Below are 72,089 nucleotides of genomic sequence, written 5' to 3'. Positions count from 1 at the left end.
ACATATATTTTCATTAGTTTCAACTTCCTGGTTATACATATACTTTATATTTCCTTACATTTAGTTCCGGTTAGTTCCAAGTTTTCTCAGCGATACTGGTACACACGTTGCACTGTACTTCGTCGAACTATTACTCTTTGTGTAAAACAATTGATAACATGTAAACTTTGCTCAGTGAGCAATTCGATAAAAGCTTCCGGCTCCTCGGGCAGGTGCAAATATTTCTGTGTACCTACGTGCTAATCAATTGGTTTGTGACGCACGTTTACGCATTGCTCGCTCGAAAAACTATAGCCTAACCTTAAACCAATCCCACCTGCGTTCGTCCTTCGATATGGAGGCGATTTACTTCAAATTTGCGAGCGAGCCGGATCGGTTGTGAGGTTGGACCATTTTTTTACGAGCGTGCGGAGCGAGCAACGATTACAATTTTATGCTACACACATTCTATATAATTCCTAACATATATTTTCATTAGTTTCAACTTCCTGGTTATACATATACTTTATATTTCCTTACATTTAGTTCCGGTTATTTCCAAGTTTTCTCAGCGATACTGGTACTCACGTTGCACTGTACTTCGTCGAACTATTACTCTTTGTTTAAAACTATTGATAACATGTAAACTTTGCTCAGTGAGCAATTCGATAAAAGCTTCCGGCTCCTCGGGCTGGTGCAAATATATCTATGTACCTACGTGCCAATCAATTGGTTTGAGACGCACGTTTAGGCATTGCTCGCTCGCTGCGCTCGCTCGAAAAACTATAACCTAACCTAAAACCAATCCCTCTTTCGTTCGTTTTTCGGTAAGGAGGCAATTCACTTCAAATTTGCGAACGTGCCGGATCGGTTGTGAGGTTGGACTATTTTTTTACGAGCGTGCGGAGCGAGCAACGATTACAATTTTATGCTACACACATTCTATATAATTCCTAACATATATTTTCATTAGTTTCAACTTCCTGGTTATACATATACTTTATATTTCCTTACATTTAGTTCCGGTTATTTCCAAGTTTTCTCAGCGATACTGGTACTCACGTTGCACTGTACTTCGTCGAACTATTACTCTTTGTTTAAAACTATTGATAACATGTAAACTTTGCTCAGTGAGCAATTCGATAAAAGCTTCCTGCTCCTCGGGCTGGTGCAAATATTTCTATGTACCTACGTGCCAATCAATTGGTTTGAGACGCACGTTTAGGCATTGCTCGCTCGCCGCGCTCGCTCGAAAAACTATAGCCTAACCTAAAACCAATCCCTCTTTCGTTCGTTTTTCGGTAAGGAGGCAATTCACTTCAAATTTGCGAACGTGCCGGATCGGTTGTGAGATTGGACTATTTTTTTACGAGCGTGCGGAGCGAGCAACGATTACAATTTTATGCTACACACATTCTATATAACTCCTAACATATATTTTCATTAGTTTCAACTTCCTGGTTATACATATACTTTATATTTCCTTACATTTAGTTCCGGTTATTTCCAAGTTTTCTCAGCGATACTGGTACTCACGTTGCACTGTACTTCGTCGAACTATTACTCTTTGTGTAAAACTATTGATATCATGTAAACTTTGCTCAGTGAGCAATTCGATAAAAGCTTCCGGCTCCTCGGGCTGGTGCAAATATTTCTATGTACCTTCGTGCCAATCAATTGGTTTGTGACGCACGTTTACGCATTGCTCGCTCGCTGCGCTCGCTCGAAAAACTATAGCCTAACCTAAAACCAATCCCTCTTTCGTTCGTTTTTCGGTAAGGAGGCAATTCACTTCAAATTTGCGAACGTGCCGGATCGGTTGTGAGGTTGGACTATCTTTTTATGAGCGAGCGGAGCGAGCAACGATTACAATTTTATGCTACACACAGTCTTTATAATTCCTAACATATATTTTCAATAGATTCAACTTCCTGGTCATACATATACTTTATATTTCCTTGCATATATTTCCTGTTATTTCCAAGTTTTCTCAGCGATATTCGTACTCACGTTGCACTGCACTTCGCCGAACTATTACTCTTTGTGTAAAACAATTGATAACTTGTAAACTTTGCTCAGTGAGCAATTCGATAAAAGCTTCCGGCTCCTCGGGCTGGTGCAAATATTTCTATGTACCTACGTGCCAATCAATTGGTTTGAGACGCACGTTTAGGCATTGCTCGCTCGCTGCGCTCGCTCGAAAAACTATAACCTAACCTAAAACCAATCCCTCTTTCGTTCGTTTTTCGGTAAGGAGGCAATTCACTTCAAATTTGCGAACGTGCCGGATCGGTTGTGAGGTTGGACTATTTTTTTACGAGCGTGCGGAGCGAGCAACGATTACAATTTTATGCTACACACATTCTATATAATTCCTAACATATATTTTCATTAGTTTCAACTTCCTGGTTATACATATACTTTATATTTCCTTACATTTAGTTCCGGTTATTTCCAAGTTTTCTCAGCGATACTGGTACTCACGTTGCTCTGTACTTCCTCGAACTATTACTCTTTGTGTAAAACTATTGATAACATGTAAACTTTGCTCAGTGAGCAATTCGATAAAAGCTTCCGGCTCTTCGGGCAGGTGCAATTATTTCTATGTGCCTACGTGCCAATGAATTGGATTGAGACGCACGTTTAGGCATTGCTCGCTCGCTGCGCTCGCTCGAAAAACTATAGCCTAACATAAAACCAATCCCACTGGCGTTCGACCTTCGATAAGAAGGCGATTTACTTCAAATTTGAGAGCGAGCCGCATCGGTTGTGAGGTTGGACTAGATTTTTACGAGCGCACGCTGCGAGCAAGCAACGATTACAATTTTCATGCTACACACATACTTCATAGTTCCTAACATATATTTTCATTAGTTTCAACTTCCTGGTTATACATATACTTTATATTTCCTTACATTTAGTTCCGGTTAGTTCCAAGTTTTCTCAGCGATACTGGTACTCACGTTGCACTGTACTTCGTCGAACTATTACTCTTTGTGTAAAACTATTGATAACATGTAAACTTTGCTCAGTGAGCAATTCGATAAAAGCTTCCGACTCCTCGGGCTGGTGCAAATATTTCTATGTACCTACGTGCCAATCAATTGGTTTGAGACGCACGTTTAGGCATTGCTCGCTCGCTGCGCTCGCTCGAAAAACTATAGCCTAACCTAAAACCAATCCCTCTTTCGTTCGTTTTTCGGTAAGGAGGCAATTCACTTCAAATTTGCGAACGTGCCGGATCGGTTGTGAGGTTGGACTATTTTTTTACGAGCGTGCGGAGCGAGCAACGATTACAATTTTATGCTACACACATTCTATATAATTCCTAACATATATTTTCATTAGTTTCAACTTCCTGGTTATACATATACTTTATATTTCCTTACATTTAGTTCCGGTTAGTTCCAAGTTTTCTCAGCGATACTGGAACTCACGTTGCACTGTACTTCGTCGAACTATTACTCTTTGTGTAAAACAATTGATAACATGTAAACTTTGCTCAGTGAGCAATTCGATAAAAGCTTCCGGCTCCTCGGGCTGGTGCAAATATTTCTATGTACCTTCGTGCCAATCAATTGGTTTGTGACGCACGTTTACGCATTGCTCGCTCGCTGCGCTCGCTCGAAGAACTATAGCCTAACCTAAAACCAATCCCTCTTTCGTTCGTTTTTCGGTAAGGAGGCAATACACTTCAAATTTGCGAACGTGCCGGATCGGTTGTGAGGTTGGACTATCTTCTTATGAGCGAGCGGAGCGAGCAACGATTACAATTTTATGCTACACACATTCTATATAAATCCTAACATATATTTTCATTAGTTTCAACTTCCTGGTTATACATATACTTTATATTTCCTTACATTTAGTTCCGGTTATTTCCAAGTTTTCTCAGCGATACTGGTACTCACGTTGCACTGTACTTCGTCGAACTATTACTCTTTGTGTAAAACTATTGATAACATGTAAACTTTGCTCAGTGAGCAATTCGATAAAAGCTTCCTGCTCCTCGGGCTGGTGCAAATATTTCTATGTACCTACGTGCCAATCAATTGGTTTGTGACGCACGTTTAGGCATTGCTCGCTCGCTGCGCTCGCTCGAAAAACTATAGCCTAACCTAAAACCAATCCCTCTTTCGTTCGTTTTTCGGTAAGGAGGCAATTCACTTCAAATTTGCGAACGTGCCGGATCGGTTGTGAGGTTGGACTATTTTTTTACGAGCGTGCGGAGCGAGCAACGATTACAATTTTATGCTACACACATTCTATATAATTCCTAACATATATTTCCATTAGTTTCAACTTCCTGGTTATACATATACTTTATATTTCCTTACATTCAGTTCCGGTTAGTTCCAAGTTTTCTCAGCGATACTGGTACTCACGTTGCACTGTACTTCGTCGAACTATTACTCTTTGTGTAAAACTATTGATAACATGTAAACTTTGCTCAGTGAGCAATTCGATAAAAGCTTCCGACTCCTCGGGCTGGTGCAAATATTTCTATGTTCCTACGTGCCAATCAATTGGTTTGAGACGCACGTTTAGGCATTGCTCGCTCGCTGCGCTCGCTCGAAAAACTATAGCCTAACCTAAAACCAATCCCTCTTTCGTTCGTTTTTCGGTAAGGAGGCAATTCACTTCAAATTTGCGAACGTGCAGGATCGGTTGTGAGGTTGGACTATCTTTTTATGAGCGAGCGGAGCGAGCAACGATTACAATTTTATGCTACACACATTCTTTATAATTCCTAACATATATTTTCATTAGATTCAACTTCCTGGTCATACATATACTTTGTATTTCCTTACATATATTTCCTGTCATTTCCAAGTTTTCTCAGCGATATTGGTACTCACGTTGCACTGCACTTCGCCGAACTATTACTCTTTGTGTAAAACAATTGATAACATGCAAACTTTGCTCAGTGAGCAATTCGATAAAAGCTTCCGGCTCCTCGGGCAGGTGCAAATATTTCTGTGTACCTACGTGCTAATCAATTGGTTTGTGACGCACGTTTACGCATTGCTCGCTCGCTGCGCTCGCTCGAAAAACTATAGCCTAACCTAAAACCAATTCCACCTACGTTCGTCCTTCGATATGGAGGCGATTTGCTTCAAATTTGCGAGCGAGCCGGATCGGTTGTGAGGTTGGACCATTTTTTTACGAGCGTGCGGAGCGAGCATCGATTACAATTTTATGCTACACACATTCTATATAATTCCTAACATATATTTTCATTAGTTTCAACTTCCTGGTTATACATATACTTTATATTTCCTTACATTTAGTTCCGGTTATTTCCAAGTTTTCTCAGCGATACTGGTTCTCACGTTGCACTGTACTTCGTCGAACTATTACTCTTTGTGTAAAACTATTGATAACATGTAAACTTTGCTCAGTGAGCAATTCGATAAAAGCTTCCGGCTCCTCGGGCTGGTGCAAATATTTCTATGTACCTACGTGCCAATCAATTGGTTTGATACGCACGTTTAGGCATTGCTCGCTCGCTGCGCTCGCTCGAAAAACTATAACCTAACCTAAAACCAGTCCCTCTTTCGTTCGTTTTTCGGTAAGGAGGCAATTCACTTCAAATTTGCGAACGTGCCGGATCGGTTGTGAGGTTGGATTATTTTTTTACGAGTGTGCGGAGCGAGCAACGATTACAATTTTATGCTACGCACATTCTATATAATTCCTAACATATATTTTCATTAGTTTCAACTTCCTGGTTATACATATACTTTATATTTCCTTACATTTAGTTCCGGTTATTTCCAAGTTTTCTCAGCGATACTGGTACTCACGTTGCACTGTACTTCGTCGAACTATTACTCTTTGTGTAAAACTATTGATAACATGTAAACTTTGCTCAGGGAGCAATTCGATAAAAGCTTCCTGCTCCTCGGGCTGGTGCAAATATTTCTATGTACCTACGTGCCAATCAATTGGTTTGAGACGCACGTTTAGGCATTGCTCGCTCGCTGCGCTCGCTCGAAAAACTATAGCCTAACCTAAAACCAATCCCTCTTTCGTTCGTTTTTCGGTAAGGAGGCAATTCACTTCAAATTTGCGAACGTGCCGGATCGGTTGTGAGGTTGGACTATTTTTTTACGAGCGTGCGGAGCGAGCAACGATTACAATTTTATGCTACACACATTCTATATAATTCCTAACATATATTTCCATTAGTTTCAACTTCCTGGTTATACATATACTTTATATTTCCTTACATTTAGTTCCGGTTAGTTCCAAGTTTTCTCAGCGATACTGGTACTCACGTTGCACTGTACTTCGTCGAACTATTACTCTTTGTGTAAAACTATTGATAACATGTAAACTTTGCTCAGTGAGCAATTCGATAAAAGCTTCCGACTCCTCGGGCTGGTGCAAATATTTCTATGTTCCTACGTGCCAATAAATTGGTTTGAGACGCACGTTTAGGCATTGCTCGCTCGCTGCGCTCGCTCGAAAAACTATAGCCTAACCTAAAACCAATCCCTCTTTCGTTCGTTTTTCGGTAAGGAGGCAATTCACTTCAAATTTGCGAACGTGCCGGATCGGTTGTGAGGTTGGACTATTTTTTTACGAGAGTGAGGAGCGAGCAACGATTACAATTTTATGCTACACACATTCTATATAATTCCTAACATATATTTTCATTAGTTTCAACTTCCTGGTTATACATATACTTTATATTTCCTTACATTTAGTTCCGGTTATTTCCAAGTTTTCTCAGCGATACTGGTTCTCACGTTGCACTGTACTTCGTCGAACTATTACTCTTTGTGTAAAACTATTGATAACATGTAAACTTTGCTCAGTGAGCAATTCGATAAAAGCTTCCGGCTCCTCGGGCTGGTGCAAATATTTCTATGTACCTACGTGCCAATCAATTGGTTTGATACGCACGTTTAGGCATTGCTCGCTCGCTGCGCTCGCTCGAAAAACTATAACCTAACCTAAAACCAGTCCCTCTTTCGTTCGTTTTTCGGTAAGGAGGCAATTCACTTCAAATTTGCGAACGTGCCGGATCGGTTGTGAGGTTGGATTATTTTTTTACGAGTGTGCGGAGCGAGCAACGATTACAATTTTATGCTACGCACATTCTATATAATTCCTAACATATATTTTCATTAGTTTCAACTTCCTGGTTATACATATACTTTATATTTCCTTACATTTAGTTCCGGTTATTTCCAAGTTTTCTCAGCGATACTGGTACTCACGTTGCACTGTACTTCGTCGAACTATTACTCTTTGTGTAAAACTATTGATAACATGTAAACTTTGCTCAGTGAGCCATTCGATAAAAGCTTCCGGCTCCTCGGGCTGGTGCAAATATTTCTATGTACCTTCGTGCCAATCAATTGGTTTGTGACGCACGTTTACGCATTGCTCGCTCGCTGCGCTCGCTCGAAAAACTATAGCCTAACCTAAAACCAATCCCTCTTTCGTTCGTTTTTCGGTAAGGAGGCAATTCACTTCAAATTTGCGAACGTGCCGGATCGGTTGTGAGGTTGGACTATTTTTTTACGAGCGTCCGGAGCGAGCAACGATTACAATTTTATGCTACACACATTCTATATAATTCCTAACATATATTTTCATTAGTTTCAACTTCCTGGTTATACATATACTTTATATTTCCTTACATTTAGTTCCGGTTATTTCCAAGTTTTCTCAGCGATACTGGTACTCACGTTGCACTGTACTTCGTCGAACTATTACTCTTTGTGTAAAACTATTGATAACATGTAAACTTTGCTCAGTGAGCAATTCGATAAAAGCTTCCTGCTCCTCGGGCTGGTGCAAATATTTCTATGTACCTACGTGCCAATCAATTGGTTTGAGACGCACGTTTAGGCATTGCTCGCTCGCTGCGCTCGCTCGAAAAACTATAGCCTAACCTAAAACCAATCCCTCTTTCGTTCGTTTTTCGGTAAGGAGGCAATTCACTTCAAATTTGCGAACGTGCCGGATCGGTTGTGAGGTTGGACTATTTTTTTACGAGCGTGCGGAGCGAGCAACGATTACAATTTTATGCTACACACATTCTATATAATTCCTAACATATATTTCCATTAGTTTCAACTTCCTGGTTATACATATACTTTATATTTCCTTACATTTAGTTCCGGTTAGTTCCAAGTTTTCTCAGCGATACTGGTACTCACGTTGCACTGTACTTCGTCGAACTATTACTCTTTGTGTAAAACTATTGATAACATGTAAACTTTGCTCAGTGAGCAATTCGATAAAAGCTTCCGACTCCTCGGGCTGGTGCAAATATTTCTATGTTCCTACGTGCCAATAAATTGGTTTGAGACGCACGTTTAGGCATTGCTCGCTCGCTGCGCTCGCTCGAAAAACTATAGCCTAACCTAAAACCAATCCCTCTTTCGTTCGTTTTTCGGTAAGGAGGCAATTCACTTCAAATTTGCGAACGTGCCGGATCGGTTGTGAGGTTGGACTATTTTTTTACGAGAGTGAGGAGCGAGCAACGATTACAATTTTATGCTACACACATTCTTTATAATTCCTAACATATATTTTCATTAGATTCAACTTCCTGGTCATACATATACTTTATATTTCCTTACATATATTTCCTGTTATTTCCAAGTTTTCTCAGCGATATTGGTACTCACGTTGCACTGCACTTCGCCGAACTATTACTCTTTGTGTAAAACAATTGATAACATGTAAACTTTGCTCAGTGAGCAATTCGATAAAAGCTTCCGGCTCCTCGGGCAGGTGCAAATATTTCTGTGTACCTACGTGCTAATCAATTGGTTTGTGACGCACGTATTCGCATTGCTCGCTCGCTGCGCTCGCTCGAAAAACTATAGCCTAACCTAAAACCAATCCCACCTGCGTTCGTCCTTCGATATGGAGGCGATTTACTTCAAATTTGCGAGCGAGCCGGATCGGTTGTGAGGTTGGACCATTTTTTTACGAGCGTGCGGAGCGAGCAACGATTACAATTTTATGCTACACACATTCTATATAATTCCTAACATATATTTTCATTAGTTTCAACTTCCTGGTTATACATATACTTTATATTTCCTTACATTTAGTTCCGGTTATTTCCAAGTTTTCTCAGCGATACTGGTACTCACGTTGCACTGTACTTCGTCGAACTATTACTCTTTGTGTAAAACTATTGATAACATGTAAACTTTGCTCAGTGAGCAATTCGATAAAAGCTTCCGGCTCCTCGGGCTGGTGCAAATATTTCTATGTACCTACGTGCCAATCAATTGGTTTGAGACGCAAGTTTAGGCATTGCTCGCTCGCTGCGCTCGCTCGAAAAACTATGGCCTAACCTAAAACCAATCCCTCTTTCGTTCGTTTTTCGGTAAGGAGGCGATTTACTTCAAATTTGCGAGCGAGCCGGATCGGTTGTGAGGTTGGACCATTTTTTTACGAGCGTGCGGAGCGAGCAACGATTACAATTTTATGCTACACACATTCTATATAATTCCTAACATATATTTTCATTAGTTTCAACTTCCTGGTTATACATATACTTTATATTTCCTTACATTTAGTTCCGGTTATTTCCAAGTTTTCTCAGCGATACTGGTACTCACGTTGCACTGTACTTCGTCGAACTATTACTCTTTGTGTAAAACTATTGATAACATGTAAACTTTGCTCAGTGAGCAATTCGATAAAAGCTTCCGGCTCCTCGGGCTGGTGCAAATATTTCTATGTACCTACGTGCCAATCAATTGGTTTGATACGCACGTTTAGGCATTGCTCGCTCGCTGCGCTCGCTCGAAAAACTATAACCTAACCTAAAACCAGTCCCTCTTTCGTTCGTTTTTCGGTAAGGAGGCAATTCACTTCAAATTTGCGAACGTGCCGGATCGGTTGTGAGGTTGGACCATTTTTTTACGAGCGTGCGGAGCGAGCAACGATTACAATTTTATGCTACACACATTCTATATAATTCCTAACATATATTTTCATTAGTTTCAACTTCCTGGTTATACATATACTTTATATTTCCTTACATTTAGTTCCGGTTATTTCCAAGTTTTCTCAGCGATACTGGTACTCACGTTGCACTGTACTTCGTCGAACTATTACTCTTTGTGTAAAACTATTGATAACATGTAAACTTTGCTCAGTGAGCAATTCGATAAAAGCTTCCGGCTCCTCGGGCAGGTGCAAATATTTCTGTGTACCTACGTGCTAATCAATTGGTTTGTGACGCACGTTTACGCATTGCTCGCTCGCTGCGCTCGCTCGAAAAACTATAGCCTAACCTAAAACCAATCCCCCCTGCGTTCGTCCTTCGATATGGAGGCGATTTACTTCAAATTTGCGAGCGAGCCGGATCGGTTGTGAGGTTGGACCATTTTTTTACGAGCGTGCGGAGCGAGCAACGATTACAATTTTATGCTACACACATTCTATATAATTCCTAACATATATTTTCATTAGTTTCAACTTCCTGGTTATACATATACTTTATATTTCCTTACATTTAGTTCCGGTTATTTCCAAGTTTTCTCAGCGATACTGGTACTCACGTTGCACTGTACTTCGTCGAACTATTACTCTTTGTGTAAAACTATTGATAACATGTAAACTTTGCTCAGTGAGCAATTCGATAAAAGCTTCCGGCTCCTCGGGCAGGTGCAAATATTTCTGTGTACCTACGTGCTAATCAATTGGTTTGTGACGCACGTTTACGCATTGCTCGCTCGCTGCGCTCGCTCGAAAAACTATAGCCTAACCTAAAACCAATCCCCCCTGCGTTCGTCCTTCGATATGGAGGCGATTTACTTCAAATTTGCGAGCGAGCCGGATCGGTTGTGAGGTTGGACCATTTTTTTACGAGCGTGCGGAGCGAGCAACGATTACAATTTTATGCTACACACATTCTATATAATTCCTAACATATATTTTCATTAGTTTCAACTTCCTGGTTATACATATACTTTATATTTCCTTACATTTAGTTCCGGTTATTTCCAAGTTTTCTCAGCGATACTGGTACTCACGTTGCACTGTACTTCGTCGAACTATTACTCTTTGTGTAAAACTATTGATAACATGTAAACTTTGCTCAGTGAGCAATTCGATAAAAGCCTCCGGCTCCTCGGGCAGGTGCAAATATTTCTGTGTACCTACGTGCTAATCAATTGGTTTGTGACGCACGTTTACGCATTGCTCGCTCGCTGCGCTCGCTCGAAAAACTATAGCCTAACCTAAAACCAATCCCTCTTTCGTTCGTTTTTCGGTAAGGAGGCAATTCACTTCAAATTTGCGAACGTGCCGGATCGGTTGTGAGGTTGGACTATTTTTTTACGAGCGTGCGGAGCGAGCAACGATTACAATTTTATGCTACACACATTCTATATAATTCCTAACATATATTTCCATTAGTTTCAACTTCCTGGTTATACATATACTTTATATTTCCTTACATTTAGTTCCGGTTAGTTCCAAGTTTTCTCAGCGATACTGGTACTCACGTTGCACTGTACTTCGTCGAACTATTACTCTTTGTGTAAAACTATTGATAACATGTAAACTTTGCTCAGTGAGCAATTCGATAAAAGCTTCCGACTCCTCGGGCTGGTGCAAATATTTCTATGTTCCTACGTGCCAATAAATTGGTTTGAGACGCACGTTTAGGCATTGCTCGCTCGCTGCGCTCGCTCGAAAAACTATAGCCTAACCTAAAACCAATCCCTCTTTCGTTCGTTTTTCGGTAAGGAGGCAATTCACTTCAAATTTGCGAACGTGCCGGATCGGTTGTGAGGTTGGACTATTTTTTTACGAGAGTGAGGAGCGAGCAACGATTACAATTTTATGCTACACACATTCTATATAATTCCTAACATATATTTTCATTAGTTTCAACTTCCTGGTTATACATATACTTTATATTTCCTTACATTTAGTTCCGGTTATTTCCAAGTTTTCTCAGCGATACTGGTTCTCACGTTGCACTGTACTTCGTCGAACTATTACTCTTTGTGTAAAACTATTGATAACATGTAAACTTTGCTCACTGAGCAATTCGATAAAAGCTTCCGGCTCCTCGGGCTGGTGCAGATATTTCTATGTACCTACGTGCCAATCAATTGGTTTGATACGCACGTTTAGGCATTGCTCGCTCGCTGCGCTCGCTCGAAAAACTATAACCTAACCTAAAACCAGTCCCTCTTTCGTTCGTTTTTCGGTAAGGAGGCAATTCACTTCAAATTTGCGAACGTGCCGGATCGGTTGTGAGGTTGGATTATTTTTTTACGAGTGTGCGGAGCGAGCAACGATTACAATTTTATGCTACGCACATTCTATATAATTCCTAACATATATTTTCATTAGTTTCAACTTCCTGGTTATACATATACTTTATATTTCCTTACATTTAGTTCCGGTTATTTCCAAGTTTTCTCAGCGATACTGGTACTCACGTTGCACTGTACTTCGTCGAACTATTACTCTTTGTGTAAAACTATTGATAACATGTAAACTTTGCTCAGTGAGCCATTCGATAAAAGCTTCCGGCTCCTCGGGCTGGTGCAAATATTTCTATGTACCTTCGTGCCAATCAATTGGTTTGTGACGCACGTTTACGCATTGCTCGCTCGCTGCGCTCGCTCGAAAAACTATAGCCTAACCTAAAACCAATCCCTCTTTCGTTCGTTTTTCGGTAAGGAGGCAATTCACTTCAAATTTGCGAACGTGCCGGATCGGTTGTGAGGTTGGACTATTTTTTTACGAGCGTCCGGAGCGAGCAACGATTACAATTTTATGCTACACACATTCTATATAATTCCTAACATATATTTTCATTAGTTTCAACTTCCTGGTTATACATATACTTTATATTTCCTTACATTTAGTTCCGGTTATTTCCAAGTTTTCTCAGCGATACTGGTACTCACGTTGCACTGTACTTCGTCGAACTATTACTCTTTGTGTAAAACTATTGATAACATGTAAACTTTGCTCAGTGAGCAATTCGATAAAAGCTTCCTGCTCCTCGGGCTGGTGCAAATATTTCTATGTACCTACGTGCCAATCAATTGGTTTGAGACGCACGTTTAGGCATTGCTCGCTCGCTGCGCTCGCTCGAAAAACTATAGCCTAACCTAAAACCAATCCCTCTTTCGTTCGTTTTTCGGTAAGGAGGCAATTCACTTCAAATTTGCGAACGTGCCGGATCGGTTGTGAGGTTGGACTATTTTTTTACGAGCGTGCGGAGCGAGCAACGATTACAATTTTATGCTACACACATTCTATATAATTCCTAACATATATTTCCATTAGTTTCAACTTCCTGGTTATACATATACTTTATATTTCCTTACATTTAGTTCCGGTTAGTTCCAAGTTTTCTCAGCGATACTGGTACTCACGTTGCATTGTACTTCGTCGAACTATTACTCTTTGTGTAAAACTATTGATAACATGTAAACTTTGTTCAGTGAGCAATTCGATAAAAGCTTCCGACTCCTCGGGCTGGTGCAAATATTTCTATGTACCTACGTGCCAATAAATTGGTTTGAGACGCACGTTTAGGCATTGCTCGCTCGCTGCGCTCGCTCGAAAAACTATAGCCTAACCTAAAACCAATCCCTCTTTCGTTCGTTTTTCGGTAAGGAGGCAATTCACTTCAAATTTGCGAACGTGCCGGATCGGTTGTGAGGTTGGACTATTTTTTTACGAGAGTGAGGAGCGAGCAACGATTACAATTTTATGCTACACACATTCTTTATAATTCCTAACATATATTTTCATTAGATTCAACTTCCTGGTCATACATATACTTTATATTTCCTTACATATATTTCCTGTTATTTCCAAGTTTTCTCAGCGATATTGGTACTCACGTTGCACTGCACTTCGCCGAACTATTACTCTTTGTGTAAAACAATTGATAACATGTAAACTTTGCTCAGTGAGCAATTCGATAAAAGCTTCCGGCTCCTCGGGCAGGTGCAAATATTTCTGTGTACCTACGTGCTAATCAATTGGTTTGTGACGCACGTATTCGCATTGCTCGCTCGCTGCGCTCGCTCGAAAAACTATAGCCTAACCTAAAACCAATCCCACCTGCGTTCGTCCTTCGATATGGAGGCGATTTACTTCAAATTTGCGAGCGAGCCGGATCGGTTGTGAGGTTGGACCATTTTTTTACGAGCGTGCGGAGCGAGCAACGATTACAATTTTATGCTACACACATTCTATATAATTCCTAACATATATTTTCATTAGTTTCAACTTCCTGGTTATACATATACTTTATATTTCCTTACATTTAGTTCCGGTTATTTCCAAGTTTTCTCAGCGATACTGGTACTCACGTTGCACTGTACTTCGTCGAACTATTACTCTTTGTGTAAAACTATTGATAACATGTAAACTTTGCTCAGTGAGCAATTCGATAAAAGCTTCCGGCTCCTCGGGCTGGTGCAAATATTTCTATGTACCTACGTGCCAATCAATTGGTTTGAGACGCAAGTTTAGGCATTGCTCGCTCGCTGCGCTCGCTCGAAAAACTATGGCCTAACCTAAAACCAATCCCTCTTTCGTTCGTTTTTCGGTAAGGAGGCGATTAACTTCAAATTTGCGAGCGAGCCGGATCGGTTGTGAGGTTGGACCATTTTTTTACGAGCGTGCGGAGCGAGCAACGATTACAATTTTATGCTACACACATTCTATATAATTCCTAACATATATTTTCATTAGTTTCAACTTCCTGGTTATACATATACTTTATATTTCCTTACATTTAGTTCCGGTTATTTCCAAGTTTTCTCAGCGATACTGGTACTCACGTTGCACTGTACTTCGTCGAACTATTACTCTTTGTGTAAAACTATTGATAACATGTAAACTTTGCTCAGTGAGCAATTCGATAAAAGCTTCCGGCTCCTCGGGCTGGTGCAAATATTTCTATGTACCTACGTGCCAATCAATTGGTTTGATACGCACGTTTAGGCATTGCTCGCTCGCTGCGCTCGCTCGAAAAACTATAACCTAACCTAAAACCAGTCCCTCTTTCGTTCGTTTTTCGGTAAGGAGGCAATTCACTTCAAATTTGCGAACGTGCCGGATCGGTTGTGAGGTTGGATTATTTTTTTACGAGTGTGCGAAGCGAGCAACGATTACAATTTTATGCTACGCACATTCTATATAATTCCTAACATATATTTTCATTAGTTTCAACTTCCTGGTTATACATATACTTTATATTTCCTTACATTTAGTTCCGGTTATTTCCAAGTTTTCTCAGCGATACTGGTACTCACGTTGCACTGTACTTCGTCGAACTATTACTCTTTGTGTAAAACTATTGATAACATGTAAACTTTGCTCAGTTTCGATAAAAGCTTCCTGCTCCTCGGGCTGGTGCAAATATTTCTATGTACCTACGTGCCAATCAATTGGTTTGAGACGCACGTTTAGGCATTGCTCGCTCGCTGCGCTCGCTCGAAAAACTATAGCCTAACCTAAAACCAATCCCTCTTTCGTTCGTTTTTCGGTAAGGAGGCAATTCACTTCAAATTTGCGAACGTGCCGGATCGGTTGTGAGGTTGGACTATTTTTTTACGAGCGTGTGGAGCGAGCAACGATTACAATTTTATGCTGCACACATTCTATATATTTCCTAACATATATTTCCATTAGTTTCAACTTCCTGGTTATACATATACTTTATATTTCCTTACATTTAGTTCCGGTTAGTTCCAAGTTTTCTCAGCGATACTGGTACTCACGTTGCACTGTACTTCGTCGAACTATTACTCTTTGTGTAAAACTATTGATAACATGTAAACTTTGCTCAGTGAGCAATTCGATAAAAGCTTCCGACTCCTCGGGCTGGTGCAAATATTTCTATGTTCCTACGTGCCAATAAATTGGTTTGAGACGCACGTTTAGGCATTGCTCGCTCGCTGCGCTCGCTCGAAAAACTATAGCCTAACCTAAAACCAATCCCTCTTTCGTTCGTTTTTCGGTAAGGAGGCAATTCACTTCAAATTTGCGAACGTGCCGGATCGGTTGTGAGGTTGGACTATTTTTTTACGAGAGTGAGGAGCGAGCAACGATTACAATTTTATGCTACACACATTCTTTATAATTCCTAACATATATTTTCATTAGATTCAACTTCCTGGTCATACATATACTTTATATTTCCTTACATATATTTCCTGTTATTTCCAAGTTTTCTCAGCGATATTGGTACTCACGTTGCACTGCACTTCGCCGAACTATTACTCTTTGTGTAAAACAATTGATAACATGTAAACTTTGCTCAGTGAGCAATTCGATAAAAGCTTCCGGCTCCTCGGGCAGGTGCAAATATTTCTGTGTACCTACGTGCTAATCAATTGGTTTGTGACGCACGTATTCGCATTGCTCGCTCGCTGCGCTCGCTCGAAAAACTATAGCCTAACCTAAAACCAATCCCACCTGCGTTCGTCCTTCGATATGGAGGCGATTTACTTCAAATTTGCGAGCGAGCCGGATCGGTTGTGAGGTTGTACCATTTTTTTACGAGCGTGCGGAGCGAGCAACGATTACAATTTTATGCTACACACATTCTATATAATTCCTAACATATATTTTCATTAGTTTCAACTTCCTGGTTATACATATACTTTATATTTCCTTACATTTAGTTCCGGTTATTTCCAAGTTTTCTCAGCGATACTGGTACTCACGTTGCACTGTACTTCGTCGAACTATTACTCTTTGTGTAAAACTATTGATAACATGTAAACTTTGCTCAGTGAGCAATTCGATAAAAGCTTCCGGCTCCTCGGGCTGGTGCAAATATTTCTATGTACCTACGTGCCAATCAATTGGTTTGAGACGCAAGTTTAGGCATTGCTCGCTCGCTGCGCTCGCTCGAAAAACTATGGCCTAACCTAAAACCAATCCCTCTTTCGTTCGTTTTTCGGTAAGGAGGCGATTTACTTCAAATTTGCGAGCGAGCCGGATCGGTTGTGAGGTTGGACCATTTTTTTACGAGCGTGCGGAGCGAGCAACGATTACAATTTTATGCTACACACATTCTATATAATTCCTAACATATATTTTCATTAGTTTCAACTTCCTGGTTATACATATACTTTATATTTCCTTACATTTAGTTCCGGTTATTTCCAAGTTTTCTCAGCGATACTGGTACTCACGTTGCACTGTACTTCGTCGAACTATTACTCTTTGTGTAAAACTATTGATAACATGTAAACTTTGCTCAGTGAGCAATTCGATAAAAGCTTCCGGCTCCTCGGGCAGGTGCAAATATTTCTGTGTACCTACGTGCTAATCAATTGGTTTGTGACGCACGTTTACGCATTGCTCGCTCGCTGCGCTCGCTCGAAAAACTATAGCCTAACCTAAAACCAATCCCCCCTGCGTTCGTCCTTCGATATGGAGGCGATTTACTTCAAATTTGCGAGCGAGCCGGATCGGTTGTGAGGTTGGACCATTTTTTTACGAGCGTGCGGAGCGAGCAACGATTACAATTTTATGCTACACACATTCTATATAATTCCTAACATATATTTTCATTAGTTTCAACTTCCTGGTTATACATATACTTTATATTTCCTTACATTTAGTTCCGGTTATTTCCAAGTTTTCTCAGCGATACTGGTACTCACGTTGCACTGTACTTCGTCGAACTATTACTCTTTGTGTAAAACTATTGATAACATGTAAACTTTGCTCAGTGAGCAATTCGATAAAAGCTTCCGGCTCCTCGGGCAGGTGCAAATATTTCTGTGTACCTACGTGCTAATCAATTGGTTTGTGACGCACGTTTACGCATTGCTCGCTCGCTGCGCTCGCTCGAAAAACTATAGCCTAACCTAAAACCAATCCCCCCTGCGTTCGTCCTTCGATATGGAGGCGATTTACTTCAAATTTGCGAGCGAGCCGGATCGGTTGTGAGGTTGGACCATTTTTTTACGAGCGTGCGGAGCGAGCAACGATTACAATTTTATGCTACACACATTCTATATAATTCCTAACATATATTTTCATTAGTTTCAACTTCCTGGTTATACATATACTTTATATTTCCTTACATTTAGTTCCGGTTATTTCCAAGTTTTCTCAGCGATACTGGTACTCACGTTGCACTGTACTTCGTCGAACTATTACTCTTTGTGTAAAACTATTGATAACATGTAAACTTTGCTCAGTGAGCAATTCGATAAAAGCCTCCGGCTCCTCGGGCAGGTGCAAATATTTCTGTGTACCTACGTGCTAATCAATTGGTTTGTGACGCACGTTTACGCATTGCTCGCTCGCTGCGCTCGCTCGAAAAACTATAGCCTAACCTAAAACCAATCCCACCTGCGTTCGTCCTTGGATATGGAGGCGATTTACTTCAAATTTGCGAGCGAGCCGGATCGGTTGTGAGGTTGGACCATTTTTTTACGACCGTGCGGAGCGAGCAACGATTACAATTTTATGCTACACACATTCTATATAATTCCTAACATATATTTTCATTAGTTTCAACTTCCTGGTTATACATATACTTTATATTACCTTACATTTAGTTCCGGTTAGTTCCAAGTTTTCTCAGCGATACTGGTACTCACGTTGCACTGTACTTCGTCGAACTATTACTCTTTGTGTAAAACTATTGATAACATGTAAACTTTGCTCAGTGAGCAATTCGATAAAAGCTTCCGGCTCCTCGGGCTGGTGCAAATATTTCTATGTACCTACGTGCCAATCAATTGGTTTGAGACGCAAGTTTAGGCATTGCTCGCTCGCTGCGCTCGCTCGAAAAACTATGGCCTAACCTAAAACCAATCCCTCTTTCGTTCGTTTTTCGGTAAGGAGGCGATTAACTTCAAATTTGCGAGCGAGCCGGATCGGTTGTGAGGTTGGACCATTTTTTTACGAGCGTGCGGAGCGAGCAACGATTACAATTTTATGCTACACACATTCTATATAATTCCTAACATATATTTTCATTAGTTTCAACTTCCTGGTTATACATATACTTTATATTTCCTTACATTTAGTTCCGGTTATTTCCAAGTTTTCTCAGCGATACTGGTACTCACGTTGCACTGTACTTCGTCGAACTATTACTCTTTGTGTAAAACTATTGATAACATGTAAACTTTGCTCAGTGAGCAATTCGATAAAAGCCTCCGGCTCCTCGGGCAGGTGCAAATATTTCTGTGTACCTACGTGCTAATCAATTGGTTTGTGACGCACGTTTACGCATTGCTCGCTCGCTGCGCTCGCTCGAAAAACTATAGCCTAACCTAAAACCAATCCCACCTGCGTTCGTCCTTGGATATGGAGGCGATTTACTTCAAATTTGCGAGCGAGCCGGATCGGTTGTGAGGTTGGACCATTTTTTTACGAGCGTGCGGAGCGAGCAACGATTACAATTTTATGCTACACACATTCTATATAATTCCTAACATATATTTTCATTAGTTTCAACTTCCTGGTTATACATATACTTTATATTACCTTACATTTAGTTCCGGTTAGTTCCAAGTTTTCTCAGCGATACTGGTACTCACGTTGCACTGTACTTCGTCGAACTATTACTCTTTGTGTAAAACTATTGATAACATGTAAACTTTGCTCAGTGAGCAATTCGATAAAAGCTTCCGGCTCCTCGGGCTGGTGCAAATATTTCTATGTACCTACGTGCCAATCAATTGGTTTGAGACGCACGTTTAGGCATTGCTCGCTCGCTGCGCTCGCTCGAAAAACTATAGCCTAACATAAAACCAATCCCACTGGCGTTCGACCTTCGATAAGAAGGCGATTTACTTCAAATTTGAGAGCGAGCCGCATCCGTTGTGAGGTTGGACAAGATTTTTACGAGCGCACGCTGCGAGCAAGCAACGATTACAATTTTCATGCTACACACATACTTCATAGTTCCTAACATATATTTTCATTAGTTTCAACTTCCTGGTTATACATATACTTTATATTTCCTTACATTTAGTTCCGGTTAGTTCCAAGTTTTCTCAGCGATACTGGTACTCACGTTGCACTGTACTTCGTCGAACTATTACTCTTTGTGTAAAGCTATTGATAACATGTAAACTTTGCTCAGTGAGCAATTCGATAAAAGCTTCCGACTCCTCGGGTTGGTGCAAATATTTCTATGTACCTACGTGCCAATAAATTGGTTTGAGACGCACGTTTAGGCATTGCTCGCTCGCTGCGCTCGCTCGAAAAACTATAGCCTAACCTAAAACCAATCCCTCTTTCGTTCGTTTTTCGGTAAGGAGGCAATTCACTTCAAATTTGCGAACGTGCCGGATCGGTTGTGAGGTTGGACTATTTTTTTACGAGCGTGCGGAGCGAGCAACGATTACAATTTTATGCTACACACATTCTATATAATTCCTAACATATATTTTCATTAGTTTCAACTTCCTGGTTATACATATACTTTATATTTCCTTACATTTAGTTCCGGTTATTTCCAAGTTTTCTCAGCGATACTGGTACTCACGTTGCACTGTACTTCGTCGAACTATTACTCTTTGTGTAAAACTATTGATAACATGTAAACTTTGCTCAGTGAGCAATTCGATAAAAGCTTCCTGCTCCTCGGGCTGGTGCAAATATTTCTATGTACCTACGTGCCAATCAATTGGTTTGAGACGCACGTTTAGGCATTGCTCGCTCGCTGCGCTCGCTCGAAAAACTATAGCCTAACCTAAAACCAATCCCTCTTTCGTTCGTTTTTCGGTAAGGAGGCAATTCACTTCAAATTTGCGAACGTGCCGGATCGGTTGTGAGGTTGGACTATTTTTTTACGAGCGTGCGGAGCGAGCAACGATTACAATTTTATGCTACACACATTCTATATAATTCCTAACATATATTTCCATTAGTTTCAACTTCCTGGTTATACATATACTTTATATTTCCTTACATTTAGTTCCGGTTAGTTCCAAGTTTTCTCAGCGATACTGGTACTCACGTTGCACTGTACTTCGTCGAACTATTACTCTTTGTGTAAAACTATTGATAACATGTAAACTTTGCTCAGTGAGCAATTCGATAAAAGCTTCCTGCTCCTCGGGCTGGTGCAAATATTTCTATGTACCTACGTGCCAATCAATTGGTTTGTGACGCACGTTTAGGCATTGCTCGCTCGCTGCGCTCGCTCGAAAAACTATAGCCTAACCTAAAACCAATCCCTCTTTCGTTCGTTTTTCGGTAAGGAGGCAATTCACTTCAAATTTGCGAACGTGCCGGATCGGTTGTGAGGTTGGACTATTTTTTTACGAGAGTGAGGAGCGAGCAACGATTACAATTTTATGCTACACACATTCTTTATAATTCCTAACATATATTTTCATTAGATTCAACTTCCTGGTCATACATATACTTTATATTTCCTTACATATATTTCCTGTTATTTCCAAGTTTTCTCAGCGATATTGGTACTCACGTTGCACTGCACTTCGCCGAACTATTACTCTTTGTGTAAAACAATTGATAACATGTAAACATTGCTCAGTGAGCAATTCGATAAAAGCTTCCGGCTCCTCGGGCAGGTGCAAATATTTCTGTGTACCTACGTGCTAATCAATTGGTTTGTGACGCACGTATACGCATTGCTCGCTCGCTGCGCTCGCTCGAAAAACTATAGCCTAACCTAAAACCAATCCCACCTGCGTTCGTCCTTCGATATGGAGGCGATTTACTTCAAATTTGCGAGCGAGCCGGATCGGTTGTGAGGTTGGACCATTTTTTTACGAGCGTGCGGAGCGAGCAACGATTACAATTTTATGCTACACACATTCTATATAATTCCTAACATATATTTTCATTAGATTCAACTTCCTGGTCATACATATACTTTATATTTCCTTACATATATTTCCTGTTATTTCCAAGTTTTCTCAGCGATACTGGTACTCACGTTGCACTGTACTTCGTCGAACTATTACTCTTTGTGTAAAACTATTGATAACATGTAAACTTTGCTCAGTGAGCAATTCGATAAAAGCTTCCTGCTCCTCGGGCTGGTGCAAATATTTCTATGTACCTACGTGCCAATCAATTGGTTTGTGACGCACGTTTAGGCATTGCTCGCTCGCTGCGCTCGCTCGAAAAACTATAGCCTAACCTAAAACCAATCCCTCTTTCGTTCGTTTTTCGGTAAGGAGGCAATTCACTTCAAATTTGCGAACGTGCCGGATCGGTTGTGAGGTTGGACTATTTTTTTACGAGAGTGAGGAGCGAGCAACGATTACAATTTTATGCTACACACATTCTTTATAATTCCTAACATATATTTTCATTAGATTCAACTTCCTGGTCATACATATACTTTATATTTCCTTACATATATTTCCTGTTATTTCCAAGTTTTCTCAGCGATATTGGTACTCACGTTGCACTGCACTTCGCCGAACTATTACTCTTTGTGTAAAACAATTGATAACATGTAAACTTTGCTCAGTGAGCAATTCGATAAAAGCTTCCGGCTCCTCGGGCAGGTGCAAATATTTCTGTGTACCTACGTGCTAATCAATTGGTTTGTGACGCACGTATTCGCATTGCTCGCTCGCTGCGCTCGCTCGAAAAACTATAGCCTAACCTAAAACCAATCCCACCTGCGTTCGTCCTTCGATATGGAGGCGATTTACTTCAAATTTGCGAGCGAGCCGGATCGGTTGTGAGGTTGTACCATTTTTTTACGAGCGTGCGGAGCGAGCAACGATTACAATTTTATGCTACACACATTCTATATAATTCCTAACATATATTTTCATTAGTTTCAACTTCCTGGTTATACATATACTTTATATTTCCTTACATTTAGTTCCGGTTATTTCCAAGTTTTCTCAGCGATACTGGTACTCACGTTGCACTGTACTTCGTCGAACTATTACTCTTTGTGTAAAACTATTGATAACATGTAAACTTTGCTCAGTGAGCAATTCGATAAAAGCTTCCGGCTCCTCGGGCTGGTGCAAATATTTCTATGTACCTACGTGCCAATCAATTGGTTTGAGACGCAAGTTTAGGCATTGCTCGCTCGCTGCGCTCGCTCGAAAAACTATGGCCTAACCTAAAACCAATCCCTCTTTCGTTCGTTTTTCGGTAAGGAGGCGATTTACTTCAAATTTGCGAGCGAGCCGGATCGGTTGTGAGGTTGGACCATTTTTTTACGAGCGTGCGGAGCGAGCAACGATTACAATTTTATGCTACACACATTCTATATAATTCCTAACATATATTTTCATTAGTTTCAACTTCCTGGTTATACATATACTTTATATTTCCTTACATTTAGTTCCGGTTATTTCCAAGTTTTCTCAGCGATACTGGTACTCACGTTGCACTGTACTTCGTCGAACTATTACTCTTTGTGTAAAACTATTGATAACATGTAAACTTTGCTCAGTGAGCAATTCGATAAAAGCTTCCGGCTCCTCGGGCAGGTGCAAATATTTCTGTGTACCTACGTGCTAATCAATTGGTTTGTGACGCACGTTTACGCATTGCTCGCTCGCTGCGCTCGCTCGAAAAACTATAGCCTAACCTAAAACCAATCCCCCCTGCGTTCGTCCTTCGATATGGAGGCGATTTACTTCAAATTTGCGAGCGAGCCGGATCGGTTGTGAGGTCGGACCATTTTTTTACGAGCGTGCGGAGCGAGCAACGATTACAATTTTATGCTACACACATTCTATATAATTCCTAACATATATTTTCATTAGTTTCAACTTCCTGGTTATACATATACTTTATATTTCCTTACATTTAGTTCCGGTTATTTCCAAGTTTTCTCAGCGATACTGGTACTCACGTTGCACTGTACTTCGTCGAACTATTACTCTTTGTGTAAAACTATTGATAACATGTAAACTTTGCTCAGTGAGCAATTCGATAAAAGCTTCCGGCTCCTCGGGCAGGTGCAAATATTTCTGTGTACCTACGTGCTAATCAATTGGTTTGTGACGCACGTTTACGCATTGCTCGCTCGCTGCGCTCGCTCGAAAAACTATAGCCTAACCTAAAACCAATCCCCCCTGCGTTCGTCCTTCGATATGGAGGCGATTTACTTCAAATTTGCGAGCGAGCCGGATCGGTTGTGAGGTTGGACCATTTTTTTACGAGCGTGCGGAGCGAGCAACGATTACAATTTTATGCTACACACATTCTATATAATTCCTAACATATATTTTCATTAGTTTCAACTTCCTGGTTATACATATACTTTATATTTCCTTACATTTAGTTCCGGTTATTTCCAAGTTTTCTCAGCGATACTGGTACTCACGTTGCACTGTACTTCGTCGAACTATTACTCTTTGTGTAAAACTATTGATAACATGTAAACTTTGCTCAGTGAGCAATTCGATAAAAGCCTCCGGCTCCTCGGGCAGGTGCAAATATTTCTGTGTACCTACGTGCTAATCAATTGGTTTGTGACGCACGTTTACGCATTGCTCGCTCGCTGCGCTCGCTCGAAAAACTATAGCCTAACCTAAAACCAATCCCACCTGCGTTCGTCCTTGGATATGGAGGCGATTTACTTCAAATTTGCGAGCGAGCCGGATCGGTTGTGAGGTTGGACCATTTTTTTACGAGCGTGCGGAGCGAGCAACGATTACAATTTTATGCTACACACATTCTACATAATTCCTAACATATATTTTCATTAGTTTCAACTTCCTGGTTATACATATACTTTATATTTCCTTACATTTAGTTCCGGTTATTTCCAAGTTTTCTCAGCGATACTGCTACTCTCGTTGCACTGTACTTCGTCGAACTATAACTCTCTGTGTAAAACTATTGATAACATGTAAACTTTGCTCAGTGAGCAATTCGATAAAAGCTTCCGGCTCCTCGGGCTGGTGCAAATATTTCTATGTACCTTCGTGCCAATCAATTGGTTTGTGACGCGCGTTTACGCATTGCTCGCTCGCTGCGCTCGCTCGAAAAACTATAGCCTAACCTAAAACCAATCCCTCTTTCGTTCGTTTTTCGGTAAGGAGGCAATTCACTTCAAATTTGCGAACGTGCCGGATCGGTTGTGAGGTTGGACTATCTTTTTATGAGCGAGCGGAGCGAGCAACAATTACAATTTTATGCTACACACATTCTTTATAATTCCTAACATATATTTTCATTAGATTCAACTTCCTGGTCATACATATACTTTATATTTCCTTACATATATTTCCTGTCATTTCCAAGTTTTCTCAGCGATATTGGTACTCACGTTGCACTGCACTTCGCCGAACTATTACTCTTTGTGTAAAACAATTGATAACATGTAAACTTTGCTCAGTGAGCAATTCGATAAAAGCTTCCGGCTCCTCGGGCAGGTGCAAATATTTCTGTGTACCTACGTGCTAATCAATTGGTTTGTGACGCACGTTTACGCATTGCTCGCTCGCTGCGCTCGCTCGAAAAACTATAGATTAACCTAAAACCAATCCCACCTACGTTCGTCCTTCGATATGGAAGCGATTTACTTCAAATTTGCGAGCGACCCGGATCGGTTGTGAGGTTGGACCATTTTTTTACGAGCGTGCGGAGCGAGCAACGATTACAATTTTATGCTACACACATTCTATATAATTCCTAACATATATTTTCATTAGTTTCAACTTCCTGGTTATACATATACTTTATATTACCTTACATTTAGTTCCGGTTAGTTCCAAGTTTTCTCAGCGATACTGGTACTCACGTTGCACTGTACTTCGTCGAACTATTACTCTTTGTGTAAAACTATTGATAACATGTAAACTTTGCTCAGTGAGCAATTCGATAAAAGCTTCCGGCTCCTCGGGCTGGTGCAAATATTTCTATGTACCTACGTGCCAATCAATTGGTTTGAGACGCACGTTTAGGCATTGCTCGCTCGCTGCGCTCGCTCGAAAAACTATAGCCTAACATAAAACCAATCCCACTGGCGTTCGACCTTCGATAAGAAGGCGATTTACTTCAAATTTGAGAGCGAGCCGCATCGGTTGTGAGGTTGGACAAGATTTTTACGAGCGCACGCTGCGAGCAAGCAACGATTACAATTTTCATGCTACACACATACTTCATAGTTCCTAACATATATTTTCATTAGTTTCAACTTCCTGGTTATACATATACTTTATATTTCCTTACATTTAGTTCCGGTTAGTTCCAAGTTTTCTCAGCCATACTGGTACTCACGTTGCACTGTACTTCGTCGAACTATTACTCTTTGTGTAAAGCTATTGATAACATGTAAACTTTGCTCAGTGAGCAATTCGATAAAAGCTTCCGACTCCTCGGGTTGGTGCAAATATTTCTATGTACCTACGTGCCAATCAATTGGTTTGAGACGCACGTTTAGGCATTGCTCGCTCGCTGCGCTCGCTCGAAAAACTATAGCCTAACCTAAAACCAATCCCTCTTTCGTTCGTTTTTCGGTAAGGAGGCAATTCACTTCAAATTTGCGAACGTGCCGGATCGGTTGTGAGGTTGGACTATTTTTTTACGAGCGTGCGGAGCGAGCAACGATTACAATTTTATGCTACACACATTCTATATAATTCCTAACATATATTTTCATTAGTTTCAACTTCCTGGTTATACATATACTTTATATTTCCTTACATTTAGTTCCGGTTATTTCCAAGTTTTCTCAGCGATACTGGTACTCACGTTGCACTGTACTTCGTCGAACTATTACTCTTTGTGTAAAACTATTGATAACATGTAAACTTTGCTCAGTGAGCAATTCGATAAAAGCTTCCCGCTCCTCGGGCTGGTGCAAATATTTCTATGTACCTACGTGCCAATCAATTGGTTTGAGACGCACGTTTAGGCATTGCTCGCTCGCTGCGCTCGCTCGAAAAACTATAGCCTAACCTAAAACCAATCCCTCTTTCGTTCGTTTTTCGGTAAGGAGGCAATTCACTTCAAATTTGCGAACGTGCCGGATCGGTTGTGAGGTTGGACTATTTTTTTACGAGCGTGCGGAGCGAGCAACGATTACAATTTTATGCTACACACATTCTATATAATTCCTAACATATATTTCCATTAGTTTCAACTTCCTGGTTATACATATACTTTATATTTCCTTACATTTAGTTCCGGTTAGTTCCAAGTTTTCTCAGCGATACTGGTACTCACGTTGCACTGTACTTCGTCGAACTATTACTCTTTGTGTAAAACTATTGATAACATGTAAACTTTGCTCAGTGAGCAATTCGATAAAAGCTTCCTGCTCCTCGGGCTGGTGCAAATATTTCTATGTACCTACGTGCCAATCAATTGGTTTGTGACGCACGTTTAGGCATTGCTCGCTCGCTGCGCTCGCTCGAAAAACTATAGCCTAACCTAAAACCAATCCCTCTTTCGTTCGTTTTTCGGTAAGGAGGCAATTCACTTCAAATTTGCGAACGTGCCGGATCGGTTGTGAGGTTGGACTATTTTTTTACGAGAGTGAGGAGCGAGCAACGATTACAATTTTATGCTACACACATTCTTTATAATTCCTAACATATATTTTCATTAGATTCAACTTCCTGGTCATACATATACTTTATATTTCCTTACATATATTTCCTGTTATTTCCAAGTTTTCTCAGCGATATTGGTACTCACGTTGCACTGCACTTCGCCGAACTATTACTCTTTGTGTAAAACAATTGATAACATGTAAACATTGCTCAGTGAGCAATTCGATAAAAGCTTCCGGCTCCTCGGGCAGGTGCAAATATTTCTGTGTACCTACGTGCTAATCAATTGGTTTGTGACGCACGTATACGCATTGCTCGCTCGCTGCGCTCGCTCGAAAAACTATAGCCTAACCTAAAACCAATCCCACCTGCGTTCGTCCTTCGATATGGAGGCGATTTACTTCAAATTTGCGAGCGAGCCGGATCGGTTGTGAGGTTGGACCATTTTTTTACGAGCGTGCGGAGCGAGCAACGATTACAATTTTATGCTACACACATTCTATATAATTCCTAACATATATTTCCATTAGTTTCAACTTCCTGGTTATACATATACTTTATATTTCCTTACATTTAGTTCCGGTTATTTCCAAGTTTTCTCAGCGATACTGGTACTCACGTTGCACTGTACTTCGTCGAACTATTACTCTTTGTGTAAAACTATTGATAACATGTAAACTTTGCTCAGTGAGCAATTCGATAAAAGCTTCCTGCTCCTCGGGCTGGTGCAAATATTTCTATGTACCTACGTGCCAATCAATTGGTTTGAGACGCACGTTTAGGCATTGCTCGCTCGCTGCGCTCGCTCGAAAAACTATAGCCTAACCTAAAACCAATCCCTCTTTCGTTCGTTTTTCGGTAAGGAGGCAATTCACTTCAAATTTGCGAACGTGCCGGATCGGTTGTGAGGTTGGACTATTTTTTTACGAGCGTGCGGAGCGAGCAACGATTACAATTTTATGCTACACACATTCTATATAATTCCTAACATATATTTCCATTAGTTTCAACTTCCTGGTTATACATATACTTTATATTTCCTTACATTTAGTTCCGGTTAGTTCCAAGTTTTCTCAGCGATACTGGTACTCACGTTGCACTGTACTTCGTCGAACTATTACTCTTTGTGTAAAACTATTGATAACATGTAAACTTTGCTCAGTGAGCAATTCGATAAAAGCTTCCTGCTCCTCGGGCTGGTGCAAATATTTCTATGTACCTACGTGCCAATCAATTGGTTTGTGACGCACGTTTAGGCATTGCTCGCTCGCTGCGCTCGCTCGAAAAACTATAGCCTAACCTAAAACCAATCCCTCTTTCGTTCGTTTTTCGGTAAGGAGGCAATTCACTTCAAATTTGCGAACGTGCCGGATCGGTTGTGAGGTTGGACTATTTTTTTACGAGCGTGCGGAGCGAGCAACGATTACAATTTTATGCTACACACATTCTTTATAATTCCTAACATATATTTTCATTAGATTCAACTTCCTGGTCATACATATACTTTATATTTCCTTACATATATTTCCTGTTATTTCCAAGTTTTCTCAGCGATATTGGTACTCACGTTGCACTGCACTTCGCCGAACTATTACTCTTTGTGTAAAACAATTGATAACATGTAAACATTGCTCAGTGAGCAATTCGATAAAAGCTTCCGGCTCCTCGGGCAGGTGCAAATATTTCTGTGTACCTACGTGCTAATCAATTGGTTTGTGACGCACGTATACGCATTGCTCGCTCGCTGCGCTCGCTCGAAAAACTATAGCCTAACCTAAAACCAATCCCACCTGCGTTCGTCCTTCGATATGGAGGCGATTTACTTCAAATTTGCGAGCGAGCCGGATCGGTTGTGAGGTTGGACCATTTTTTTACGAGCGTGCGGAGCGAGCAACGATTACAATTTTATGCTACACACATTCTATATAATTCCTAACATATATTTCCATTAGTTTCAACTTCCTGGTTATACATATACTTTATATTTCCTTACATTCAGTTCCGGTTAGTTCCAAGTTTTCTCAGCGATACTGGTACTCACGTTGCACTGTACTTCGTCGAACTATTACTCTTTGTGTAAAACTATTGATAACATGTAAACTTTGCTCAGTGAGCAATTCGATAAAAGCTTCCTGCTCCTCGGGCTGGTGCAAATATTTCTATGTACCTACGTGCCAATCAATTGGTTTGTGACGCACGTTTAGGCATTGCTCGCTCGCTGCGCTCGCTCGAAAAACTATAGCCTAACCTAAAACCAATCCCTCTTTCGTTCGTTTTTCGGTAAGGAGGCAATTCACTTCAAATTTGCGAACGTGCCGGATCGGTTGTGAGGTTGGACTATTTTTTTACGAGAGTGAGGAGCGAGCAACGATTACAATTTTATGCTACACACATTCTTTATAATTCCTAACATATATTTTCATTAGATTCAACTTCCTGGTCATACATATACTTTATATTTCCTTACATATATTTCCAGTTGTTTCCAAGTTTTCTCAGCGATATTGGTACTCACGTTGCACTGCACTTCGCCGAACTATTACTCTTTGTGTAAAACAATTGATAACATGTAAACATTGCTCAGTGAGCAATTCGATAAAAGCTTCCGGCTCCTCGGGCAGGTGCAAATATTTCTGTGTACCTACGTGCTAATCAATTGGTTTGTGACGCACGTATACGCATTGCTCGCTCGCTGCGCTCGCTCGAAAAACTATAGCCTAACCTAAAACCAATCCCACCTGCGTTCGTCCTTCGATATGGAGGCGATTTACTTCAAATTTGCGAGCGAGCCGGATCGGTTGTGAGGTTGGACCATTTTTTTACGAGCGTGCGGAGCGAGCAACGATTACAATTTTATGCTACACACATTCTATTTAATTCCTAACATATATTTTCATTAGTTTCAACTTCCTGGTTATACATATACTTTATATTTCCTTACATTTAGTTCCGGTTATTTCCAAGTTTTCTCAGCGATACTGGTACTCACGTTGCACTGTACTTCGTCGAACTATTACTCTTTGTGTAAAACTATTGATAACATGTAAACTTTGCTCAGTGAGCAATTCGATAAAAGCTTCCGGCTCCTCGGGCTGGTGCAAATATTTCTATGTACCTACGTGCCAATCAATTGGTTTGAGACGCAAGTTTAGGTATTGCTCGCTCGCTGCGCTCGCTCGAAAAACTATGGCCTAACCTAAAACCAATCCCTCTTTCGTTCGTTTTTCGGTAAGGAGGCGATTAACTTCAAATTTGCGAGCGAGCCGGATCGGTTGTGAGGTTGGACCATTTTTTTACGAGCGTGCGGAGCGAGCAACGATTACAATTTTATGCTACACACATTCTATATAATTCCTAACATATATTTTCATTAGTTTCAACTTCCTGGTTATACATATACTTTATACTTCCTTACATTTACTTCCGGTTATTTCCAAGTTTTCTCAGCGATACTGGTACTCACGTTGCACTGTACTTCGTCGAACTATTACTCTTTGTGTAAAACTATTGATAACATGTAAACTTTGCTCAGTGAGCAATTCGATAAAAGCTTCCGGCTCCTCGGGCAGGTGCAAATATTTCTGTGTACCTACGTGCTAATCAATTGGTTTGTGACGCACGTTTACGCATTGCTCGCTCGCTGCGCTCGCTCGAAAAACTATAGCCTAACCTAAAACCAATCCCCCCTGCGTTCGTCCTTCGATATGGAGGCGATTTACTTCAAATTTGCGAGCGAGCCGGATCGGTTGTGAGGTTGGCCCATTTTTTTACGAGCGTGCGGAGCGAGCAACGATTACAATTTTATGCTACACACATTCTATATAATTCCTAACATATATTTTCATTAGTTTCAACTTCCTGGTTATACATATACTTTATATTTCCTTACATTTAGTTCCGGTTATTTCCAAGTTTTCTCAGCGATACTGGTACTCACGTTGCACTGTACTTCGTCGAACTATTACTCTTTGTGTAAAACATTTGATAACATGTAAACTTTGCTCAGTGAGCAATTCGATAAAAGCTTCCGGCTCCACGGGCAGGTGCAAATATTTCTGTGTACCTACGTGCTAATCAATTGGTTTGTGACGCACGTTTACGCATTGCTCGCTCGCTGCGCTCGCTCGAAAAACTATAGCCTAACCTAAAACCAATCCCCCCTGCGTTCGTCATTCGATATGGAGGCGATTTACTTCAAATTTGCGAGCGAGCCGGATCGGTTGTGAGGTTGGACCATTTTTTTACGAGCGTGCGGAGCGAGCAACGATTACAATTTTATGCTACACACATTCTATATAATTCCTAACATATATTTTCATTAGTTTCAACTTCCTGGTTATACATATACTTTATATTTCCTTACATTTAGTTCCGGTTATTTCCAAGTTTTCTCAGCGATACTGGTACTCACGTTGCACTGTACTTCGTCGAACTATTACTCTTTGTGTAAAACTATTGATAACATGTAAACTTTGCTCAGTGAGCAATTCGATAAAAGCCTCCGGCTCCTCGGGCAGGTGCAAATATTTCTGTGTACCTACGTGCTAATCAATTGGTTTGTGACGCACGTTTACGCATTGCTCGCTCGCTGCGCTCGCTCGAAAAACTATAGCCTAACCTAAAACCAATCCCACCTGCGTTCGTCCTTCGATATGGAGGCGATTTACTTCAAATTTGCGAGCGAGCCGGATCGGTTGTGAGGTTGGACCATTTTTTTACGAGCGTGCGGAGCGAGCAACGATTACAATTTTATGCTACACACATTCTACATAATTCCTAACATATATTTTCATTAGTTTCAACTTCCTGGTTATACATATACTTTATATTTCCTTACATTTAGTTCCGGTTATTTCCAAGTTTTCTCAGCGATACTGCTACTCACGTTGCACTGTACTTCGTCGAACTATTACTCTCTGTGTAAAACTATTGATAACATGTAAACTTTGCTCAGTGAGCAATTCGATAAAAGCTTCCGGCTCCTCGGGCTGGTGCAAATATTTCTATGTACCTTCGTGCCAATCAATTGGTTTGTGACGCACGTTTACGCATTGCTCGCTCGCTGCGCTCGCTCGAAAAACTATAGCCTAACCTAAAACGAATCCCACCTGCGTTCGTCCTTCGATATGGAGGCGATTTACCTCAAATTTGCGAGCGAGCCGGATCGGTTGTGAGGTTGGACCATTTTTTTACGAGCGTGCGGAGCGAGCAACGATTACAATTTTATGCTACACACATTCTACATAATTCCTAACATATATTTTCATTAGTTTCAACTTCCTGGTTATACATATACTTTATATTTCCTTACATTTAGTTCCGGTTATTTCCAAGTTTTCTCAGCGATACTGCTACTCACGTTGCACTGTACTTCGTCGAACTATTACTCTCTGTGTAAAACTATTGATAACATGTAAACTTTGCTCAGTGAGCAATTCGATAAAAGCTTCCGGCTCCTCGGGCTGGTGCAAATATTTCTATGTACCTTCGTGCCAATCAATTGGTTTGTGACGCACGTTTACGCATTGCTCGCTCGCTGCGCTCGCTCGAAAAACTATAGCCTAACCTAAAACCAATCCCTCTTTCGTTCGTTTTTCGGTAAGGAGGCAATTCACTTCAAATTTGCGAACGTGCCGGATCGGTTGTGAGGTTGGACTATCTTTTTATGAGCGAGCGGAGCGAGCAACAATTACAATTTTATGCTACACACATTCTTTATAATTCCTAACATATATTTTCATTAGATTCAACTTCCTGGTCATACATATACTTTATATTTCCTTACATATATTTCCTGTCATTTCCAAGTTTTCTCAGCGATATTGGTACTCACGTTGCACTGCACTTCGCCGAACTATTACTCTTTGTGTAAAACAATTGATAACATGTAAACTTTGCTCAGTGAGCAATTCGATAAAAGCTTCCGGCTCCTCGGGCTGGTGCAAATATTTCTATGTACCTTCGTGCCAATCAATTAGTTTGTGACGCACGTTTACGCATTGCTCGCTCGCTGCGCTCGCTCGAAAAACTATAGCCTAACCTAAAACCAATCCCTCTTTCGTTCGTTTTTCGGTAAGGAGGCAATTCACTTCAAATTTGCGAACGTGCCGGATCGGTTGTGAGGTTGGACTATCTTTTTATGAGCGAGCGGAGCGAGCAACGATTACAATTTTATGCTACACACATTCTATATAATTCCTGTTCTGCCGCGCAACACATCTGCACGCCATCCCGCGCGGCTTGCCAAACAACGGTCTACGTGTCGTCCTTCGAACACTCCATAGACCCAAGGACCCACCATAAAGTTGCAATTCTAGCTGCATTGTTCGCACACATGGTCTAAGCACATCTGTTTGCCAAAAGGACTTTCTAATTCTAGAAGTGTTTTCAGCTGGTTTTTTAGAAAGGTCCTTGGGTTTATCACGTGCTCTTAAGCATTACGGAGAAAGCGAGCAGCTAGCCAATAAAACAATCAGGTTTTCCCATGAACAAGGTCATCTATCAACCACGATGGTAGGAGACCTTCTCCCCATCCCTTCAAGCATCCGCGTAGGGCAAAACCAATCGACATCGCGGATTGTTACCCTCACTTTCTTAACGAAAAGTATAAACAACGAATCCGCGGTCGTCATGAAAAAGGGCACACCCACATTGAACTTTCTTCCGTCTCGACGCTAGAGCGCCCAGTCAGTCAAAGATCTAACGCCTAACTTCTAACATTAAGTCTCATACCGTTCTAAGTTATTAAGTGTTTATATCTATTCAATCGTGTATACTAAGTGTTGGAAATATAAATTTTAACTCTGTGAGCCACAGTGTTATCATACCTGAATCACCCCTATTATCTTAATCGAAATACGGGGATCGAACTATTCGTGGTGTCGATCATTCTAATCGTAACGGGAATTTACGACTCCCGTTGGCGCGTATTCTAACGACCGCGTCTCCCCGCGATAGCTCGAAAATACATGGTCCTTCGAGCCGGATCACGTGCCATCAAAGAAGTGCACTGACCAGTGACTATACAGTGTCACGTGAAATCCACATTCCAACACCTTAGTCAACTGACCAAAGGAGCCGCCATCGGAGAGGAACACCTCCTTCGTTCAGCATCTACACGAGACCACGCCACACTGTAGCGAGTAAAAAACGACTCTCAGATCAACGTCCATTTGATCAAGGTAAGATCGTTCCCACCATTAAAATCAAACATGGCTCAACCTGACTCGATCAGCACATTGAGGCGGAGACGCAGCGGCCTCGCCAACCGCTTTACAATCACGAAACGCCAACTCGATGAATACGAAGAGTCTGGTCAAGTAAACCACGGCTACTTAGTATCTTGCCGTCAAGCGTTCGACGACGTCTGGAAAAAGTTAGTCGCGGTTCAAGACGAGTTAGAAGGGTTAGATGAAGGGGAAGTCGGTCGGGCCGCCGCGTTGTATCAAGAGAAGCTGGAGATTGACGTACGGTTCACAGGTCTCCTTGATAAAATACCCGCACCAAACCCCTCGCCAACTAAAACGCGCGATTCAGGCGTGAAGCCCGAGCCGACATCACTCACCCTACCAGAGGTCCGCGCTCCTCAGTTCGACGGTGCCCTCGAGAACTGGACCTATTTTTATGACACGTTCTCATCCACGGTAGATCGCAATGAAAATTTAACAAATGTCCAGAAATTTCAATATCTACGCGCAGCTATCACTGGACGGGCCGCACGGAGCATCCAATCATTGGAACCCACAGATGCCAACTACCCCATCGCGCTTAACACATTGAAGGAGAAATTCAATTGCCCCCTCCGGATCTGTATGCGCCATTGGGAATTGATGCGCAGTTATCCCGAAATAGAAAAGGAAACTCCTGAAGCTATTGAGGATTTGATGGAAACCATCAGCGTAAATCTCAAAGCGCTCGAAAGATTAGGACAGTCGGTAACTTCAGATGTGGTACTGATCGAGTTGATCGCGTCAAAATTGCCTGCGTCCAGTATGCGTAAATGGCAACGTACGTTGCCAAATCAGGAAGTACCTTCCTACCATCAGCTGATGGAATTCCTAAAAACACGAGCCAACGGGAATCAGCTCCTCTCTAAAGTGACGAAAACAAAGGAGTCACCCCCCAAACCTCCTCGTCGCCGACATAACCTACCACGTGGACGAACCTATGCCACCACCAGCAGGGCGCTGGTGTGTCCGACCTGCGACGGACCCCACCAACTCAGAGACTGTAAGGTTTTCAAAGCCAAATCAACCATAGAACGCCTTCAACTCGTAAAAATGGCATCGCTATGTACAAACTGTCTAGGCAACGGACATTCGATAACACAGTGCACCGCGCGTTCGTGTCATATCTGCGGGCGACGACATCATACGTACCTACACCGAGAACAAATACAAGAAAATTCTCGGTCGTCCTGCGGTCGGTCGTCAAAGGGTCGGTCGCCAAGCATTCAGTCGTCGGATAGTTGTTCACCGAGCGGTCGGTCGTCGGGCAATCGTTCATCGAGCGGTCGGTCGTGGTCAGACAGTCGTTCATCAAGCGGTCGATCGTCGGGATGTCGTTCATCGTACAAACGATCCTCTCATGGACAATCGCCATCCGGATCATCGAAGCCGCGTTCGGTCCACCATTCGAGACGACCCGCCAAACATTCAAATACCCCTACACCTTCGGCTCCAAGCGATACGAAAGCTCACACTTCGTATGAGTCACGCGCATCACGGACCAAGGGTAATGTCCCAGAATCCGCGTCCAAAACCCACCCAGGTCAAAACTGACTAGACAAACGGGCCGCAAAGGAAGGGACCGAAACGACACATATATCTCTAGACGTTACGCCGCATCATGATCTGCTGGTCACAACACAGATCGATGTGCTAGACAAGAGGGCATCTCCAATTCGAGCCAGAGCACTGCTAGATACTGGCTCTAGTATGAATTTCATGACTGAGAACTTCGCAAACTCCCTCGGTATAAAACGAAAGAGATGTTCGGTCCCAATCGGAGCCCTCGACGACTTAACCACTATCGCAAGGAGCCAACTAACGACCACCATTGTTTCTACGGATGGCAAATATGAACGCACAGCAACGTTTTTAGTAATCCCAACAATATCATCGGCAGTCCCAGACCATCCAATCGATCGGTCCGCTCTCCAGATACCCAAAAATCTAAAATTAGCCGATCCAACATTTCACATACCAAGCCCTATCGAAATATTACTAAGCTCGGGACCAACGTTAGCCTCATTATGTGTCGGGCAGATTAAAATACCACAATCCATCGATACTGAGTTATGTTTGCAAAAAACTCGCTTCGGTTGGGTTATCGGGGGGAGCCCATCCACGCAATCGGGCACACATTCGTTTCACATTACCACAGCCGATCTACAAACGGATCTCTCGCGATTCTGGGAAATCGACGAGGGACCATCCACTACACATTTATCAGAATCGGAATTACAGTGCGAAGAACATTTCCGTAACCATGTCCGACGCAACAAGGAAGGGCGATATATCGTCGCCCTGCCCTTCAACGAGAAGCTTCCCACACTTGGGACATCAAAGTCCGTTGCAATGAGTAGACTCGCCGCTCTTTCTCGCCGGTTCCAACGCGATAAGCAATTCGAAGCCGCGTACAACACGGTGATCCAAGAATATTTAGACTTAGGTCATATGACCAAGATTCCGCACACTCAGCCTTCAAATAATGGTTACTATTTGCCGCATCACGGCGTGATAAAGGAATCGAGCAACACCACTAAACTCCGGGTAGTGTTCGATGGATCAGCAATCAGCACCACCGGAGTTTCTCTCAACGACACTCTGCATACCGGACCCAAACTCCAAGAAGATCTGGTTGAAATTCTGCTGAGATTCCGATCACACCAGTATGTCCTAACGGGTGACATCGAGAAGATGTATCGACAAATTCTCGTACGCCCAGACGATCGTAAATATCAGCTGATTCTATGGCGCAATTCCAACGGGGAAATCGATACTTATCAGCTCAACACCGTGACCTTCGGACTATCAGCTGCCCCATATTTAGCACTCCGCTGCCTGAAACAACTAGCAGAAGACGAAGGAGATCGATTTCCGCGAGCGTCATCGGTTGTACAGCGTGACTTCTATGTCGACGACGCCCTCACCGGGGCCGATACAAAGGAAGAGTTAATAGCGGTACGACACGAACTCACGGACCTTCTCAGATCGGGCGGCTTAAACATCCGTGAATGGGCATCTAACGATAAGGACATACTGCGTGGACTATCCGAGAAAGATACAAATCGAACACTACAATTGGGTGAGTCACAGACATTGAAAACTCTAGGTATCTATTGGAATTCCCAGGATGACACAATACTATACTCAGTTGCACCCACAGCGACCATCACCCGTGTCACAAAGCGATCAATAAGTTCGGTGATAGCCCGAATTTATGATCCACTAGGATTGCTCGCGCCAGTGATTGTCAGAGCCAAAATATTGCTTCAACGCGTCTGGGCATTAAAACTAGACTGGGATGAATCCTTGCCATCCGAGTTGCATACAGAATGGGACCGATACTATATCCAACTACCCTTGCTTAGTGATATTCGATTTCCTCGCAAAACGGTGGTCAAGGCAGCTACTCAGATAGAACTACACGGTTTTTGCGACGCCAGTGAAAAGGCATACGGGGCATGTATATATCTGCGCAGTCTCAGCTCGGATGGACGTATCGAAACCCAATTACTCACCGCGCGATCAAAGGTCGCGCCGCTAAAATCCCTGACAATCCCAAGACTCGAATTAAGCGGAGCATTGCTCCTCACCTCGCTAATGTCCATGGTAAAGACTTCCCTCACTATAGACGTTTCTCGAATAGTTTATTGGACAGATTCGACTATCGTGCTCCAGTGGATCAAGTCCTCGCCACATACATTAAAAACATTCGTAGCGAACCGCGTGGCCGAGATCCAAGCGAAAACCAACAGCGCCGATTGGCGGCATGTGCCTACGGATGACAACCCAGCGGATCTGATCTCCCGAGGGCAGGCTCCCAAGGAATTCCTGCGTCCAAACATCTGGAAACACGGACCCGAATGGCTCAAGCAGCAGCAGGAGAACTGGCCGATCTGGATCCCTACACCGTCGGGGGACATCCCGGAACAGAAAAAAACGATCTGTCTAACGACGAATAACAACGATAACCCCCTCCTCCACCGATACTCGTCCTGGACCAGACTAATCAGAGTCGTCGCTTGGTGTCTTCGATGGAAACATAAACAACACCTAGCTGCCCATCTAACAACAGACGAATTAACCAGGGCTCACAACAGGGTGATCAAAATCATACAATCCGGTCATTTTGCGACGGAAATTCGGACACTACAGAAAGATCGAAGCAGGGACGTTGGAGGAAAACTACAGCCATTAAATCCCTTCCTCGACGAAGATGGGATATTACGAGTCGGAGGACGACTAACCAACTCTTCTATACCCTTCAATCAAAAACACCCCATTATATTGCCCAAAGCATCTGTTACAGAGCTCATCATAGACCAGGAGCATCGGAGAAACCACCACACCGGGACACAAGCTACCCTGTACGCGGTAAGATTGCGCTATTGGCCGATCGACGGTCGTAGCCAAGTGTGGCGTACCATTAAAAGGTGCGTCCGCTGCTGCAGAGCCAACCCGCCGCCAGTGGAATATTTGATGGGTGATTTGCCAGAGGCGCGCATTACCGAATCGCGTCCGTTTACGAACGTCGGAATCGACTACTGCGGCCCATTCTACATCAAGGAGAGGAGGGATCGCAACCGACGTAAAATAAAAATATACGCTGCCATATTCGTTTGTCTAGCAACCAAGGCTGTCCACATAGAGCTAGTCAGCGATCTAACCACCGACGCTTTCCTAGCCGCCTTACGTCGATTCATTTCGCGGCGAGGACATTGCGCAACCATCCTTACCGACAATGGCACCAATTTCGTCGGGGCCAACCGGGAGCTGCAAGAACTCCGGACCCTATTGCAGTCTGACGACCACAAGGAGAGGGTACAGACTTTTCTCGCCGACCGACAGATCCAATGGCGTTTCAACCCTCCAAACTCACCACACTTTGGCGGTTTATGGGAAGCCGCGGTGAAATCCTTCAAGCGCCATCTCATCCGCGTCGTCGGCACGGAACTATTGACCTTTGAGCACTTTCATACTCTTGTGGTTGAAATTGAAGCCATCCTTAATTCACGCCCACTGACTCCCATATCATCCGATCCGAAAGATCCCCCTGTCCTCACTCCCGGTCATTTTCTAATCGGTGACACACTCACGAATTTACGGGAGCGTGATTTCAGGACAGTTCCATCAGGGCGGTTATCAAGTTGGCAGCGCATCCACCAGATCAAACAGCAGTTCTGAAGCAGATGGCATCGAGAGTACCTCAACGAGCTAACCCGCCGCAATAAATGGGATAAGGGCAAACATGATATCCGAGAAGGCACCGTAGTAGTTCTCAGGGAGGATAACGTACCACCCATGCAATGGCCTTTGGGCCGCGTGATCAAGGTCCATCCAGGAGTCGACGGAATCATACGGACCGCTACCGTACAGACGGCGACAACTACCCTGGATCGTGGCGTCAAAAAATTGGTCCCCTTACCCATTCACCCAGACCCAGACTCTTCCGACCACCCCCACGGAGGGAAGGAGATCCGCCAACGACGCACCTGACTCCACAGCCAGAATTTTGATCGGTGCCCTCTCAACGGGGGGAGGATGTTCTGCCGCGCAACACATCTGCACGCCATCCCGCGCGGCTTGCCAAACAACGGTCTACGTGTCGTCCTTCGAACACTCCATAGACCCAAGGACCCACCATAAAGTTGCAATTCTAGCTGCATTGTTCGCACACATGGTCTAAGCACATCTGTTTGCCAAAAGGACTTTCTAATTCTAGAAGTGTTTTCAGCTGGTTTTTTAGAAAGGTCCTTGGGTTTATCACGTGCTCTTAAGCATTACGGAGAAAGCGAACAGCTAGCCAATAAAACAATCAGGTTTTCCCATGAACAAGGTCATCTATCAACCACGATGGTAGGAGACCTTCTCCCCATCCCTTCAAGCATCCGCGTAGGGCAAAACCAATCGACATCGCGGATTGTTACCCTCACTTTCTTAACGAAAAGTATAAACAACGAATCCGCGGTCGTCATGAAAAAGGGCACACCCACATTGAACTTTCTTCCGTCTCGACGCTAGAGCGCCCAGTCAGTCAAAGATCTAACGCCTAACTTCTAACATTAAGTCTCATACCGTTCTAAGTAATTAAGTGTTTATATCTATTCAATCGTGTATACTAAGTGTTGGAAATATAAATTTTAACTCTGTGAGCCACAGTGTTATCATACCTGAATCACCCCTATTATCTTAATCGAAATACGGGGATCGAACTATTCGTGGTGTCGATCATTCTAATCGTAACGGGAATTTACGACTCCCGTTGGCGCGTATTCTAACGACCGCGTCTCCCCGCGATAGCTCGAAAATACAATTCCTAACATATATTTTCATTAGTTTCAACTTCCTGGTTATACATATACTTTATATTTCCTTACATTTAGTTCCGGTTATTTCCAAGTTTTCTCAGCGATACTGGTACTCACGTTGCACTGTACTTCGTCGAACTATTACTCTTTGTGTAAAACTATTGATAACATGTAAACTTTGCTCAGTGAGCAATTCGATAAAAGCTTCCGGCTCCTCTGGCTGGTGCAAATATTTCTATGTACCTACGTGCCAATCAATTGGTTTGAGACGCACGTTTAGGCATTGCTCGCTCGCTGCGCTCGCTCGAAAAACTATAGCCTAACCTAAAACCAATCCCTCTTTCGTTCGTTTTTCGGTAAGGAGGCAATTCACTTCAAATTTGCGAACGTGCCGGATCGGTTGTGAGGTTGGACTATCTATTTATGAGCGAGCGGAGCGAGCAACGATTACAATTTTATGCTACACACATTCTTTATAATTCCTAACATATATTTTCATTAGATTCAACTTCCTGGTCATACATATACTTTATATTTCCTTACATATATTTCCTGTTATTTCCAAGTTTTCTCAGCGATATTGGTACTCACGTTGCACTGCACTTCGCCGAACTATTACTCTTTGTGTAAAACAATTGATAACATGTAAACTTTGCTCAGTGAGCAATTCGATAAAAGCTTCCGGCTCTTCGGGCAGGTGCAAATATTTCTGTGTACCTACGTGCTAATCAATTGGTTTGTGACGCACGTATACGCATTGCTCGCTCGCTGCGCTCGCTCGAAAAACTATAGCCTAACCTAAAACCAATCCCACCTGCGTTCGTCCTTCGATATGGAGGCGATTAACTTCAAATTTGGGAGCGAGCCGGATCGGTTGTGAGGTTGGACCATTTTTTTACGAGCGTGCGGAGCGAGCAACGATTACAATTTTATGCTACACACATTCTATATAATTCCTAACATATATTTTCAATAGTTTCAACTTCCTGGTTATACATATACTTTATATTTCCTTACATTTAGTTCCGGTTATTTCCAAGTTTTCTCAGCGATACTGGTACTCACGTTGCACTGTACTTCGTCGAACTATTACTCTTTGTGTAAAACTATTGATAACATGTAAACTTTGCTCAGTGAGCAATTCGATAAAAGCTTCCGGCTCCTCGGGCTGGTGCAAATATTTCTATGTACCTACGTGCCAATCAATTGGTTTGAGACGCAAGTTTAGGCATTGCTCGCTCGCTGCGCTCGCTCGAAAAACTATGGCCTAACCTAAAACCAATCCCTCTTTCGTTCGTTTTTCGGTAAGGAGGCAATTCACTTCAAATTTGCGAACGTGCCGGATCGGTTGTGAGGTTGGATTATTTTTTTACGAGCGTGCGGAGCGAGCAACGATTACAATTTTATGCTACACACATTCTATATAATTCCTAACATATATTTTCATTAGTTTCAACTTCCTGGTTATACATATACTTTATATTTCCTTACATTTAGTTCCGGTTAATTCCAAGTTTTCTCAGCGATACTGGTACTCACGTTGCACTGTACTTCGTCGAACTATTACTCTTTGTGTAAAACAATTGATAACATGTAAACTTTGCTCAGTGAGCAATTCGATAAAAGCTTCCGGCTCCTCGGGCAGGTGCAACTATTTCTGTGTACCTACGTGCTAATCAATTGGTTTGTGACGCACGTTTACGCATTGCTCGCTCGCTGCGCTCGCTCGAAAAACTATAGCCTAACCTAAAACCAATCCCCCCTGCGTTCGTCCTTCGATATGGAGGCGATTTACTTCAAATTTGCGAGCGAGCCGGATCGGTTGTGAGGTTGGACCATTTTTTTACGAGCGTGCGGAGCGAGCAACGATTACAATTTTATGCTACACACATTCTATATAATTCCTAACATATATTTTCATTAGTTTCAACTTCCTGGTTATACATATACTTTATATTTCCTTACATTTAGTTCCGGTTATTTCCAAGTTTTCTCAACGATACTGGTACTCACGTTGCACTGTACTTCGTCGAACTATTACTCTTTGTGTAAAACTATTGATAACATGTAAACTTTGCTCAGTGAGCAATTCGATAAAAGCTTCCGGCTCCTCGGGCTGGTGCAAATATTTCTATGTACCTTCGTGCCAATCAATTGGTTTGTGACGCACGTTTAAGCATTGCTCGCTCGCTGCGCTCGCTCGAAAAACTATAGCCTAACCTAAAACCAATCCCTCTTTCGTTCGTTTTTCGGTAAGGAGGCAATTCACTTCAAATTTGCGAACGTGCCGGATCGGTTGTGAGGTTGGACTATCTTTTTATGAGCGAGCGGAGCGAGCAACGATTACAATTTTATGCTACACACATTCTATATAATTCCTAACATATATTTTCATTAGTTTCAACTTCCTGGTTATACATATACTTTATATTTCCTTACATTTAGTTCCGGTTATTTCCAAGTTTTCTCAGCGATACTGGTACTCACGTTGCACTGTACTTCGTCGAACTATTACTCTTTGTGTAAAACTATTGATAACATGTAAACTTTGCTCAGTGAGCAATTCGATAAAAGCTTCCGGCTCCTCGGGCTGGTGCAAATATTTCTATGTACCTACGTGCCAATCAATTGGTTTGAGACGCAAGTTTAGGCATTGCTCGCTCGCTGCGCTCGCTCGAAAAACTATGGCCTAACCTAAAGCCAATCCCTCTTTCGTTCGTTTTTCGGTAAGGAGGCAATTCACTTCAAATTTGCGAACGTGCCGGATCGGTTGTGAGGTTGGATTATTTTTTTACGAGCGTGCGGAGCGAGCGACGATTACAATTTTATGCTACACACGTTCTATATAATTCCTAACATATATTTTCATTAGTTTCAACTTCCTGGTTATACATATACTTTATATTTCCTTACATTTAGTTCCGGTTAATTCCAAGTTTTCTCAGCGATACTGGTACTCACGTTGCACTGTACTTCGTCGAACTATTACTCTTTGTGTAAAACAATTGATAACATGTAAATTTTGCTCAGTGAGCAATTCGATAAAAGCTTCCGGCTCCTCGGGCAGGTGCAAATATTTCTGTGTACCTACGTGCTAATCAATTGGTTTGTGACGCACGTTTACGCATTGCTCGCTCGCTGCGCTCGCTCGAAAAACTATAGCCTAACCTAAAACCAATCCCCCCTGCGTTCGTCCTTCGATATGGAGGCGATTTACTTCAAATTTGCGAGCGAGCCGGATCGGTTGTGAGGTTGGACCATTTTTTTACGAGCGTGCGGAGCGAGCAACGATTACAATTTTATGCTACACACATTCTATATAATTCCTAACATATATTTTCATTAGTTTCAACTTCCTGCTTATACATATACTTTATATTTCCTTACATTTAGTTCCGGTTATTTCCAAGTTTTCTCAACGATACTGGTACTCACGTTGCACTGTACTTCGTCGAACTATTACTCTTTGTGTAAAACTATTGATAACATGTAAACTTTGCTCAGTGAGCAATTCGATAAAAGCTTCCGGCTCCTCGGGCTGGTGCAAATATTTCTATGTACCTACGTGCCAATCAATTGGTTTGAGACGCAAGTTTAGGCATTGCTCGCTCGCTGCGCTCGCTCGAAAAACTATGGCCTAACCTAAAACCAATCCCTCTTTCGTTCGTTTTTCGGTAAGGAGGCAATTCACTTCAAATTTGCGAACGTGCCGGATCGGTTGTGAGGTTGGATTATTTTTTTACGAGCGTGCGGAGCGAGCGACGATTACAATTTTATGCTACACACATTCTATATAATTCCTAACATATATTTTCATTAGTTTCAACTTCCTGGTTATACATATACTTTATATTTCCTTACATTTAGTTCCGGTTAATTCCAAGTTTTCTCAGCGATACTGGTACTCACGTTGCACTGTACTTCGTCGAACTATTACTCTTTGTGTAAAACAATTGATAACATGTAAATTTTGCTCAGTGAGCAATTCGATAAAAGCTTCCGGCTCCTCGGGCAGGTGCAAATATTTCTGTGTACCTACGTGCTAATCAATTGGTTTGTGACGCACGTTTACGCATTGCTCGCTCGCTGCGCTCGCTCGAAAAACTATAGCCTAACCTAAAACCAATCCCCCCTGCGTTCGTCCTTCGATATGGAGGCGATTTACTTCAAATTTGCGAGCGAGCCGGATCGGTTGTGAGGTTGGACCATTTTTTTACGAGCGTGCGGAGCGAGCAACGATTACAATTTTATGCTACACACATTCTATATAATTCCTAACATATATTTTCATTAGTTTCAACTTCCTGGTTATACATATACTTTATATTTCCTTACATTTATTTCCGGTTATTTCCAAGTTTTCTCAACGATACTGGTACTCACGTTGCACTGTACTTCGTCGAACTATTACTCTTTGTGTAAAACTATTGATAACATGTAAACTTTGCTCAGTGAGCAATTCGATAAAAGCTTCCGGCTCCTCGGGCTGGTGCAAATATTTCTATGTACCTTCGTGCCAATCAATTGGTTTGTGACGCACGTTTAAGCATTGCTCGCTCGCTGCGCTCGCTCGAAAAACTATAGCCTAACCTAAAACCAATCCCTCTTTCGTTCGTTTTTCGGTAAGGAGGCAATTCACTTCAAATTTGCGAACGTGCCGGATCGGTTGTGAGGTTGGACTATCTTTTTATGAGCGAGCGGAGCGAGCAACGATTACAATTTTATGCTACACACATTCTATATAATTCCTAACATATATTTTCATTAGTTTCAACTTCCTGGTTATACATATACTTTATATTTCCTTACATTTAGTTCCGGTTATTTCCAAGTTTTCTCAGCGATACTGCTACTCACGTTGCACTGTACTTCGTCGAACTATTACTCTCTGTGTAAAACTATTGATAACATGTAAACTTTGCTCAGTGAGCAATTCGATAAAAGCTTCCGGCTCCTCGGGCAGGTGCAAATATTTCTGTGTACCTACGTGCTAATCAATTGGTTTGTGACGCACGTTTACGCATTGCTCGCTCGCTGCGCTCGCTCGAAAAACTATAGCCTAACCTAAAACCAATCCCCCCTGCGTTCGTCCTTCGATATGGAGGCGATTTACTTCAAATTTGCGAGCGAGCCGGATCGGTTGTGAGGTTGGACCATTTTTTTACGAGCGTGCGGAGCGAGCAACGATTACAATTTTATGCTACACACATTCTATATAATTCCTAACATATATTTTCATTAGTTTCAACTTCCTGGTTATATATATACTTTATATTTCCTTACATTTAGTTCCGGTTATTTCCAAGTTTTCTCAACGATACTGGTACTCACGTTGCACTGTACTTCGTCGAACTATTACTCTTTGTGTAAAACTATTGATAACATGTAAACTTTGCTCAGTGAGCAATTCGATAAAAGCTTCCGGCTCCTCGGGCTGGTGCAAATATTTCTATGTACCTTCGTGCCAATCAACTGGTTTGTGACGCACGTTTAAGCATTGCTCGCTCGCTGCGCTCGCTCGAAAAACTATAGCCTAACCTAAAACCAATCCCTCTTTCGTTCGTTTTTCGGTAAGGAGGCAATTCACTTCAAATTTGCGAACGTGCCGGATCGGTTGTGAGGTTGGACTATCTTTTTATGAGCGAGCGGAGCGAGCAACGATTACAATTTTATGCTGCACACATTCTATATAATTCCTAACATATATTTTCATTAGTTTCAACTTCCTGGTTATACATATACTTTATATTTCCTTACATTTAGTTCCGGTTAGTTCCAAGTTTTCTCAGCGATACTGCTACTCACGTTGCACTGTACTTCGTCGAACTATTACTCTTTGTGTAAAACTATTGATAACATGTAAATTTTGCTCAGTGAGCAATTCGATAAAAGCTTCCGGCTCCTCGGGCTGGTGCAAATATTTCTATGTACCTTCGTGCCAATCAATTGGTTTGTGACGCACGTTTACGCATTGCTCGCTCGCTGCGCTCGCTCGAAAAACTATAGCCTAACCTAAAACCAATCCCTCTTTCGTTCGTTTTTCGGTAAGGAGGCAATTCACTTCAAATTTGCGAACGTGCCGGATCGGTTGTGAGGTTGGACTATCTTTTTATGAGCGAGCGGAGCGAGCAACGATTACAATTTTATGCTACACACATTCTTTATAATTCCTAACATATATTTTCATTAGATTCAACTTCCTGGTCATACATATACTTTATATTTCCTTACATATATTTCCTGTTATTTCCAAGTTTTCTCAGCGATATTGGTACTCACGTTGCACTGCACTTCGCCGAACTATTACTCTTTGTGTAAAACTATTGATAACATGTAAACTGTGCTCAGTGAGCAATTCGATAAAATCTTCCGGCTCCGCGGGCAGGTGCAAACATTTCTTTGTGCCTACGTGCCAATCAATTGGTTTGAGACGCACGTTTAGGCATTGCTCGCTCGCTGCGCTCGCTCGAAAAACTATAGCCTAACCTAAAACCAATCCCTCTTTCGTTCGTTTTTCGGTAAGGAGGCAATTCACTTCAAATTTGCGAACGTGCCGGATCGGTTGTGAGGTTGGACTATCTATTTATGAGCGAGCGGAGCGAGCAACGATTACAATTTTATGCTACACACATTCTTTATAATTCCTAACATATATTTTCATTAGATTCAACTTCCTGGTCATACATATACTTTATATTTCCTTACATATATTTCCTGTTATTTCCCAGTTTTCTCAGCGATATTGGTACTCACGTTGCACTGCACTTCGCCGAACTATTACCCTTTGTGTAAAACTGTTGATAACATGTAAACTTTGCTCAGTGTGCAATTCGATAAAAGCTTCCGGCTCCTCGGGCAGGTGCAAATATTTCTGTGTACCTACGTGCTAATCAATTGGTTTGTGACGCACGTATACGCATTGCTCGCTCTCTGCGCTCGCTCGAAAAACTATAGCCTAACCTAAAACCAATCCCACCTGCGTTCGTCCTTCGATATGGAGGCGATTTACTTCAAATTTGCGAGCGAGCCGGATCGTTTGTGAGGTTGGACCATTTTTTTACGAGCGTGCGGAGCGAGCAACGATTACAATTTTATGCTACACACATTCTATATAATTCCTATCATATATTTTCATTAGTTTCAACTTCCTGGTTATACATATACTATATATTTCCTTACATTTAGTTCCGGTTATTTCCAAGTTTTCTCAGCGATACTGGTACTCACGTTGCACTGTACTTCGTCGAACTATTACTCTTTGTGTAAAACTATTGATAACATGTAAACTTTGCTCAGTGAGCAATTCGATAAAAGCTTCCGGCTCCTCGGGCTGGTGCAAATATTTCTATGTACCTTCGTGCCAATCAATTGGTTTGTGACGCAGGTATACGCATTGCTCGCTCTCTGCGCTCGCTCGAAGAACTATAGCCTAACCTAAAGCCAATCCCACCGGCGTTCGGCCTTCGATAAGGAGGCGATTTACTTCAAATTTGCGAGCGAGCCGGAACGGTTGTGAGGTTGGTCTAGATTTTTACGAGCGCGCGCTGAGAGCAAGCAACGATTTTCAACTTTCATGCTAGACACATTCTATATAATTTCTAACATATATTTTCATTAGTTTCAACTTCCTGGTTATACATATACGTTATATTTCCTTACATTTAGTTCCGGTTATTTCCAAGTTTTCTCAGCGATATTGGTACTCACGTTGCACTGCACTTCGCCGAACTATTACTCTTTGTGTAAAACTATTGATAACATGTAAACTGTGCTCAGTGAGCAATTCGATAAAATCTTCCGGCTCCTCGGGCAGGTGCAAATATTTCTTTGTGCCTACGTGCCAATCAATTGGTTTGAGACGCACGTTTAGGCATTGCTCGCTCGCTGCGCTCGCTCGAAAAACTATAGCCTAACCTAAAACCAGTCCCTCTTTCGTTCGTTTTTCGGTAAGGAGGCAATTCACTTCAAATTTGCGAACGTGCCGGATCGGTTTTGAGGCTGGACCATTTTTTTACGAGCGTGCGGAGCGAGCAACGATTACAATTTTATGCTGCACACATTCTATATAATTCCTAACATATATTTTCATTAGTTTCAACTTCCTGGTTATACATATACTTTATATTTCCTTACATATATTTCCTGTTATTTCCAAGTTTTCTCAGCGATTTTGGTAATCACATTGCACTCTACTTCGCCGAACTATTGCTCTTTGTGTAAAAATATTGATAACATGCAAACTTTGCTCAGTGAGCAATTCGATAAAAGCTTCCCGCTCCTCGGGCAGGTGCAAATATTTCTATGTAGCTACGTGCCAATCAATTGGTTTGAGACGCACATTTAGGCATTGCTCGCTCGCTGCGCTCGCTCGAAAAACTATAGCCTAACCGAAAACCAATCGCTGTAACGTTCGATTTTCGATATGGAGGAGATTTACTTCAAATTTATGAGCGTGCCGAATGGGTTGTGAGGTTGGATTAGCTTTTTACGAGCAAGCGGAGCGAGCGAGCAGCGATTAGAATTTTATGCTACACACATGCTTTATAATTCCTAACATATATTTTCATTAGATTCAACTTCGTTTCTGTACACATTCTTCATATTTCCTTACATATATTTCCTGTTATTTCCAAGCTTTCTCAGCGATATTGGTACTCACGTTGCACTGTACTTCGTCGAACTATTACTCTTTGTGTAAAACTATTGATAACATGTAAACTTTGCTCAGTGAGCAATTCGATAAAAGCTTCCCGCTCCTTGGGCAGGTGCAAATATTTCTATGTACCTACGTGCCAATCAATTGGTTTGAGACGCACGTTTAGGCATTGCTCGCTCGCTGCGCTCGCTCGAAAAACTATAGCCTAACCTAAAACCAATCCCTCTTTCGTTCGTTTTTCGGTAAGGAGGCAATTCACTTCAAATTTGCGAACGTGCCGGATCGATTGTGAGGTTGGACTATCTTTTTATGAGCGAGCGGAGCGAGCAACGATTACAATTTTATGCTACACACATTCTTTATAATTCCTAACATATATTTTCATTAGATTCAACTTCCTGGTCATACATATACTTTATATTTCCTTACATATATTTCCTGTTATTTCCAAGTTTTCTCAGCGATACTGCTACTCACGTTGCACTGTACTTCGTCGAACTATTACTCTTTGTGTAAAACTATTGATAACATGTAAACTTTGCTCAGTGAGCAATTCGATAAAAGCTTCCGGCTCCTCGGGCTGGTGCAAATATTTCTATGTACCTTCGTGCCAATCAATTGGTTTGTGACGCACGTTTACGCATTGCTCGCTCGCTGCGCTCGCTCGAAAAACTATAGCCTAACCTAAAACCAATCCCTCTTTCGTTCGTTTTTCGGTAAGGAGGCGATTTACTTCAAATTTGCGAGCGAGCCGGATCGGTTGTGAGGTTGGACTAGCTTTTTACGAGCGAGCGGAGCGAGCGAGCAACGATTAAAATTTTATGCTACACACATGCTTTATAATTCCTAACATATATTTTCATTAGATTCATAACCTACCCTAAAACCAATCCACCTTGCGTTCGATTTTCGATATCGAGGCGATTTACTTCAAATTTATGAGCGTGCCGAATGGGTTGTGAGGTTGGACTAGCTTTTTACGAGCGAGCGGAGCGATCGAGTAACGATTAAAATTTTATGCTACACACATGCTTTATAATTCCTAACATATATTTTCATTAGATTCAACTTCGTTTCTGTACACATACTTCATATTTCTATACATATATTTCCTGTTATTTCCAAGTTTTTCTCAGCGATATTGGTACTCACGTTGCACCGTACTTCACCGAACTATTACTCTTTGTGTAAAACTATTGATAACATGTAAACTTTGCTCAGTGAGCAATTCGATAATAGCTTCCGGCTCCTCGGGCAGGTGCAAATATTTCTGTGTACCTAAGTGCTAATCAATTGGTTTGTCACGCACGTTTACGCATTGCTCGCTCGCTGCGCTCGCTCGAAAAACTATAGCCTAACCTAAAGCCAATCCCACTGGCGTTCGCCCTTCGATAAGGAGGCGATTTACTTCAAATTTGCGAGCGAGCCGGAACGGTTGTGAGGTTGGACTAGATTTTTACGAGCGCGCGCTGAGAGCAAGCAACGATTTTCAATTTTCATGCTACACACATACTTTATAATTACTAACATATATTTTCGTTAGTTTCATAGCCTACCCTAAAACCAATCCATCTTGAGTTCGATTTTCGATATGGAGGCGATTTACTTCAAATTTATGATCGTGCCGAATCGGTTGTGAGGTTGGACTAGCTTTTTACGAGCGAGCGGAGCGAGCGAGCAACGATTAAAATTTTATGCTACACACATGCTTTATAATTCCTAACATATATTTTCATTAGATTCAACTTCGTTTCTGTACACATACTTCATATTTCTATACATATGTTTCCTGTTATTTCCAAGTTTTCTCAGCGATTTTGGTAATCACATTGCACTCTACTTCGCCGAACTATTACTCTTTGTGTCAAAATATTGATAACATTCAAACTTTGCTCAGTGAGCAATTCGATAAAAGCTTCCCGCTCCTTGGGCAGGTGCAAATATTTCTATGTACCTACGTGCCAATCAATTGGTTTGAGACGCACGTTTAGGCATTGCTCGCTCGCTGCGCTCGCTCGAAAAACTATAGCCTAACCTAAAACCAATCCCTCTTTCGTTCGTTTTTCGGTAAGGAGGCAATTCACTTCAAATTTGCGAACGTGCCGGATCGGTTGTGAGGTTGGACTATTTTTTTACGAGCGTGCGGATCGAGCAACGATTACAATTTTATGCTACACACATTCTATATAATTCCTAACATATATTTTCATTAGTTTCAACTTCCTGGTTATACATATACTTTATATTTCCTTACATTTAGTTCCGGTTATTTAAAGTTTTCTCAGCGATACTGGTACTCACGTTGCACTGTACTTCGTCGAACTATTACTCTTTGTGTAAAACTATTGATAACATGTAAACTTTGCTCAGTGAGCAATTCGATAAAAGCTTCCGGCTCCTCGGGCTGGTGCAAATATTTCTATGTACCTTCGTGCCAATCAATTGGTTTGTGACGCAGGTATACGCATTGCTCGCTCTCTGCGCTCGCTCGAAGAACTATAGCCTAACCTAAAGCCAATCCCTCTGGCGTTCGGCCTTCGATAAGGAGGCGATTTACTTCAAATTTGCGAGCGAGCCGGAACGGTTGTGAGGTTGGACTAGATTTTTACGAGCGCGCGCTGAGAGCAAGCAACGATTTTCAACTTTCATGCTAGACACATTCTATATAATTTCTAACATATATTTTCATTAGTTTCAACTTCCTGGTTATACATATACGTTATATTTCCTTACATTTAGTTCCGGTTATTTCCAAGTTTTCTCAGCGATATTGGTACTCACGTTGCACTGCACTTCGCCGAACTATTACTCTTTGTGTAAAACTATTGATAACATGTAAACTGTGCTCAGTGAGCAATTCGATAAAATCTTCCGGCTCCTCGGGCAGGTGCAAATATTTCTTTGTGCCTACGTGCCAATCAATTGGTTTCAGACGCACGTTTAGGCATTGCTCGCTCGCTGCGCTCGCTCGAAAAACTATAGCCTAACCTAAAACCAATCCCTCTTTCGTTCATTTTTCGGTAAGGAGGCAATTCACTTCAAATTTGCGAACGTGCCGGATCGGTTTTGAGGCTGGACCATTTTTTTACGAGCGTGCGGAGCGAGCAACGATTACAATTTTATGCTGCACACATTCTATATAATTCCTAACATATATTTTCATTAGTTTCAACTTCCTGGTTATACATATACTTTATATTTCCTTACATATATTTCCTGTTATTTCCAAGTTTTCTCAGCGATTTTGGTAATCACATTGCACTCTACTTCGCCGAACTATTGCTCTTTGTGTAAAAATATTGATAACATGCAAACTTTGCTCAGTGAGCAATTCGATAAAAGCTTCCCGCTCCTCGGGCAGGTGCAAATATTTCTATGTAGCTACGTGCCAATCAATTGGTTTGAGACGCACATTTAGGCATTGCTCGCTCGCTGCGCTCGCTCGAAAAACTATAGCCTAACCGAAAACCAATCGCTGTAACGTTCGATTTTCGATATGGAGGAGATTTACTTCAAATTTATGAGCGTGCCGAATGGGTTGTGAGGTTGGATTAGCTTTTTACGAGCAAGCGGAGCGAGCGAGCAGCGATTAGAATTTTATGCTACACACATGCTTTATAATTCCTAACATATATTTTCATTAGATTCAACTTCGTTTCTGTACACATTCTTCATATTTCCTTACATATATTTCCTGTTATTTCCAAGTTTTCTCAGCGATATTGGTACTCACGTTGCGCTGTACTTCGCCGAACTATTACTCTTTGTGTAAAACTGTTGATAACATGTAAACTTTGCTCAGTGAGCAATTCGATAAAAGCTTCCGGCTCCTCGGGCAGGTGCAAATATTTCTGTGTACCTACGTGCTAATCAATTGGTTTGTGACGCAGGTTTACGCATTGCTCGCTCGCTGCGCTCGCTCGAAAAACTATAGCCTAACCTAAAACCAATCCCACCTGCGTGCGTCCTTCGATAAGAAGGCGATTTACTTCAAATTTATGAGCGTGCCGAGTCGGTTGTGAGGTTGGACTAGCTTTTTACGAGCGAGCGGAGCGAGCGAGCAACGATTAAAATTTTATGCTACACACATGCTTTATAATTCCTAACATATATTTTCATTAGATTCAACTTCGTTTCTGTACACATACTTCATATTTCCTTACATATATTTCCTGTTATTTCCAAGTTTTTCTCAGCGATATTGGTACTCACGTTGCACCGTACTTCACCGAACTATTACTCTTTGTGTAAAACATTTGATAACAAGTAAACTTTGCTCAGTGAGCAATTCGATAAAAGCTTCCGGCTCCTCGGGCAGGTGCAAATATTTCTGTGTACCTACGTGCCAATCAATTGGTTTGAGACGCACGTTTAGGCATTGCTCGCTCGCTGCGCTCGCTCGAAAAACTATAGCCTAACCTAAAACCAATCCCTCTTTCGTTCGTTTTTCGGTAAGGAGGCAATTCACTTCAAATTTGCGAACGTGCCGGATCGGTTGTGAGGTTGGACTATCTATTTATGAGCGAGCGGAGCGAGCAACGATTACAATTTTATGCTACACACATTCTTTATAATTCCTAACATATATTTTCATTAGATTCAACTTCCTGGTCATACATATACTTTATATTTCCTTACATATATTTCCTGTTATTTCCAAGTTTTCTCAGCGATATTGGTACTCACGTTGCACTGCACTTCGCCGAACTATTACTCTTTGTGTAAAACAATTGATAACATGTAAACTTTGCTCAGTGAGCAATTCGATAAAAGCTTCCGGCTCTTCGGGCAGGTGCAAATATTTCTGTGTACCTACGTGCTAATCAATTGGTTTGTGACGCACGTATACGCATTGCTCGCTCGCTGCGCTCGCTCGAAAAACTATAGCCTAACCTAAAACCAATCCCACCTGCGTTCGTCCTTCGATATGGAGGCGATTAACTTCAAATTTGGGAGCGAGCCGGATCGGTTGTGAGGTTGGACCATTTTTTTACGAGCGTGCGGAGCGAGCAACGATTACAATTTTATGCTACACACATTCTATATAATTCCTAACATATATTTTCAATAGTTTCAACTTCCTGGTTATACATATACTTTATATTTCCTTACATTTAGTTCCGGTTATTTCCAAGTTTTCTCAGCGATACTGGTACTCACGTTGCACTGTACTTCGTCGAACTATTACTCTTTGTGTAAAACTATTGATAACATGTAAACTTTGCTCAGTGAGCAATTCGATAAAAGCTTCCGGCTCCTCGGGCTGGTGCAAATATTTCTATGTACCTACGTGCCAATCAATTGGTTTGAGAAGCAAGTTTAGGCATTGCTCGCTCGCTGCGCTCGCTCGAAAAACTATGGCCTAACCTAAAACCAATCCCTCTTTCGTTCGTTTTTCGGTAAGGAGGCAATTCACTTCAAATTTGCGAACGTGCCGGATCGGTTGTGAGGTTGGATTATTTTTTTACGAGCGTGCGGAGCGAGCAACGATTACAATTTTATGCTACACACATTCTATATAATTCCTAACATATATTTTCATTAGTTTCAACTTCCTGGTTATACATATACTTTATATTTCCTTACATTTAGTTCCGGTTAATTCCAAGTTTTCTCAGCGATACTGGTACTCACGTTGCACTGTACTTCGTCGAACTATTACTCTTTGTGTAAAACAATTGATAACATGTAAACTTTGCTCAGTGAGCAATTCGATAAAAGCTTCCGGCTCCTCGGGCAGGTGCAACTATTTCTGTGTACCTACGTGCTAATCAATTGGTTTGTGACGCACGTTTACGCATTGCTCGCTCGCTGCGCTCGCTCGAAAAACTATAGCCTAACCTAAAACCAATCCCCCCTGCGTTCGTCCTTCGATATGGAGGCGATTTACTTCAAATTTGCGAGCGAGCCGGATCGGTTGTGAGGTTGGACCATTTTTTTACGAGCGTGCGGAGCGAGCAACGATTACAATTTTATGCTACACACATTCTATATAATTCCTAACATATATTTTCATTAGTTTCAACTTCCTGGTTATACATATACTTTATATTTCCTTACATTTAGTTCCGGTTATTTCCAAGTTTTCTCAACGATACTGGTACTCACGTTGCACTGTACTTCGTCGAACTATTACTCTTTGTGTAAAAATATTGATAACATGTAAACTTTGCTCAGTGAGCAATTCGATAAAAGCTTCCGGCTCCTCGGGCTGGTGCAAATATTTCTATGTACCTTCGTGCCAATCAATTGGTTTGTGACGCACGTTTAAGCATTGCTCGCTCGCTGCGCTCGCTCGAAAAACTATAGCCTAACCTAAAACCAATCCCTCTTTCGTTCGTTTTTCGGTAAGGAGGCAATTCACTTCAAATTTGCGAACGTGCCGGATCGGTTGTGAGGTTGGACTATCTTTTTATGAGCGAGCGGAGCGAGCAACGATTACAATTTTATGCTACACACATTCTATATAATTCCTAACATATATTTTCATTAGTTTCAACTTTCTGGTTATACATATACTTTATATTTCCTTACATTTAGTTCCGGTTATTTCCAAGTTTTCTCAGCGATACTGGTACTCACGTTGCACTGTACTTCGTCGAACTATTACTCTTTGTGTAAAACTATTGATAACATGTAAACTTTGCTCAGTGAGCAATTCGATAAAAGCTTCCGGCTCCTCGGGCTGGTGCAAATATTTCTATGTACCTACGTGCCAATCAATTGGTTTGAGACGCAAGTTTAGGCATTGCTCGCTCGCTGCGCTCGCTCGAAAAACTATGGCCTAACCTAAAACCAATCCCACCTGCGTTCGTCCTTCGATATGGAGGCGATTTACTTCAAATTTGCGAGCGAGCCGGATCGTTTGTGAGGTTGGACCATTTTTTTACGAGCGTGCGGAGCGAGCAACGATTACAATTTTATGCTACACACATTCTATATAATTCCTATCATATATTTTCATTAGTTTCAACTTCCTGGTTATACATATACTATATATTTCCTTACATTTAGTTCCGGTTATTTCCAAGTTTTCTCAGCGATACTGGTACTCACGTTGCACTGTACTTCGTCGAACTATTACTCTTTGTGTAAAACTATTGATAACATGTAAACTTTGCTCAGTGAGCAATTCGATAAAAGCTTCCGGCTCCTCGGGCTGGTGCAAATATTTCTATGTACCTTCGTGCCAATCAATTGGTTTGTGACGCAGGTATACGCATTGCTCGCTCTCTGCGCTCGCTCGAAGAACTATAGCCTAACCTAAAGCCAATCCCACCGGCGTTCGGCCTTCGATAAGGAGGCGATTTACTTCAAATTTGCGAGCGAGCCGGAACGGTTGTGAGGTTGGTCTAGATTTTTACGAGCGCGCGCTGAGAGCAAGCAACGATTTTCAACTTTCATGCTAGACACATTCTATATAATTTCTAACATATATTTTCATTAGTTTCAACTTCCTGGTTATACATATACGTTATATTTCCTTACATTTAGTTCCGGTTATTTCCAAGTTTTCTCAGCGATATTGGTACTCACGTTGCACTGCACTTCGCCGAACTATTACTCTTTGTGTAAAACTATTGATAACATGTAAACTGTGCTCAGTGAGCAATTCGATAAAATCTTCCGGCTCCTCGGGCAGGTGCAAATATTTCTTTGTGCCTACGTGCCAATCAATTGGTTTGAGACGCACGTTTAGGCATTGCTCGCTCGCTGCGCTCGCTCGAAAAACTATAGCCTAACCTAAAACCAGTCCCTCTTTCGTTCGTTTTTCGGTAAGGAGGCAATTCACTTCAAATTTGCGAACGTGCCGGATCGGTTTTGAGGCTGGACCATTTTTTTACGAGCGTGCGGAGCGAGCAACGATTACAATTTTATGCTGCACACATTCTATATAATTCCTAACATATATTTTCATTAGTTTCAACTTCCTGGTTATACATATACTTTATATTTCCTTACATATATTTCCTGTTATTTCCAAGTTTTCTCAGCGATTTTGGTAATCACATTGCACTCTACTTCGCCGAACTATTGCTCTTTGTGTAAAAATATTGATAACATGCAAACTTTGCTCAGTGAGCAATTCGATAAAAGCTTCCCGCTCCTCGGGCAGGTGCAAATATTTCTATGTAGCTACGTGCCAATCAATTGGTTTGAGACGCACATTTAGGCATTGCTCGCTCGCTGCGCTCGCTCGAAAAACTATAGCCTAACCGAAAACCAATCGCTGTAACGTTCGATTTTCGATATGGAGGAGATTTACTTCAAATTTATGAGCGTGCCGAATGGGTTGTGAGGTTGGATTAGCTTTTTACGAGCAAGCGGAGCGAGCGAGCAGCGATTAGAATTTTATGCTACACACATGCTTTATAATTCCTAACATATATTTTCATTAGATTCAACTTCGTTTCTGTACACATTCTTCATATTTCCTTACATATATTTCCTGTTATTTCCAAGCTTTCTCAGCGATATTGGTACTCACGTTGCACTGTACTTCGTCGAACTATTACTCTTTGTGTAAAACTATTGATAACATGTAAACTTTGCTCAGTGAGCAATTCGATAAAAGCTTCCGGCTCCTCGGGCTGGTGCAAATATTTCTATGTACCTTCGTGCCAATCAATTGGTTTGTGACGCACGTTTAAGCATTGCTCGCTCGCTGCGCTCGCTCGAAAAACTATGGCCTAACCTAAAACCAATCCCTCTTTCGTTCGTTTTTCGGTAAGGAGGCAATTCACTTCAAATTTGCGAACGTGCCGGATCGGTTGTGAGGTTGGACTATCTTTTTATGAGCGAGCGGAGCGAGCAACGATTACAATTTTATGCTGCACACATTCTATATAATTCCTAACATATATTTTCATTAGTTTCAACTTCCTGGTTATACATATACTTTATATTTCCTTACATTTAGTTCCGGTTAGTTCCAAGTTTTCTCAGCGATACTGCTACTCACGTTGCACTGTACTTCGCCGAACTATTACTCTTTGTGTCAAAATATTGATAACATGCAAACTTTGCTCAGTGAGCAATTCGATAAAAGCTTCCCGCTCCTTGGGCAGGTGCAAATATTTCTATGTACCTACGTGCCAATCAATTGGTTTGAGACGCACGTTTAGGCATTGCTCGCTCGCTGCGCTCGCTCGAAAAACTATAGCCTAACCTAAAACCAATCCCTCTTTCGTTCGTTTTTCGGTAAGGAGGCAATTCACTTCAAATTTGCGAACGTGCCGGATCGGTTGTGAGGTTGGACTATCTTTTTATGAGCGAGCGGAGCGAGCAACGATTACAATTTTATGCTACACACATTCTTTATAATTCCTAACATATATTTTCATTAGATTCAACTTCCTGGTCATACATATACTTTATATTTCCTTACATATATTTCCTGTTATTTCCAAGTTTTCTCAGCGATACTGCTACTCACGTTGCACTGTACTTCGTCGAACTATTACTCTTTGTGTAAAACTATTGATAACATGTAAACTTTGCTCAGTGAGCAATTCGATAAAAGCTTCCGGCTCCTCGGGCTGGTGCAAATATTTCTATGTACCTTCGTGCCAATCAATTGGTTTGTGACGCACGTTTACGCATTGCTCGCTCGCTGCGCTCGCTCGAAAAACTATAGCCTAACCTAAAACCAATCCCTCTTTCGTTCGTTTTTCGGTAAGGAGGCGATTTACTTCAAATTTGCGAGCGAGCCGGATCGGTTGTGAGGTTGGACTAGCTTTTTACGAGCGAGCGGAGCGAGCGAGCAACGATTAAAATTTTATGCTACACACATGCTTTATAATTCCTAACATATATTTTCATTAGATTCATAACCTACCCTAAAACCAATCCACCTTGCGTTCGATTTTCGATATCGAGGCGATTTACTTCAAATTTATGAGCGTGCCGAATGGGTTGTGAGGTTGGACTAGCTTTTTACGAGCGAGCGGAGCGATCGAGTAACGATTAAAATTTTATGCTACACACATGCTTTATAATTCCTAACATATATTTTCATTAGATTCAACTTCGTTTCTGTACACATACTTCATATTTCTATACATATATTTCCTGTTATTTCCAAGTTTTTCTCAGCGATATTGGTACTCACGTTGCACCGTACTTCACCGAACTATTACTCTTTGTGTAAAACTATTGATAACATGTAAACTTTGCTCAGTGAGCAATTCGATAATAGCTTCCGGCTCCTCGGGCAGGTGCAAATATTTCTGTGTACCTAAGTGCTAATCAATTGGTTTGTCACGCACGTTTACGCATTGCTCGCTCGCTGCGCTCGCTCGAAAAACTATAGCCTAACCTAAAGCCAATCCCACTGGCGTTCGCCCTTCGATAAGGAGGCGATTTACTTCAAATTTGCGAGCGAGCCGGAACGGTTGTGAGGTTGGACTAGATTTTTACGAGCGCGCGCTGAGAGCAAGCAACGATTTTCAATTTTCATGCTACACACATACTTTATAATTACTAACATATATTTTCGTTAGTTTCATAGCCTACCCTAAAACCAATCCATCTTGAGTTCGATTTTCGATATGGAGGCGATTTACTTCAAATTTATGATCGTGCCGAATCGGTTGTGAGGTTGGACTAGCTTTTTACGAGCGAGCGGAGCGAGCGAGCAACGATTAAAATTTTATGCTACACACATGCTTTATAATTCCTAACATATATTTTCATTAGATTCAACTTCGTTTCTGTACACATACTTCATATTTCTATACATATGTTTCCTGTTATTTCCAAGTTTTCTCAGCGATTTTGGTAATCACATTGCACTCTACTTCGCCGAACTATTACTCTTTGTGTCAAAATATTGATAACATGTAAACTTTGCTCAGTGAGCAATTCGATAAAAGCTTCCCGCTCCTTGGGCAGGTGCAAATATTTCTATGTACCTACGTGCCAATCAATTGGTTTGAGACGCACGTTTAGGCATTGCTCGCTCGCTGCGCTCGCTCGAAAAACTATAGCCTAACCTAAAACCAATCCCTCTTTCGTTCGTTTTTCGGTAAGGAGGCAATTCACTTCAAATTTGCGAACGTGCCGGATCGGTTGTGAGGTTGGACTATTTTTTTACGAGCGTGCGGATCGAGCAACGATTACAATTTTATGCTACACACATTCTATATAATTCCTAACATATATTTTCATTAGTTTCAACTTCCTGGTTATACATATACTTTATATTTCCTTACATTTAGTTCCGGTTATTTAAAGTTTTCTCAGCGATACTGGTACTCACGTTGCACTGTACTTCGTCGAACTATTACTCTTTGTGTAAAACTATTGATAACATGTAAACTTTGCTCAGTGAGCAATTCGATAAAAGCTTCCGGCTCCTCGGGCTGGTGCAAATATTTCTATGTACCTTCGTGCCAATCAATTGGTTTGTGACGCAGGTATACGCATTGCTCGCTCTCTGCGCTCGCTCGAAGAACTATAGCCTAACCTAAAGCCAATCCCTCTGGCGTTCGGCCTTCGATAAGGAGGCGATTTACTTCAAATTTGCGAGCGAGCCGGAACGGTTGTGAGGTTGGACTAGATTTTTACGAGCGCGCGCTGAGAGCAAGCAACGATTTTCAACTTTCATGCTAGACACATTCTATATAATTTCTAACATATATTTTCATTAGTTTCAACTTCCTGGTTATACATATACGTTATATTTCCTTACATTTAGTTCCGGTTATTTCCAAGTTTTCTCAGCGATATTGGTACTCACGTTGCACTGCACTTCGCCGAACTATTACTCTTTGTGTAAAACTATTGATAACATGTAAACTGTGCTCAGTGAGCAATTCGATAAAATCTTCCGGCTCCTCGGGCAGGTGCAAATATTTCTTTGTGCCTACGTGCCAATCAATTGGTTTCAGACGCACGTTTAGGCATTGCTCGCTCGCTGCGCTCGCTCGAAAAACTATAGCCTAACCTAAAACCAATCCCTCTTTCGTTCGTTTTTCGGTAAGGAGGCAATTCACTTCAAATTTGCGAACGTGCCGGATCGGTTTTGAGGCTGGACCATTTTTTTACGAGCGTGCGGAGCGAGCAACGATTACAATTTTATGCTGCACACATTCTATATAATTCCTAACATATATTTTCATTAGTTTCAACTTCCTGGTTATACATATACTTTATATTTCCTTACATATATTTCCTGTTATTTCCAAGTTTTCTCAGCGATTTTGGTAATCACATTGCACTCTACTTCGCCGAACTATTGCTCTTTGTGTAAAAATATTGATAACATGCAAACTTTGCTCAGTGAGCAATTCGATAAAAGCTTCCCGCTCCTCGGGCAGGTGCAAATATTTCTATGTAGCTACGTGCCAATCAATTGGTTTGAGACGCACATTTAGGCATTGCTCGCTCGCTGCGCTCGCTCGAAAAACTATAGCCTAACCGAAAACCAATCGCTGTAACGTTCGATTTTCGATATGGAGGAGATTTACTTCAAATTTATGAGCGTGCCGAATGGGTTGTGAGGTTGGATTAGCTTTTTACGAGCAAGCGGAGCGAGCGAGCAGCGATTAGAATTTTATGCTACACACATGCTTTATAATTCCTAACATATATTTTCATTAGATTCAACTTCGTTTCTGTACACATTCTTCATATTTCCTTACATATATTTCCTGTTATTTCCAAGTTTTCTCAGCGATATTGGTACTCACGTTGCGCTGTACTTCGCCGAACTATTACTCTTTGTGTAAAACTGTTGATAACATGTAAACTTTGCTCAGTGAGCAATTCGATAAAAGCTTCCGGCTCCTCGGGCAGGTGCAAATATTTCTGTGTACCTACGTGCTAATCAATTGGTTTGTGACGCAGGTTTACGCATTGCTCGCTCGCTGCGCTCGCTCGAAAAACTATAGCCTAACCTAAAACCAATCCCACCTGCGTTCGTCCTTCGATAAGAAGGCGATTTACTTCAAATTTATGAGCGTGCCGAGTCGGTTGTGAGGTTGGACTAGCTTTTTACGAGCGAGCGGAGCGAGCGAGCAACGATTAAAATTTTATGCTACACACATGCTTTATAATTCCTAACATATATTTTCATTAGATTCAACTTCGTTTCTGTACACATACTTCATATTTCCTTACATATATTTCCTGTTATTTCCAAGTTTTTCTCAGCGATATTGGTACTCACGTTGCACCGTACTTCACCGAACTATTACTCTTTGTGTAAAACATTTGATAACAAGTAAACTTTGCTCAGTGAGCAATTCGATAAAAGCTTCCGGCTCCTCGGGCAGGTGCAAATATTTCTGTGTACCTACGTGCTAATCAATTGGTTTGTGACGCACGATTACGCATTGCTCGCTCGCTGCGCTCGCTCGAAAAACTATAGCCTAACCTAAAACCAATCCCTCTTTCGTTCGTTTTTCGGTAAGGAGGCAATTCACTTCAAATTTGCGAACGTGCCGGATCGGTTGTGAGGTTGGACTATCTTTTTATGAGCGAGCGGAGCGAGCAACGATTACAATTTTATGCTGCACACATTCTATATAATTCCTAACATATATTTTCATTAGTTTCAACTTCCTGGTTATACATATACTTTATATTTCCTTACATTTAGTTCCGGTTAATTCCAAGTTTTCTCAGCGATACTGCTACTCACGTTGCACTGTACTTCGTCGAACTATTACTCTTTGTGTAAAACTATTGATAACATGTAAACTTTGCTCAGTGAGCAATTCGATAAAAGCTTCCGGCTCCTCGGGCTGGTGCAAATATTTCTATGTACCTTCGTGCCAATCAATTGTTTTGTGACGCACGTTTACGCATTGCTCGCTCGCTGCGCTCGCTCGAAAAACTATAGCCTAACCTAAAACCAATCCCTCTTTCGTTCGTTTTTCGGTAAGGAGGCAATTCACTTCAAATTTGCGAACGTGCCAGATCGGTTGTGAGGTTGGACTATCTTTTTATGAGCGAGCGGAGCGAGCAACGATTACAATTTTATGCTACACACATTCTTTATAATTCCTAACATATATTTTCATTAGATTCAACTTCCTGGTCATACATATACTTTATATTTCCTTACATATATTTCCTGTTATTTCCAAGTTTTCTCAGCGATATTGGTACTCACGTTGCACTGCACTTCGCCGAACTATTACTCTTTGTGTAAAACTATTGATAACATGTAAACTGTGCTCAGTGAGCAATTCGATAAAATCTTCCGGCTCCGCGGGCAGGTGCAAATATTTCTTTGTGCCTACGTGCCAATCAATTGGTTTGAGACGCACGTTTAGGCATTGCTCGCTCGCTGCGGTCGCTCGAAAAACTATAGCCTAACCTAAAACCAATCCCTCTTTCGTTCGTTTTTCGGTAAGGAGGCAATTCACTTCAAATTTGCGAACGTGCCGGATCGGTTGTGAGGTTGGACTATCTATTTATGAGCGAGCAGAGCGAGCAACGATTACAATTTTATGCTACACACATTCTTTATAATTCCTAACATATATTTTCATTAGATTCAACTTCCTGGTCATACATATACTTTATATTTCCTTACATATATTTCCTGTTATTTCCCAGTTTTCTCAGCGATATTGGTACTCACGTTGCACTGCACTTCGCCGAACTATTACTCTTTGTGTAAAACTGTTGATAACATGTAAACTTTGCTCAGTGTGCAATTCGATAAAAGCTTCCGGCTCCTCCGGCAGGTGCAAATATTTCTGTGTACCTACGTGCTAATCAATTGGTTTGTGACGCACGTATACGCATTGCTCGCTCTCTGCGCTCGCTCGAAAAACTATAGCCTAACCTAAAACCAATCCCACCTGCGTTCGTCCTTCGATATGGAGGCGATTTACTTCAAATTTGCGAGCGAGCCGGATCGGTTGTGAGGTTGGACCATTTTTTTACGAGCGTGCGGAGCGAGCAACGATTACAATTTTATGCTACACACATTCTATATAATTCCTATCATATATTTTCATTAGTTTCAACTTCCTGGTTATACATATACTTTATATTTCCTTACATTTAGTTCCGGTTATTTCCAAGTTTTCTCAGCGATACTGGTACTCACGTTGCACTGTACTTCGTCGAACTATTACTCTTTGTGTAAAACTATTGATAACATGTAAACTTTGCTCAGTGAGCAATTCGATAAAAGCTTCCGGCTCCTCGGGCTGGTGCAAATATTTCTATGTACCTTCGTGCGAATCAATTGGTTTGTGACTCACGTTTACGCATTGCTCGCTCGCTGCGCTCGCTCGATAAACTATAGCCTAACCTAAAACCAATCCCTCTTTCGTTCGTTTTTCGGTAAGGAGGCGATTTACTTCAAATTTGCGAGCGAGCCGGATCGGTTGTGAGGTTGGACTAGCTTTTTACGAGCGAGCGGAGCGAGCGAGCAACGATTAAAATTTTATGCTACACACATGCTTTATAATTCCTAACATATATTTTCATTAGATTCATAACCTACCCTAAAACCAATCCACCTTGCGTTCGATTTTCGATATCGAGGCGATTTACTTCAAATTTATGAGCGTGCCGAATGGGTTGTGAGGTTGGACTAGCTTTTTACGAGCGAGCGGAGCGATCGAGTAACGATTAAAATTTTATGCTACACACATGCTTTATAATTCCTAACATATATTTTCATTAGATTCAACTTCGTTTCTGTACACATACTTCATATTTCTATACATATATTTCCTGTTATTTCCAAGTTTTTCTCAGCGATATTGGTACTCACGTTGCACCGTACTTCACCGAACTATTACTCTTTGTGTAAAACTATTGATAACATGTAAACTTTGCTCAGTGAGCAATTCGATAATAGCTTCCGGCTCCTCGGGCAGGTGCAAATATTTCTGTGTACCTACGTGCTAATCAATTGGTTTGTCACGCACGTTTACGCATTGCTCGCTCGCTGCGCTCGCTCGAAAAACTATAGCCTAACCTAAAGCCAATCCCACTGGCATTCGGCCTTCGATAAGGAGGCGATTTACTTCAAATTTGCGAGCGAGCCGGAACGGTTGTGAGGTTGGACTAGATTTTTACGAGCGCGCGCTGAGAGCAAGCAACGATTTTCAATTTTCATGCTACACACATACTTTATAATTACTAACATATATTTTCGTTAGTTTCATAGCCTACCCTAAAACCAATCCATCTTGAGTTCGATTTTCGATATGGAGGCGATTTACTTCAAATTTATGATCGTGCCGAATCGGTTGTGAGGTTGGACTAGCTTTTTACGAGCGAGCGGAGCGAGCGAGCAACGATTAAAATTTTATGCTACACACATGCTTTATAATTCCTAACATATATTTTCATTAGATTCAACTTCGTTTCTGTACACATACTTCATATTTCTATACATATATTTCCTGTTATTTCCAAGTTTTCTCAGCGATTTTGGTAATCACATTGCACTCTACTTCGCCGAACTATTACTCTTTGTGTAAAACTATTGATAACATGCAAACTTTGCTCAGTGAGCAATTCGATAAAAGCTTCCCGCTCCTTGGGCAGGTGCAAATATTTCTATGTACCTACGTGCCAATCAATTGGTTTGAGACGCACGTTTAGGCATTGCTCGCTCGCTGCGCTCGCTCGAAAAACTATAGCCTAACCTAAAACCAATCCCTCTTTCGTTCGTTTTTCGGTAAGGAGGCAATTCACTTCAAATTTGCGAACGTGCCGGATCGGTTGTGAGGTTGGACTACTTTTTTACGAGCGTGCGGATCGAGCAACGATTACAATTTTATGCTACACACATTCTATATAATTCCTAACATATATTTTCATTAGTTTCAACTTCCTGGTTATACATATACTTTATATTTCCTTACATTTAGTTCCGGTTATTTCCAAGTTTTCTCAGCGATACTGGTACTCACGTTGCACTGTACTTCGTCGAACTATTACTCTTTGTGTAAAACTATTGATAACATGTAAACTTTGCTCAGTGAGCAATTCGATAAAAGCTTCCGGCTCCTCGGGCTGGTGCAAATATTTCTATGTACCTTCGTGCCAATCAATTGGTTTGTGACGCAGGTATACGCATTGCTCGCTCTCTGCGCTCGCTCGAAGAACTATAGCCTAACCTAAAGCCAATCCCACTGGCGCTCGGCCTTCGATAAGGAGGCGATTTACTTCAAATTTGCGAGCGAGACGGAACGGTTGTGAGGTTGGACTAGATTTTTACGAGCGCGCGCTGAGAGCAAGCAACGATTTTCAACTTTCATGCTAGACACATTCTATATAATTTCTAACATATATTTTCATTAGTTTCAACTTCCTGGTTATACATATACGTTATATTTCCTTACATTTAGTTCCGGTTATTTCCAAGTTCTCTGCGATATTGGTACTCACGTTGCACTGCACTTCGCCGAACTATTACTCTTTGTGTAAAACTATTGATAACATGTAAACTGTGCTCAGTGAGCAATTCGATAAAATCTTCCGGCTCCTCGGGCAGGTGCAAATATTTCTTTGTGCCTACGTGCCAATCAATTGGTTTGAGACGCACGTTTAGGCATTGCTCGCTCGCTGCGCTCGCTCGAAAAACTATAGCCTAACCTAAAACCAATCCCTCTTTCGTTCGTTTTTCGGTAAGGAGGCGATTTACTTCAAATTTGCGAGCGAGCCGGAACGGTTGTGAGGTTGGACTAGATTTTTACGAGCGCGCGCTGAGAGCAAGCAACGATTTTCTATTTTCATGCTACACACATACTTTATAATTACTAACATATATTTTCGTTAGTTTCATAGCCTACCCTAAAACCAATCCATCTTGCGTTCGATTTTCAATATGGAGGCGATTTACTTCAAATTTACGATCGTGCCGAATCGGTTGTGAGGTTGGACTAGCTTTTTACGAGCGAGCGGAGCGAGCGAGCAACGATTAAAATTTTATGCTACACACATGCTTTATAATTCCTAACATATATTTTCATTAGATTCATAACCTACCCTAAAACCAATCCACCTTGCGTTCGATTTTCGATATCGAGGCGATTTACTTCAAATTTATGAGCGTGCCGAATGGGTTGTGAGGTTGGACTAGCTTTTTACGAGCGAGCGGAGCGATCGAGTAACGATTAAAATTTTATGCTACACACATGCTTTATAATTCCTAACATATATTTTCATTAGATTCAACTTCGTTTCTGTACACATACTTCATATTTCTATACATATATTTCCTGTTATTTCCAAGTTTTTCTCAGCGATATTGGTACTCACGTTGCACCGTACTTCACCGAACTATTGCTCTTTGTGTAAAACTATTGATAACATGTAAACTTTGCTCAGTGAGCAATTCGATAATAGCTTCCGGCTCCTCGGGCAGGTGCAAATATTTCTGTGTACCTACGTGCTAATCAATTGGTTTGTGACGCACGTTTACGCATTGCTCGCTCGCTGCGCTCGCTCGAAAAACTATAGCCTGACCTAAAACCAATCCCACTGGCGTTCGACCTTCGATAAGAAGGCGATTTACTTCAAATTTGAGAGCGAGCCGCATCGGTTGTGAGGTTGGACTAGATTTTTACGAGCGCACGCTGCGAGCAAGCAACGATTACAATTTTCATGCTACACACATACTTCATAGTTCCTAACATATATTTTCATTAGTTTCATAGCCTACCCTAAAACCAATCCATATTGCGTTCGATTTTCGATATGGAGGCGATTTACTTCAAATTTATGAGCGTGCCGAGACGGTTGCGAGGTTGGACTAGCTTTTTACGAGCGAGCGGAGCGAGCGAGCAACGATTAAAATTTTATGCTACACACATGCTTTATAATTCCTAACATATATTTTCATTAGATTCAACTTCGTTTCTGTACACATACTTCATATTTCCTTACATATATTTCCTATTATTTCCAAGTGTTTCTCAGCGATATTGGTACTCACGTTGCACCGTACTTCACCGAACTATTACTCTTTGTGTAAAACTATTGATAACATGTAAACTTTGCTCAGTGAGCAATTCGATAATAGCTTCCGGCTCCTCGGGCAGGTGCAAATATTTCTGTGTACCTACGTGCTAATCAATTGGTTTGTGACGCACGTTTACGCATTGCTCGCTCGCTGCGCTCGCTCGAAAAACTATAGCCTAACCTAAAGCCAATCCCACTGGCGTTCGGCCTTCGATAAGGAGGCGATTTACTTCAAATTTGCGAGCGAGCCGGAACGGTTGTGAGGTTGGACTAGATTTTTACGAGCGCGCGCCAAGAGCAAGCAACGATTTTCAATTTTCATGCTACACACATACTTTATAATTACTAACATATATTTTCGTTAGTTTCATAGCCTACCCTAAAACCAATCCATCTTGCGTTCGATTTTCGATATGGAGGCGATTTACTTCAAATTTATGATCGTGCCGAATCGGTTGTGAGGTTGGACTAGCTTTTTACAAGCGAGCGGAGCGAGCGAGTAACGATTAAAATTTTATGCTACACACATGCTTTATAATTCCTAACATATATTTTCATTAGATTCAACTTCGTTTCTGTGCACATACATTATATTTCCTTACATATATTTCCTGTTATTTCCAAGTTTTTCTCAGCGATATTGGTACTCACGTTGCACCGTACTTCACCGAACTATTACTCTTTGTGTAAAACTATTGATAACATGTAAACTTTCTCAGTGAGCAATTCGATAAAAGCTTCCGGCTACTCGGGCTGGTGCAAATATTTCTATGTACCTACGTGCCAATCAATTGGTTTGTGACGCACGTTTACGCATTGCTCGCTCGCTGCGTTCGCTCGAAGAACTATAGCCTAAACTAAAGCCAATACCTCTTGCGTTCGTTTTTCGGAATGGAGGCAATTCATTTCAAATTTGCGAACGTGCCGGATCGGTTGTGAGGTTGGACTATCTTTTTATGAGCGAGCGGAGCGAGCAACGATTACAATTTTATGCTACACACATTCTTTATAATTCCTAACATATATTTTCATTAGATTCAACTTCCTGGTCATACATATACTTTATATTTCCTTACATATATTTCCTGTTATTTCCAAGTTTCTCTGCGATATTGGTACTCACGTTGCACCGTACTTCACCGAACTATTACTCTTTGTGTAAAACTATTGATAACATGTAAACTTTGCTCAGTGAGCAATTCGATAATAGCTTCCGGCTCCTCGGGCAGGTGCAAATATTTCTGTGTACCTACGTGCTAATCAATTGGTTTGTGACGCACGTTTACGCATTGCTCGCTCGCTGCGCTCGCTCGAAAAACTATAGCCTAACCTAAAACCAATCCCTCTTTCGTTCGTTTTTCGGTAAGGAGGCGATTTACTTCAAATTTGCGAGCGAGCCGGAACGGTTGTGAGGTTGGACTAGCTTTTTACAAGCGAGCGGAGCGAGCGAGTAACGATTAAAATTTTATGCTACACACATGCTTTATAATTCCTAACATATATTTTCATTAGATTCAACTTCGTTTCTGTGCACATACATTATATTTCCTTACATATATTTCCTGTTATTTCCAAGTTTTCTCAGCGATTTTGGTAATCACATTGCACTCTACTTCGTCGAACTATTGCTCTTTGTGTAAAAATATTGATAACATGCAAACTTTGCTCAGTGAGCAATTCGATAAAAGCTTCCGGCTCCTCGGGCAGGTGCAAATATTTCTGTGTACCTACGTGCTAATCAATTGGTTTGTGACGCAGGTTTACGCATTGCTCGCTCGCTGCGCTCGCTCGAAAAACTATAGCCTAACCTAAAACCAATCCCACCTGCGTTCGTCCTTCGATAAGAAGGCGATTTACTTCAAATTTATGAGCGTGCCGAGTCGGTTGTGAGGTTGGACTAGCTTTTTACGAGCGAGCGGAGCGAGCGAGCAACGATTAAAATTTTATGCTACACACATGCTTTATAATTCCTAACATATATTTTCATTAGATTCAACTTCGTTTCTGTACACATACTTCATATTTCCTTACATATATTTCCTGTTATTTCCAAGTTTTCTCAGCGATATTGGTACTCACGTTGCACTGCACTTCGCCGAACTATTACTCTTTGTGTAAAACTATTGATAACATGTAAACTGTGCTCAGTGAGCAATTCGATAAAATCTTCCGGCTCCGCGGGCAGGTGCAAATATTTCTTTGTGCCTACGTGCCAATCAATTGGTTTGAGACGCACGTTTAGGCATTGCTCGCTCGCTGCGGTCGCTCGAAAAACTATAGCCTAACCTAAAACCAATCCCTCTTTCGTTCGTTTTTCGGTAAGGAGGCAATTCACTTCAAATTTGCGAACGTGCCGGATCGGTTGTGAGGTTGGACTATCTATTTATGAGCGAGCGGAGCGAGCAACGATTACAATTTTATGCTACACACATTCTTTATAATTCCTAACATATATTTTCATTAGATTCAACTTCCTGGTCATACATATACTTTATATTTCCTTACATATATTTCCTGTTATTTCCCAGTTTTCTCAGCGATATTGGTACTCACGTTGCACTGCACTTCGCCGAACTATTACTCTTTGTGTAAAACTGTTGATAACATGTAAACTTTGCTCAGTGTGCAATTCGATAAAAGCTTCCGGCTCCTCCGGCAGGTGCAAATATTTCTGTGTACCTACGTGCTAATCAATTGGTTTGTGACGCACGTATACGCATTGCTCGCTCTCTGCGCTCGCTCGAAAAACTATAGCCTAACCTAAAACCAATCCCACCTGCGTTCGTCCTTCGATATGGAGGCGATTTACTTCAAATTTGCGAGCGAGCCGGATCGGTTGTGAGGTTGGACCATTTTTTTACGAGCGTGCGGAGCGAGCAACGATTACAATTTTATGCTACACACATTCTATATAATTCCTATCATATATTTTCATTAGTTTCAACTTCCTGGTCATACATATACTTTATATTTCCTTACATATATTTCCTGTTATTTCCAAGTTTTCTCAGCGATACTGGTACTCACGTTGCACTGTACTTCGTCGAACTATTACTCTTTGTGTAAAACTATTGATAACATGTAAACTTTGCTCAGTGAGCAATTCGATAAAAGCTTCCGGCTCCTCGGGCTGGTGCAAATATTTCTATGTACCTTCGTGCCAATCAATTGGTTTGTGACGCACGTTTACGCATTGCTCGCTCGCTGCGCTCGCTCGATAAACTATAGCCTAACCTAAAACCAATCCCTCTTTCGTTCGTTTTTCGGTAAGGAGGCGATTTACTTCAAATTTGCGAGCGAGCCGGATCGGTTGTGAGGTTGGACTAGCTTTTTACGAGCGAGCGGAGCGAGCGAGCAACGATTAAAATTTTATGCTACACACATGCTTTATAATTCCTAACATATATTTTCATTAGATTCATAACCTACCCTAAAACCAATCCACCTTGCGTTCGATTTTCGATATCGAGGCGATTTACTTCAAATTTATGAGCGTGCCGAATGG

The 72,089-nt window shown here is 41.6% G+C and overlaps 1 protein-coding gene across 1 annotated transcript; it reads left to right on the top strand.

Moving 5' to 3' along the window:
• The first annotated feature begins 36,229 nt into the window (after window positions 1-36,229).
• On the top strand, window positions 36,230-40,006 carry LOC125385367. The gene has a single exon (XM_048407012.1). The coding sequence runs from the start codon at window positions 36,386-36,388 to the stop codon at window positions 39,857-39,859; it is 3,474 nt and encodes a 1,157-aa protein (XP_048262969.1). The 5' UTR covers window positions 36,230-36,385; the 3' UTR covers window positions 39,860-40,006.
• The last annotated feature ends 32,083 nt before the right edge of the window (window positions 40,007-72,089 follow it).

This window comes from Bombus terrestris, chromosome 7 (assembly GCF_910591885.1).
Source record: "Bombus terrestris chromosome 7, iyBomTerr1.2, whole genome shotgun sequence".
In the NCBI taxonomy this organism is placed as follows: domain Eukaryota; kingdom Metazoa; phylum Arthropoda; class Insecta; order Hymenoptera; family Apidae; genus Bombus; species Bombus terrestris.
This window is presented reverse-complemented; position numbering and strand designations above follow the sequence as displayed.

Excerpts from the sequence above, each read along its gene's own strand:
- LOC125385367 (XM_048407012.1), top strand. The coding sequence starts at position 36,386 with ATGAATTTCATGACTGAGAACTTCGCAAACTCCCTCGGTATAAAACGA.